The sequence below is a fragment of the Aphelocoma coerulescens genome, chromosome 6, assembly GCF_041296385.1.
Source record: "Aphelocoma coerulescens isolate FSJ_1873_10779 chromosome 6, UR_Acoe_1.0, whole genome shotgun sequence".
Classification (NCBI taxonomy): domain Eukaryota; kingdom Metazoa; phylum Chordata; class Aves; order Passeriformes; family Corvidae; genus Aphelocoma; species Aphelocoma coerulescens.
In genome coordinates, this window is record NC_091020.1 from 31,202,554 (window position 1) to 31,274,642 (window position 72,089).

The following is a 72,089-nucleotide window of genomic DNA, read 5'->3' on the forward strand; positions in this document are numbered from 1 at the left end:
TTGACTGATCTAAAAATCAAATAAGTCACATGGTTCAATTAAAAGTAGCCAGACATGTTGGGTTTTTTCCTGTTCGAATGTAGCCCACAAACAGAATAATATAATAATGGCCAAAGCATTTGTTTGTATTCAACAGAAGAAGAATTCATCAGACTGAAGCAATCCTGAACTGTCACTCTGAGGATGCAGACCAGCAGAAAGTTGAATTAGCTCCCCGAGGAACTAGCTCCAAATGTATTATGTTTTCAGGATGCTTTTAAAAATCAATAGAGCTCTTGCAATACTTTATATACAACCAACAACTGGCTGCAAAGCAGTTGAATCAGTTTAAGGGTGACTTGTCCTACCCTGGGAACAGCTAAAAGGAAGCACAAGCACCATTTGGTTGTACAAACAATGACATCCTGCCCACCCCAGCACATATCTCCCCCACCCAGGCTGAGTAGTCCTGCTCTCCTCAGCACACTTTTATCAACACATAGCTCTAAACTTTGGAACACGTGGAAAAGTGCCCTCAACCAGCCAGGAGCAGTCACTGCTGCTCTGGCAGGGCACTGGTTTGGTAGCTTGCCCAGCTTGATTCAGCTTTCTGCTCCTTTCTTCCCAAAAGCCCATGGGAGAGTGGTCTTTTCATAGAATCACAGACTTGTTTGGGTTGGAAGGGACCTGAAAGCTCATCCAATCCCCCCCTGCCATGGGCAGGGACACCTTCCACTATCCCCGGTTGCTCAGAGCCCCATCCATCCTGGCCTTGGACACTGCCAGGGGTGGGGCAGCCACAGCTTCTCTGGGCACCCTGTGCCAGTGCTTTATCACCCTCTGAGTAAAGAATTTCTTTCTAATGTCTAATCTAAACCTGCTCTCTTACAGCTTAAAGCCATTTTCTACTCACTTACATAAATACAGAGCAAAGGACAATCTTTTGTTTCCCTGTTTATTAGGCAAACCACCTCCCATCCCTGAAGCTTAGCCCTGGGCCATACACACAGTCATTACACCTGTAATTAAAACTTTCCTGCAGCACACATGGCCCAGGCTTCAGGGACCTCTGTGCACCCAGCCCCTGCCCAGCTGACCACAGACCCTCCATGCCCATCCCACCCAGGATCTGGAAACAGGAAACCACGACTTTGATTTCTTACAAGAGCCCAGAGATGATATAGCTCAGGAGGAGCACAGTGGCTTTGCTAAACGTGCCCTCAAAAGTGATTCCTGACATTTGCAGATCACAGCCTGTGGCTTGTTTTAAAGTAACAATCAGAGAAGAAAATGTGATGACGAGGAATTAAAGTGCCTTGTAGATGAAACAGCCCCTTCTGCAGCAACTGTGGATGTGAAACCTCAGCCAGAACAGCTGAGGCTGCTGGACTGCTCTGCTCAGTCTCCTTCGCTCAGTTTGGACCTTCAGATGCCAGGAGATTCTCACAAGATGAGCAGCTGTGCTGGCAAGCTGATAAGAGGGCCTGGCAAGTTATAAGCTTGTCAGTCTGAGTTCAGAGAGTTTGCAGCAGATTTGCAGAAACTCTTTGCAAAATAGAGTAGATTAAATATTATGCTAAACATTTTTCTTTTTTCCTTTCACCCAATGAAATCCCTAATTCATCAGCAGGGTCAGAGCATGACACGACAAATTTCCACTTGCACTTTTGTCACCTGTGATGTGAGAGTTCAGACCCTTAGGTCTACCCTGCAATTCCTATAATGGAGAAGCTTTTCCACATGAAGAAATTGCCACTGGGAAGCTACAGAGGAGAAACTGACAGTGCTCCCAACAGAGAGAGGTCACCATCACAATACCACAGCACTGGGGTCCTGCCCGTTGCTGTGTTAATAATAAGGTGACAAGAAGGTGAACAGTGAAATTTGAAGTTCCTGTGCCATCACCCAGGGAAGTGCAGAACTTTGACTACAAAGAGCTACAGGGACTTCATTTCACTCAGCAAGGGGGTGAGAGCTCCAGACAACATCTGATTAGTGACTTACAAAGTGATGCACTGGGAAAACGTGATCCTAATTCTGTTTTCACAAGGAGAAGCTGCAGTTACTCACAAACGACATCTCAGCACTCTAACAGACAGCTCTAAGAAGGGTTAGCTTGGTATACAGCAGTTAGTAAGAACAGGCAAACTCAATGCTGGGAATTTTTAAAAAAGAATAAAACATTATTATACCAGAGCATGAATGAGCTGAAGGATAGTGCTACAGTTTTTCATTCCATGTCACATTCCCAGACAGAAACACGAGACAGAAGTATGGAAGCAGGATTTCACTTTACTCTGTGGGTGTCCCTTCCCTGCATATCTGTAACTATGGCATTCTCTGCAGAAGATCAGAGGCGTAACTGGAAAGCACATTTCACTTGAATATGCATTCAGAAGTTGTAACTGAGCGAACAAATAGGATAACGAGATTATTTCCAAAAAAAGTAGATAATCACCAGCTACAACGCATCTCTGTATTTTAAGGGAAATTATTATTCTGTAGCTTGGATGGAATTCTGATCCATTCCAACAGACATCCAAACTGTGTACCTTAAACAAGTCAGGCTGTCTAAGCAACTGGGAACAGCAGGGACCTGCTCAATAAAGACTTAATACAAAAGTAATTAAGAAAAAGAACCAAACAGGCCTGTTTTCCTTCTGCTCTTGCACAGGTAGGACTGGTCCTGTCTACCAAGTTCTGCTTCCAGCTCCTTCCACAAGGTAGGTTCATGTACCAGCAGCCCATGGCCAGTAACTGAGATCCCAAATCAGAAATCTGGGAGTACATCCACTTACTGTGGTGTGGTACCTGCTGGAGAAATCTTTTGTTTCACATTGACCATACAGGGAACTTAAGTCAGGAATAGATAATCCTTAGATTTCAAGCCCTGACCTGTTTCAAATGTGTTGTATGTCACTGCTCAGCCACTCCTGCCACAGGAACAGGCGACTGTGGAGGTGAGAGGTGAGTGTACAGTCCATCAGCTCTCCCATGGTGACTGTGTAGAGGCATCTTGGGTGTTTGCTGGCAGTGCAATTCACCCCATGGTCACTGGATGTTTCCACAGGACAGCGGTGTGACCCTTACCCCAGGGACCACCTCAGCAACTCAGCAGAACCTCCAGACCCCCACCTACCCCATACCTTGAACAGGTGCTCCCATCCTGGCAATGCACCTCATCCACAGGGCAGCACCTACCGACCATCCTGACATTAATTTATGAACTGTTCTCTGTACAAACCCATACAGGCTGCTGACAGATGGCAAATGGTGCAAACCACGAGTAATAGCAAACAAATTACCTGCTGCTCTCTAATAGAATCCAGTGCTGACCCAGGTCATCACAGGAACTGGAACAGTTTTTCCTAAGTAATGACTAATTGAAAAACAACACTAATGAGGCAATAAGTGCTATTACTAAATCCGTTCTGTTGTCATCATTAGGCGAGTCAACATTCCTGTTCTGTGCTAATTAGGTCAAATAGCAGAAGCCCAGAAAGAAGAACATTAACCAAGTGTATCTGGAGCATTCCAGAGAAACAGCCAGAAGGGATTTCTGAGTACTCATTGCCTATGAAATTTTGGAATCCCCTTAAACAAGTCACTCCAGTTAGATCAAGACACATTGGTTTAATCCCTTCCCTCACTCTCTCTAGCCAAGTACAAAGCACTTTGTCAAGTTTTCAACTGAGGCCAAATCAGCGAATTTGTCTCGTTTTGCTCATGAAGTAATGCCGATTTTCTGTCCCTCCTGACAGAGACAGGGGACAACTTCCCCTCACAGGTGACTCTGGTCCCCATTCAAAGCCAGTCTGTTTCAGTGCTACAGGGATGGAATTTAGGTTCTTCAGCCTTGTCCTGTTAACAGGCATAAAAATACCTTGTTGGGCCAGTATCACACTAATTTGTGCTAAATCCCCTGGGACAAATTCCCATAACCTGTAATTACTGGAACAACATCTGCCAGAGTAAACCCACCCGTGGTTTCATGCCTGCCATGGATACCAATACCTGAAGTTTGTAAGCTACCAAAAAGATCATTGTTTATGCCAGATGGAATCCAGGATGGTTGCAGTCACCTGATCCTGAAGACCCACACTGGGAGCTGAACTCAGTGCCCTCTGGATACCTTGTGCATGTCAATGCAGCACACAAAAAATCAAAACCAAACCAAACCAAAACTCTTCGTTTTCTCTCTGCTGGAGCTGGCTTGATGACAGGAGTCAAATTCAAGTGGTTGTTTTTTTATTCCATAGTTCTACAGAATACTCCTTTCACTGGGGTTGTCACAGTGTACATGAAAAACATTTTTCAGTCACTCAAAACATGCGTTTGTAGTTCTTGGGGGTTGGGTTGGTTTTCTTAGTTTTTAGAAAGTAAATAATCATGTCAGGGACAAATTAAAAGGGATGAGTCTGGCTGATCGTATTTCTATCAAATTGCAGGAGTCAAAAACTTCTTCTTCAATGCATTAAACTGTAAACATTTCCCCAACAACTGCAGGAAGGAGATGCAGCTGAAGAAGAGTTGGGTACTTATCTGGTTAGGCCCCCCACCCCACCATTTGTGCCAAAGACCATCTGAACCATGTATCAACAACTGCCGACCATTAGTCAGCATGAGGAATTTAAATAGTTCAACTTCTCAAATAAAGAAATGAAATTAATCTAAAAATATTTTAATGTAGCAAGCTTGGCTATAGAACCAGTGCAACATAAAGAGGACACCCATTGTATAACCAACTTTACTGCTTAACAGAGTAAGCTACAGATGCAACAGATTCACCACAAGTTATTTGGTTAAATTAAATACTGAAGTTAGGATCATGCTGTTGGTAATTGTGGCTTTACAGTACCAATGCTCAAGTTGGCTGTGTTAGTTTGACTGTAAGTAAAATGCAAGTTTACAGAGAAACAAAATAACTTAGTATAGTATCCTGTATTCTGTTCCATGCTCAGTCACAATGATAATGTCTTCAACAGATAAACAACATTTCAGCATTATGTAAATAATGCCAAAACATACAGGAATTGTAATGCCAAATTTACAACATAATACAGTGCTTAACAAACAGACTTCTCAGGCATGGGGGCCAGTGGTGACAGTGCTACACAGGACTAGAAGCATCCAAGCCCTACTCAGTGCATACACAGTGGACCACACTGACAGGAATGCTTTACCTTTGATGGAATTGTCACACTAGAAGTTTGTGTCCCAAACATAATGCAATGGAAAATGAATGTTAAACCCTTGCCTCAGACATGAAGCAAAAGCACTACATGTTATTTACAAACCTGAACCAGTAAAACCACTTTAAGAACAGAGAAAAACTGATCCCTTGACAAAGATGACAGAGCTTGGTTACTGTACTGTGTGAACTAGGATGGTAATAAAGTTGTAAACAAACTTTAACCAAATTAGGTTAATGCATCTATTCTTAACTCAAGAATATTGCCATTTCAGCAGACAGTGATTTTTAAAGCTAAGGACACTATCAGAGGTTTTATCTTTGTTTAAAGCCAAAACTTTAAAAACCTGGAAGCTGGCAAATTATTTTTGTTCCTTATTAGCCTTCATTAACTTCTCCACAGCACACTTCAACAAAATTTTCAACCCCCCTGATTTTATCTAATTCTGCTCCAATTTAAGTACCTGGTAGCAAAGTCGAAGCAGATACTACCAACACCCGAAAACCCCTACTCAGAGTGGCTTGGTTTACACTACTGGGGATGAGTTCAGACTGCTGGCATTGTTCCACATTGAACACAAAACACTGAAGCATTAGGTTTTCATTTTAAAAGAAACACTTCCTCAAAATTAAACAGGCTTTGCAAATATGCCAAGAAACACATAGGGAAATCATATTTGAATCTGTCAATCCCAGCAGTGTCAAACTCATTCTTCCTCCTCCACCCTCCAACCAAACCACATTGCCAAAGTGGCTGATGAGACACTGATGGAATTCAATTCACTCACATAAAGCCTGGATACAAAACAAAAAGAAACTTTGTCCCTGCCGCATCTATTTTTTTTCTTTTTTTCTTGCATTGTGTAATGAACCCATACAAGCATGAAAGGAGTTGTGTTGGTATTTTGTGTTGTTTTTTAAAACAGGCATAAGCATTGTGCCAGACAAAACTGAACAAACTTTTATTTCACTTCAGAAAGACCTTTTGTATTACCAACCTATTTCTCTTCATAACTAAAGGTGATAAAAAAAAAATCCATAGGAATGAAAAAAACCCAAACCCTGTAATCAAACTGCTTTTTCAAGTATGTTTCTCCCCTCATGAAAGAGCTGCATTAGCCATACTGCTGATTAGAATCCACATCACAATGAGCAGACTTAGCCCCTAGGCCCAGATCCCCTGGAACTGGGCTCAGCTGGATCTCCAGTACACAAGACTGGAGGCAGGAGGCAGATGGGCACATGAACACGTTACACCACTCCTCAAATCCCTGATTCTGACTACATCCACTGTCACAGCCCCATCACATCCCCCCACCAGGAGAAATGGCACAGGAGCCACAAGGTGATGTTGGACAGGTACCATTGTTCAGCCCAGTGCAAATCTTGTCCTGATGGAGATGCACTTTGGTGACCTACCAGACTGGAGAGTTTTGCCCACAATGTTTCTACAGAACACAACATAAATCACATCTTGGTATTTTGTTCAGTCTGGAATTTTCATCTCCGTCTACTGCAATTATGGAATCATAGAATCACAGAACAGTCTGAGTTGGAAGGGACAAGGATGATCCAGTCCAACTCCTGAGGCCAATGAAAAGTCAGCAAGGGGGATCCTACAAGAGTTGGTCCCTGCATTAAACACTAATACATGTGAAAAATAAATGGGGACAAACTTCCAAGTCACTATTAGTGATGGTGATAGGTTCAATTTTTCTTCCTTCCTCCTTATATTCACTTCCCACTAATGCAAGAGAAAAGTGCAACTTTGCAGCATGTTTGTTCACATCAAGTTTTTCCTCAAGAACACATTTTGCAGTAACAAAATATGGTCTATAAAGTCGCAAAGTGCACAAGCTGAAGGCACAGAGTACAAACACATAGGAAAACAGATTTCAAAATACCAAGTAACAAAAAAAAAGAGCTAAAAGAAAAATCTGGAATTCAAAACTCCCTGACAGAAGATACATTTATATGGGACCAACTCTTAAAAGGTGACAGGTTTTAAACTAACAAACAAATACTGCAAAATAATGAAACTTTATTCTTATTATTTAAGTAGAAGCTCCAGAAAATAACTTGAAGTTTAAAATCTAATACACTGACGTGTTAACTAGTTTTAAGAATGTCCTTAACATTAAGAAAAGAGTGCAAAAAGGATTCTTCCATTCTAATGCTTCTGGAAGCTGCTGATTTTGGCTGCCCATTTCCACTTTGAAAGGATTGTTTTTCAAGGTGCATTCCTCACAAAGGCTGCAGAACAAAAGCTTGTTGATAGGCCAGACCAAGGAATTGTGTCTTTCAAAGTCATCCCAACTGTAGCAGCAACTGACATTTTAATATATAAAGAAGAAAGTCCAAAACTCTTCTTTGAGGCATAGTTCGTGTCAGAGCTTGAGTATCAGCAGTTGCCAAAGGAGGCTCCAGATACCACCTGTGCTCCTCCAGTGTCTGTTCTGGCTAGGAATAGAAGCTGATCGAGTATATTCACTATCTGTATCCCCTGGAGCTTGCACAAGCTGATGAGCCATCTGAAATGATATAAAAAGTAAAGAAATTCTCTCATATTAAAATTCCACATTATGTCCCTCGCCACCCTTCCCCCAAAACACAGCAGTGTCTGTGAAACATTAACAGTGTAAACAGAAGCTGATACACCACATAAATGCCCATTCACTCATTTCAGCCTATAGTAAGAGTTCATCTTACAACTGTATGACATTTTGTGGTAGGGAATAAATGAACATACTCAGCTGAAAGCACAAGAGGAAACTTGGTGGAAAGGGCCATAAAACGAGCAGAAGTTAACAGCAGTACCAGAACAGATACCATTCCCCAATGGCTCTACATCCAAGCAGTTCGTATCATTTCTTGGCATGGTAAAGGTTACATTGCAGACAGCTGTTACATGCAGAGATGCAGCCTCTGACACCCCATGACCCTGAGGACTCAGAAGTCCACCACAACCTGTATGCCCAAGCTGTGAGGGGCTGGAGCACACTGGAGGGCAGGGGTGGATCCATACTTACTGTAAGTTAACTCTTCTCCAGCTCTCTTGCGTGACTGGTCACCTCTGGGGGAGAAGGCAAAGAAAGGTATTTCCATGAAAACCTCTGTTAAAGATGTCCCTGCTCCTCACACAGAGGCTGGACCTTTAAAGGTCCCTATCAACCCCAACCAAAAGAACTTCACAACCAAGTCTCTCTCACTTTCACTAAAGAAAAACATTTTTCAAACCAGTTTGGTTTTGTGGATATAGACTGTTACTATTTGAAATGTCACGTTTAGTTCTCTAAGGAGTGTACAACTGGTGAAATGCACTTGTAAGCAGAGCTATTATCAGCCACCTACAGAATTAGTAAGATTGAGAGCAATAACCATGAGAAACACAGCACAGTGAGGTGTATTCAGCAGCAGTAACGGCACATCAGCTTCTAGCTGAACAACAGCAGCTTATCAACACCATTAAGTGCTAAAATCTTCTGCTTAAAGAGCAAGTGTTATCATCTCAGACTTGCTGAGAGTCTGTAAGATTCAGGAGCATCTTTTCAGACTGACAGATTAAGAGTTTTTTCACATAGCTCTATAAACCACCCAAAGAACTTCAAGAGCCGAGTCTCTCATTTTCAGGTAACTAAAGAAAAACATTTTTCAAACCAGTTTGGTTTGAAAAACCGGTTTGGTTTTGTGGATATAGACTTACTACTTGAAATGTCACGTTTAGTTCTCTAAGCAGTGTGAAACTGATGGAATGCACTTGTAAGCAGAACTATTATCAGCCACCTACAGAATTACTAAGACTGAAAGTTTGACAACACCAAATTGTTCCCTTTTTTGTTTTGTTCTGTACATTGCAGTCTTTTGTCAGCATTAAATGCCTACTCGGTTACAAAGTCTCACACTCCTATTTCTTGGGCCAAATGCACTGCTTTTCTCAGCCCAGGGTATTATGGTTTTATTTTTATGCTTATCTCTCAAAAAATTATTTTTCTCAACAGACAACCTTACAAGGAAAGAGTCTGCACCACATCATTTGCATTTGGGTCAATAGTAGAGCTCTGAAGCTCCATAATTTAACAAGCTTTGAAGAGAGACATGACCTTTGAGGAAAAGCATGGGGTATGAAATGCAGGCATATACCCACCACTAAACATATCCACATCTACTGGGTGTTCAAACTACAGGGCCAGACTCTCAGCATTGCACAGGTAACAGGAAAGATGAATATGTTTTCTCTTTAGGAAGAAATGAACCTCCTGGGAGTAGAGCACGAGGCTTCCCAGCCTGATCTTAGATTGTCAAACTACTGCAGAAATGGTGGAAAGTGCTGTGCCTTTGTCTGGGCAGAAAAATAGAACAGCACAGAGCAACGGGCACTTCCCAAAGGGAACAATTTACAGAATGAACATTTTCTGCTGTGTCTTTTACTGTTTGTTCTTCTCCCTTTTCCGCCTCCCCAATTCAATACTCAGATGGGAAATGCCTGTTTAAAATAAACACCTTGACTGTATAAATAACTCTGAAAGTGAAGTAAGGAGAAAACCGACATTTTCAGAAGCACTACGAATAAAAGAGAGCTTATAGAAACTAAGCAGCCAAAGTAAAGGTTGAAGTTGAACAGGAGCATGATCATGCAGTAGAAACACAACCAAAACACAGGAATGCATGAATGGCAAGCAATCTGATAAAAAAATTTCAAGCTTCCCAATCATCTACTTTTTTGGTACCATCTGCAGGGTTGTTAGTGCTCAAAAGACATTGAAAATAAGGCCATATTTCAGATACTGAATTGTGAAGGTTTTCTTTATTAACTCTTAAATTATTACTTCAATATTTTTAGGTGAATCCATTTTTACCATTTCAGCACGGTCCTGCACAATCACTCCTGAAAATTAATAATTATTACCTAGTAAATCCATTCTGAATAAGCTCTCTTTGAAGTTTCTGGTCTTGAGCAGCATATTCCTGAAGCTCAGATTCCACAGCAGGGGGTAGAATATTTGGGATGAATTTAGAAAATAAAGCTGGTGCCATCTGTACCCATTCTGTAAGAAGAGAGAAAGCAATAACAAAACACATGAAAGAGATATTTTGTGAAAATTTTACTGTTTGACAAACATAACTTTATGTTGAATACATATTAGGATCTTGAATTTAAAAAAAAAGAAAAAAGAAAAACTCCAAAATCCACAGAAACCACGCCTTAAAGTTGAACAAATAATGAGACTGTTGAAATCAAATGTTTACATGTAGATAAAAGAACTACTGTTTTTCTAAACCTCATCATCAAACTGAAATTCAGTTCCTGCTGCATCTCACAGGACCTTTGGACACTCTAAAGGACAGGCAACTGATGATCAGCAAACCCACTTGGATAATTAGATAATGATTGTAAGACCTTACTCTAAGAAATTTATCCCCAAAATGTACCTTTCTCTTCCCTCAGCCTTTCTTCTAAAAAAGCACAGTAGTATCACTATACAACCCTACTGCTCCATCCCCACTTCAAAGGAATTCATGCATTTCTCTCACTGATCTTCCAAAGCTCAGACAAACACTTTTTTAATGTTCATAATATAATTCTAACCTGTACTAGTTCAGCTTCAGGACAGAAATGTGATTTCATTTCTCTACACTGATTTCATTCTCTACATTGTTTTACAGGAGCAAGACGATTCAAGGCTTCAAGGCTTTAAGCACACGAGGAAAACTGGGTTTATAGCAACTGTATAGCAAGTTCTGAGAAAAATAAATAGCCCTCAACTATTTCTGCAGCCAGACCTTCCACAGGCTGTAGGAGTTACCTTAAATTTGATCTTTGCTTAGAAAAAAGGGATTCTTTAAAATTCATTGAGGAATATCACAAATTTTTATACAATTCCCACTGTCCTGTAAACCGACTGAGGGAACACTCAAACCCCTCATCCAGATCACTGATAGAGGTTTTAAAAAGGACTGGCCCCAGTACCGAGCTAGAACTAAAAGAGATTCTTCTCTGGCAACATTTGAAATCTGACAGCTGTTGGATACTTTCAACCTGAAGAGAAGACAAAGGAACAGAAAGAGAAGGGGAAGCCCCTGGCTGCCAGCCACGTCTGCTTCGCTTCTCCTTTTGCTCTCTGCACTGCAAACGCTTCACAGGCTGCTCTAAACCTTCCACTGGCCCCACTTTCTGCTTTACCTCCCACTTATCAGCTCACCAGTCCCATGATACATCCAATGGAGCAATCCCACAGAGAAAGAGAGCAGCACTGCCTCAGAGGAACCCTTGCTCTGACTGTTTCAGAATTCATCCTCAAGAACTAGGATCACCAAAGAACAGCCTTTTACACCAAGAAGTCTATCCTGGGCTCTTCGACTACTCAGAATCTGGTTAGGCCCATGATACCAACCCATACCAGTGTCTGCTGTGCTGTGAACAGCAGGACAGGGATCATCTGAAATGGAAAACTGCGAAATCACAAGTCCATCACCTACAATATGAAGTGTGGTCAAAGAACAACCACCCTGAACTGCTTTCAAAAGAGTTAACACTTTTATACTTATGTATACAGCCTTCTATCTTTGGTCCTGAACACTTTCTAAAACTGAAATTAGCATTGTCTTAAAATTGATGGAAGTATGTTAATTTTGCTGATGTAAAAATAATCTTTGCTTACAGAAAGTGTATTTTGTAAATAGAGAGTCCTGGTTTGTACACATGCTAAATATTGCACCAAAGCTTTTTGTAAAGGATTCCCATCCTCATTTCTATTTCCATAAATGGGGACTGCAAAGCAAAAATAGACTGAAGCTCAGGCACAATCCTTCTCTCAGTCATGCTGAAGTAAGAAACTGTCAGTACTGTAGAAGGAAGGGAAACAGGGACCACTTATTTATGGATATTTTGAACACTTCCTGTTTCTAAAAACTTCTCAAACACAGGGTAAAGCTCTCCTCAGTTCTCCAAAACTTAGGGAATCTCCAAAAATTCTTGTCCAAAATTGATTAAAATCTGCAATATCATTTTCCTTTCAATATAACTGTTGTTTGCATAAGATGTCACGATGTGTTCATGAGTTAAATTAGAAATAACACCAAAAAAAAAGGCTTCATAGGAGAAACCTCGGCATTCAACTCATGCTGAAGACCTGGCTGTTTGAAGAGTGACTCTCAACACAACTTTCACCATTTCAATACTTCTAAATTTCTGCCCTGACTGACCCATTAATATCCTTCTTTCTTTATTTCTATAGAGAAGGAATGGATCTTCCCTTTGTCTCCAGAACAGAGGGCTGGCTTGCTTTTTTTAAATGTATTTGGTATTTACATGGTACCTTGCCCAGGTCACCAACAAGATGGGCAACAAGAACCAGGGTAGAACTGAGCATTAGGATGCACAAAACACAACACACTTTGACTATTAACAGTGCATCCATTAGAGAGTAGACACATTTTGGCAAACAAATGACAATCACAAGATGAGATCAATACAAACATTTTTCCTTTTTACCTGGTCGTAGTGTATACAGGCCTTTCACAATATTTGCCATGGTTGAAGGAGTTATTTGAAACGGTGTTGACTGAGCTTCCAAAAGTAAAGCTGCAACAAAATTAACACAATCAGCAACTTTTCCAACCAAGAAATACAGGCTCTTACACATAGATTTTTTTAAATCAAAATAATACAGTAATTGTGCTTTTTTTGGTACCTGATGTCCTCACAAAGAAAACAGCCATGTGTACGATTTCAACTTCTTCTCAAGAGTAATAAAACACCACCTTTAGATAAAACTATCCTGCTCAAATTACATATAGTGAAAATGTGGAAAATGTGAGAAAACTTATTTCTCATTTATTGGAGGTAGCAGGGGTTGGGCAAAACCAAGCATTAGTTTTAGCTTTAAGTATGCAGACACAGAACTGAAGCAAACTATTTTTGAAAGCACTCTCATACCAAGTGTGTTAAACACCTGAAGACCCACAAATCTGTACTTTACAGCATTTAGAATTTTGCACATAAAACTAAGGATGGATTCAAAGTCTATGCACATGTAGTGCAAAAACTGTAAATGTCGAAGAAGAAAAGTTGTTCTTTTAAACACAAGTTAATAACTGCACCTTCCTCTTGAGGAAAAACCTGACAATAGCACATTTACTGTTTATGTTATGATATACAAGTTTTTATCCTTATTTGTATTTATATGAGCTTTGTACATACATCTGAATTACAGAAACACACACACACAAAGAAATTAAGAAGGTGTAAACAAACTGCTACCTCTTGATTTTCATTTCTCTAACAAGCAGTTGAGCACCTTTCTGGGCCCACCACATGGAGGAGAACTGACTCTTACAGTTCTACCTAAGGGACATATCTCTTGGCCTTACACTGGAGAAGCTCTGCTTTTTAACCTTCAGAGCATCTCCAATTCTGGCTTCAGCATCTGCCACTAGAATACTTAAATAGAAAGAAAAATCTTCAGCAGCATGTTTTTTCTTATCTTTCTGAAACTGTTTAAGTGCTCATGTCATAGGGAAATTAAAACAAAGTACTTTTTTGTAACCTTCAAGTAATCACAGCTGTTATATTTAACTGTTATAGATGCATTTATTTTACAAAGAGCCCTCTTAAAAGTGCTTGCTCATTTCAGCTGAAGCCTTGAGGGTGTGAGAGCCTGTGATTTGTTCTGCAATGACATATTTACAGCCCTTTTCCTAAAGATTTGTCAAACAGCCTCTTGGCAGCCAAGAAAGTTGGAAATCATAGAATTAAAATGGGCATAGTGCTTTATAATGTGACAGTAATGCACAATCCAAACAATGTGTGTGCATATACAAATATTTATATATTTAATTAGACTGTGGCCACTTCAGCCTAAGCATCACCAACAGAACTGCCAAGTACCCAAAGAACAGTGAATTTGTTCTTAATATGTACACATTAAATTACGTTCCTAAAATATGCAAAACAAATTATTTAAAACAAAAAAATCTTCATCACTTCATTGCAGCTTCAGAAATCATTATTTCCTATCTTGCTTTCTGCAAATGCACACATCACCTACTACACTGCAGATTTAAATTACTCACACCTGATTTACAGTCAATAAATAAAAGCATGACAGTATCATATTCAACAATATAACAATGCAATGGCATGTATTACCTGATTCTCAATAAAGAAAATTAAGGAATATCCTGTTCAATAAGCCATACAGTATAAACTAACCCAGCTTGGCCAAAAGCTGGACATCAAGCCTGGAAAAATGAATAACACTGCTGTAGGATTTGTGTTTTCAGAACAATTTCCATAAGAACAAGCAAGACTCCCCTCTGGATAGAACCAAAAGATCTCAATGTAAATTTAAAGACAAAGCTGTAAATTAAGATGCAAAGATGTAAAACTTCTTTGCACACAAATTCATCTTCAGTTTTGCAATGGACTTAGACATTCACTCAATCCTGTATGACTTCTTGAGAGGCTCACTCAAGGAATAGAAACAGCTCTGCCAGACATGCTGAAATTATCTCTGTTGTTATTTTACCATCTTACAAAAGACTAACAAATACTAAGGCTTTGACTCTTGCTTTACTAGAATCATTAGTGAGAGTCTGCAACACAGAAGTTGCACAGACTCCTTCTACCTACTCCCAGAACTGCACCTGCAGCATTTACAAAGATAGAGGAGGGAGAGGCAGAATAAAACTGAACCTCAGCTGAGAGTGGTAACGACACCATGATACCATCTGACCACCTCCAGAGTGCTCATGAATTAATAACACATTCTACAGACTAACTAACATGCAAACAGGTTAATTAACCTGTAAATAGTCTTGAAAATGACTCCTGGCAGAATCAGAGAAGTGTGGGTTCCCATGATGAAATGCATTAATTGCAGAAAGGTACAAGATGATTTGAAATATTCTTGAACTGAGGTAAGACAGAATACCCAAAATGGCCTCAAGGATTTTTGAGGAACAGTGAATGAACAATATTGGAGTAAGTCAGGTATGAACCTGCAACACTTCAGATACTCTGCAGTAATCAAGGTACCTTGTTACTGCACAGCAGCATTGGAGAACCCTTGATGAACACTAAGCCACTTCCTAATTACAGTGGGGCACTTGGGGCAAGATCCAGGAGCCCAGTAATTCCAGGAGTAGCAGATGATATCTTAACAAGCACAAATTCACTTGTTCATAACTCAAGATTGACTTACAAAAACTAGGATTTAGCTGTTCTAAAAAGCTTTTTCTATTGTTCAACATTCCTTTGAAAACAGATTTCTTTACTTAGAAAAGATGTAACTTTTTTTGGCAGAAAAGTGAAACTTTTGCATGTTAGTACAAGGGGTTTTTTCCTCCCTTTGTAGTAATTTAACAGAACTACAAACTAGGCTATTTTAACAAATCATACCTAAGTATGACTTAGGCAGATGCGTTCAAAGTCGTAACAATGCACCTTAAAAAAATTAGAAACCATATTCCCACTAAAAGCAACCCCAACAGCTTCTACACCAAGGCATTAGTCAGCTGTTGCTCTCCAATCTTCAAGAGAAGCAGAACCCATTGCTTAATGTAAACAAAGAGATGCTGGAGATCTTTGTCCCGCTGTACAAATGGTGCTTTTTTGGAGTTAATTTCCCTATGTATGTAATGTTTACATTATCATGCAGAATAACAACTTCAATACTTCAGGGAATTGAGCCCTTACATAAGTGCACAGCATTTCTGCCCCTTGGCAGGACCTGCAGATCCCACAGAGTCAAATCTGTACTAGGATAAATTACCTTTCTCTCAGCTAAATTATCCAGGGTCCATCTGACCACACAAACCTTTCCACTTCACTGTCATAAAATCCCATTCACCTGGAAGATGGTTCCTTTATCCCAGTCCATGCAAAGCACTGGATCAAACCCGGATGCCAACAGCAATTAAACAGGGAGAGAATTGCCACTGCTGGCACCCAAGATGCAGCTGAAAGTTTTTGTTGTTGCCATTTTAGGTTGTGGGTTTTTTCTGTGAGGTTGGTCAGGTTTTTGTGCTTGTTTGTTATTGCTGTTATTTGGCATTTTGGGTTTGTTGGGGTGTTTCTACCTGCTGCCTATTTTATTATTAAATTGTCTGATGAAGCTTGATCATTTATTACCTTTTCACTCCTTTAATCTAGGTACAGTTCCTCCATGTTAATTACTGACCTAGAACTTCAAAAGCCTTTTGAATGAAAACTGACTTTCTCTTTGGCTTAACCCTCACACTTGGAGTTACATCAAACTCCTCATGATCCTGGGATTTTATCTTTCTTTAAACAGAACTAAAAATAAATTTTTACCAACTTAAATTCTTTTAAGTTTGTAATGAATTAAAATGTAGATCAGAAAAAAAAAGACATAAAAATTTGGTTCTAATACTACGCATTTGCCACTAGGCATTTAATAAAGCCACAATTTACTTTAAAAATACTCATTACATAGACCAAAAGCTTTATTAAGTACCTAATAAAAATGCTACAAAATAAAAATTCCGAGCCGTAATCACATGGAAAATATTCAGTGTTGTAAAAAGAATAAATATGAAAAACACAGCTATAAATGTAGAGATATATGCTTTTGGACTTGTATAATTGGAAAATAAGGTAGTATTTTCACATTTATATTTTTATGAGGCCTTATTGAAATTGGAATATTACTCCTATTTCTTTGTCAAGGAGCCAGATTAACCATGGTGGTCATTACTTGAGACTGTATTTTCCAACTTAATTTGAGGTGCTGCAAATTAATCAGCATGAAACAAGGAAAATAAGAAACGTAGCTGCAACTTTTAAAAATGTCTTAAATTATTTGATGAAAGGTTTAGTTCAGAGGCAAAATTTGCACGTAGATTGTTATTTAAAGAATTTGAATGTGTTCTACAGTACTTGGTAACAACCCAGACTGCTTCCAGTATTGTTACAACACAATTACTTAGTCCTTAGCTGTCAAATTACATCTGCGACTTCAGTATTAGCCATGGCACCCTTAAACTGCTGAGTGTGTAAATATTGATTATTCCATCAGATTTGCAGAGCACACAGGGTGTAAAAGATTAACAGCTACAAAAACTACTTTATTTAGCCCTGGAGAGTGCAGGGTTAACCACTGAGGTCTAAGAAAAGGGTGACATTAATGTGACAAGAGTTTTGGAGGAATGGTCAACTTTCCTGCAATAGCAGCACCCCAGTACCCTCCCCACAGGCCAGAAAAGAAGTGGAACAATACTGCAGTTGATTTCCAGATTCACAGATATCAGTTATCCGTGTCTACCAATATTTGGAAGGAAAGAAGGAAGGAGAGGAAGGAGAACATTGTTTATAAGGTTAGAATTGGAAATTTGAAGTGATTAAACTATTTGCCAAGATGAAATAAGCTAGAAATTAAATACTGAAATTTACAATCCTGTACATGCATAAAATTATTTTAAAATTATTTTTAATGAGGAACTTCAGAATAAATGCATACCTTCCCTACATCTTATTAAAAAGGACCTTTTCTGCTAGAGAACCCTCTTGCCCCCCAAATCATTTACTGTCAGAAGCTGGAACCTCAACAGCTTTATAGCTGGGGAAAAGGCTACATTAGCTTTTTGTTTCAGAGGAATTCTAACAGAAATCACCCTGTTTTAGTCTAGCACAAACACACTGGAATTAATTGTTATTTCCTCCTAGTGTTCCGCTACCTTTCTTCATTTTTAAGGCCCTGAGGAAGAAATATCATTTTATTTTACCTATCCTGACACATATGCTAATTCTAAGGACAGAGACACTCCACAGGCCAGTAATTCTGCCTTTTTTAATATTTATTTTTTAAAGATATCTCCCTTTTTTTCATCTCATTCCTAAACTTAAAAAGCAAGAGATATAGTTTATGAACGTGGCAGAGTAGAGTTGTGCAGATTTTCTTCTCATACTAACTTTTCAGAGTTTTAGGAGAAAACAAAGCAGTGTCTAGAGGCCGAATATCATCCAATGTATTACAGAAGGAACGGGCCTCAGTAATCCAAAAAGACATTTTTAAAACACATTGCTTCTGTCATCACTCTGTGTCCCAAACCAAAAAGAATAATGATTTCGAATGCCTGAGGGCAGTTTCTATATTAAAGCTTTAGTTCAGATTAGAAATGTGATTTTGAAGCAAATTCACTGATCATCCCCACTTTGCTGCTCCTTGGTTGGTATGACAGAGCTGCCTTGGAGCATATTACTTCAATTCCTTTTGGGCAAGATTAAACCAGATGTGCTCGAACTGCTGCTCCTTGGCACTCTGTCCAAAGGAGCAGACATTAGCAAGTGGGAAATAAAACTCTCCAAAAAGCAGGGAAAGGTCAGCACTGGGTCCTCAACATCAACACAGAGGTGTTTTATACTCTGCTCCCTTCATACCACCCCACTGATTAATGCAGACATAGCCTAAACCATGCAATGAAACCCCCAGCTTTGCCTACAGGGCCCAAACCTTTCAGATAAAAGCCCATGGTTCTGCTGCACCAAACCTATAATGATGCTCTAGGCATTTCTGTCAAAACCAACTCAGGACAGACACTCAAGAACAAGATCATTTTCCTTATGAAACACAGTCATTAGATGTGACACGGAAATGAGAAGCACAATGAACAACTCCTTCACTGTCAGCAGCACACAGAAAGGCTGGGGGCAATGCTCTCTGCAAGAAGCTGAAACACCATGAGAGTGTTTTCTCCCTTTGTCAGGGCATTTTCTCCGCAGTTTGTGCATCAAGGCAGTAACAGGCTGCTTCTCATATGCAGATTGTGTGAGACAGATGTCAAAATGGAGGGAGGGGAAAGAAATGTCACCTCAAACAGGGGGAATGTCAATTCAATCCATCTTTTTATTGTGTATCTCTGCCAAAGGGTGAGGCATGGGGAGTGAATAAAAAAACCCCAGCACACTTCAAAACAAACCCTGCTGTCTCTGTTGTAGCTGTAGAGTCAGGCCATGAACTTGGCATCAATCAGTCCTTCTCTCAGCCTTTTGCACTGCTCCTCTCAAACAGAGAGCTCTGTGTTCACAAACAAAAGCTGGATATGGCATTTATTAGTGAAAGGCATTTTGTCAAAGCAGCACACAGTCAAAGAGATGAGGAGGGTCCCTTGCTTCACTGACATCAACAGGCTTTGGGAGGTCAGCACAGCAAAACACAGCTGCTAAATACGTAGGGCTGGGTGCCCACAGAGCAACAAACACTCCTACTGAGCCACTGCACAACAACAGGAGAATCCCTGCACAGGCAACATCCTGCCAGCTACATTCATCAACCTCTAACAGCTATAAATAGATTCATTCTCTGTAAATTTGCATTACATTTTTACTGCTGCATCAAAAATCTGGACAACTTCATTGTTAAAGAGCTGTTAGCAACCTTTTCCAATGTTTGAGTAACTTTTCTGATACTTTTTAGAAAACACCAATGCAGTGGAAATATCCTTCCTGTTTTTATAAAGGAAAACCTTTTCCAACATAAACCGCCCTTCTATTGAACTTTAATACACCTCCAACAAAAAAATAAAGAAAATGGAACAACAAGAGCTCTTCCCCTCATCTGAATCCAAGTGACCTAACCAGGAAGAAACAAAGCTGTCACATGTAAAAATCTTCAGAGAAAAGGCTTCCTCTGTAATTTGCTAGAAGCTGAAAACATAATGAAGTAGACTGTGAGTGGTCTCCCTCCTCCTGACTTTTTTCAAAGAAGTTTTCCTTGGAAAACCATGAGAAAAACTTTTACTTCAGCAAATTATGTGATGTATTTTTACACTGGGTTTTTTAGCTCTGAACTCACACAGGCACTGACACGGAGAACTACATTCTGCAACTGCCTACGTGCCTTTAGAATCCACACACAGTAACCACTCTGTGTGCTCAGGATTCAGTGGCTAATTCTGTAATTACCCCAGGCAACAGGAACAAAATCAGAAGTGCAGCACAAACCTATTTTCCCTCTCATAAAGTTCACCTGACTTCCCAGTTGAGTAACTACTGTACAAAAGTGCAGGCAGATGTTTTTTTGGGAAGAACCAACTTGTACTGAATGATCTGTACCAGCACATTGCTCTTTGAAGAGTAAAACACTTCTTGAATTCACAACAATAATGTGTAAGGCAAGAAACAGCCCCTACAGATACAGGGATACACAGATATAAATGGCTACACACAGATATAAATGGCTGAAGTACTACAGAGATATGATAAGGCTTATTTGGAAGTGCCATAATCAATCTGATACATCCTACTTCCCCCACAAACAGTGCTGTAAGCAAAGAATTCTATATATATTTGACTCAGACTGCCCTCTAAACCAGCTTTCACCTCTATGACCAGCTTCTGTTGCTTTTTTCTCAATATGAAGATGCTGGGAACCTCATCAACCTCCCAGAGCAGGATTCCAGCCTAGCATTCACCCTCTTTTCTTTATTTTTAAGGAAGAGAACAGGAATAATTGCAAACTCTTGTAATTTAAACCCAAGTGATCTCTCCACCAAGGAGACACAACACTATGCCCTTAATGGCTTTTATTCTTTTGTTAGATTCAAAAGTGAGCTTGGTTTGGGCACTAAGCTGCCAATGTCCAAAAGGAGAAGAGTGGCAGTTACTTGCAAATACTCTGCCATTGAATTTTAACCACTGCAAGTACTAGAAGTAGAGAGTTTCAGAAGCTGTTATGCACTTTCATGCAGTGATTGCCATTTTTCTAGATGAGAATAAACAGGCAGGATGTTTCCAGAGCACGGAAATTGCAGTGCAGGACTATCAGAAGAGACAGTGGCTGCATAAGGAGAAAATAAACCTATTTCTGAGCTTTTCTGCTTACAAGTCACCTCATGCAGGACTGTAGCAGGAACAAAGACGACATTCTCCACCACCCCTTCCCTAGTGACATGAGGATATTATCTGCATCTTCTCCCCCTCCCACCCTCATTTCTGAAGCTTCCTGTAAATAAGATGCTGTATCTTTGCTTGTTACATTCAGTTAAGCACTTCCACACACGGCAACTTCTCCTTTGCCACTGAATGCAGCAGTCTTATCAGCAAGAGCCAGCTTTGGCTTTGTAAGGAAAATAATCAGGTTATATTCACTTAGTTCAAATGTACCCACTTTAATTTGAAGAGCATTGACTTGATAAATGTGTGGGTGTAAAAGTGTTTCACAAACACAACTGTGTTCATGGATCTGTGTATTGTGGGTTTTTATTATGCATTTACTTTAACTGAAGAGAAGTGCTCCAGATAGTGAAGTGCTTTTTTTTAAAAAAAAAAATTCATCTATCAAACCCCAAATGAAACCAAATTGGCATTGGTACAGGAAAAATTTGTCAAAGTAATGTTCACTTAGGCAATATTTCCTCTGTAAATAATGAATTGACACCTTGATCGCTCTAATTTTTGCAACCAAGTGCTCAGAGAAGTGCTCCCATCACAGAGACCATTGTAGCAGGTGTTGATCTTGCACCTTCCAGCCTCCCACCAGCCAGCACAGGGACAAGGGGACTCAGCCTGGGGAAGCCTGAGCTGATCAGGGCTGCACTGCTCTTCTGGCTTCTTCCCCCCGCCCCCATCTTTTTGGAATGGAGCAGGAACTTTTTCAAAAATCAAATGAACCTGAAATGTACTTACAGTCCTTCCTGAACACAGCTTCAAATAGAAATGCCAGCTTCCAGGCTCTGAGAGAATGACAAGGTACTATAAACAAAACCCACTTCGTACAAAAAACAGAGCAACAAATTTCAGGAGTGAGAGCAGATGTTACTCTGACCCTCCAGGTCTAGATCACAAATGGATTAAACCAATTTTGTAATTTGGTTTTTTTTCAAACAGAAGGAAAGTATGCTTCTTCTCACTGAAGTGGCAGTTGCAACATCTCTTAAAAAAACAGCCCCAGGATTTCATTTCTCCATGCAGATCACAACTTCCTTGACTTTCATTTCCCAAGTATCCCCATTCATATCTGTACTTTTTTCCCCTCACAATACAGAAAAACATCTTTTTGCTGAACCAAATCTGTATCAAATATCAGCAAAGAGCACCAAACGCTGACATTGGGAAGCAAAGCAAATAGCAAACACCAACTTGCATTCTATTTTCATAGAGCCCTGACATTTCCAAAAAGGAAAGTTTGAATTTCAGGAAGCTAGAAAAAAAGAGCTGAGAAAGGCAGAAAAAAATACAATACTAGAAGTTTTTCAGCACATTTGCAGTACTACATCATGTGCTGTGTATCTTCAATTATTTCCCAAGAACCTGTTAGCAAGTCTAAAATTTTATTTAGGCATACTTTAACTCAATTTATAGATCCTCTTATCCAAGACTTAATTAAATCAGATCACAGTTAGGAGTTCATGCCTGTCAGTATTTATCATCTTACTTAGAAGGGAGATAAAATCCAAATAACGTAGCTTTAACAAACTGATGGTCAGACTGAAATGAACCCAAGGAAGCTGCTCATTAAACAAGACTTCATATACAGCAACACAGACAGCTGACTTTTTTTTTTTTTTTCATTTTTTTCTTTTCATTTTACTCCTGCAATTAACAGAGCAGGGAAAAAGTATTTCTGATTACACACACAACACCACAGGTCTTTTCCTTTCAACAATTCATCTGCAATTTCTATTTGATTCTGCTAGTATCACTGCAGAAAGTTAATTACTTAGCAACACACATCTGACATCACTTATGTCAGAGGTTTATTCAGTGTTACACCTTTGTTTTGCCACTGGAAAAAAAAAAATTGCCTGAAAAATGCGAACATTTTAAGGCAACATCAGCCAAATTTTCCATGATCTTGTTGCAGCAATCATCTTACCAGGTTTCATGATACCAGTAGCTTTCTTTGGCACAAAAGAAATCATCAGGCCCTGCCCTGGGTTGAGGTGTATTCTATTACCATCCTCATGAGCTGTGGAAATCAGGTGGGGCAGTGTTTCCTTGCCTCCTCCCCCCAGACTATCTTGCTGTTCATGGCCCATCATTGTCCTGCCCATGACTCAGAGATAACTCCCTCCAGACTATCTTCTGTTAACGAGCCTAATCAACACCTGGCCTCATGACTCATTACCCCATTGTGAGATGCTCCACCCAGAGGGAGGAACCAAGCATCCCATCGTGGATATAATCTGGGACTCTGAGCACCAGAGACACTGGCTCCACTGGATTTCCAGAGGACAGGAGCTACACAGCCACCACTGGACTTTCTGAGGAAGAGCAGACCCCTTCTACTACAGGATCACCACTTCAGAGGACTGCAGCCACCATTCCACCAGACTGCTACCACTACCCTGCCTAATAGGGACTCAGGTTGTATCTTGGCTGTCAGTGTTTTCTTTTACTTTTTTTTCCTTTTCTTTAATTTCCATTAAATTGTTATTCTGACTTGGTGCCTCTCACTGGTTTGTTTTCAAACTAGTACAGGCCCATGGCTGGGCACTCCTCATTGTTCTGCTATTTCCAAGGTGATGGGATCTGCTCTTAGTGGCTTTTCCAGATGGCAAGAATAAGACCTCATCAGAGCTGATGATCTCCCATCACTGTAGAGTGCCAGGCTCCCTGACCTTGTAGACACCCTGTTCACCCACTCCTTGCCCAGGATGTCACCTCTCAGTGAGCCTGAAGCAACAGCAAAGCTCCTTTCCCTCAGCTGAAGGCAGCAGGGCATTGCTACCCGAGCAAAGAAAAAAAGAGCAATAAACTCCACTCCAATTGCTCTAATGCTTTGCTAGCTGCCCTTCTGAGGGGCAAAGCAGGCCAGCAGCAAGGTCCCTGTGCTCACACAGACACTCTCAGAGGTGGCAGGTTTCAGACAAACATTGTGGTTCACCACAGGAGTCACACTTCCCGTTAAGTGCTCCTGTGGGTATCACTTGAAGCACATTATATTTGCATTAACCCATTAACCTTAGAGAGAAACTGCTGTCATCATTCTGCAGTTCACCAACTACAGCAGTACTTGAGTACATCGTGGCAATAACCCCAGAGGTATCACAGTTTTTTGACCACACCACGTTCTTAATGACACCTGTCAATATTTTGGTAAGGAAGTTAAAAAGCAACAGCATAAACAACAGAACAATAAAACATTCATTATGCCATAATTACAAGTCATAAGGGAAAACAAATATTGGTTCCCCCAGATCTCAAGCAAACCACTACTTCATACAAAGTCAGATTTCTGAAAAAAAAAAAAAGTTGAACTGTGCCACATTTTCTCATGCCTCAGAGGAATTTGTATTGAAGTTCACTAATATTTGGCATTTTATCCCTATTTGCTGTGGATTTTCATAGTATCTGAAAGCACTGTGGCTCTCCAGGCTTCCATTATAAGAAAAGACAACAGCTTTACTTACGCATTAGGTTGTAAATGTGCTTTTCTGCAACATGTTCCGTAAACAGCTTTATAAGGTCATCTTTTAAGTCTCTGTTAAGCTTGGTTTCTATGTAAAATTTATTCTGGAAAATAAGACAGAAGTTTTCAAGTTTGTTTCTCATAATAGCAAATAAAGTAAACTCTTTTTTCTTCCTGAATAAAAACAGTTCAGAATATTAAAGCTGTAGAATATTCCACCTGTAAAGTGTTTCCTTGGTGACTGCATTTAAACTAAACAGAACATTCCTGTACAACAAAAAACATTGGTGAGAAACCTACTTAGATACAGCCATACCTATTTATTTTGTTTTCTGTATCTACAGCTAAATCTCCATATTGATCCAGACTGGAGAGCTTGTACACAAAACACTTCATTTTAGAACTTCCAGAAATTTTATAAATTCTCTTAATGCCAAAATACAGCTGGACATTATGTTTGTAATGAAAGAAAGTATTTTTTCCAATGACTAAAAGCAATTAAACCATTAAAATAGATAGGTTACAATAATAAATCCTCAGCACAACTATCCACTTCTGTGGTTCACTGAATCCCAGAGGACAGCTACTCAGAATGAATCAGCTGTGGAAATAAGTGATATATACAAATCTATACAAAAGTGAACTACATTGAAATTTTTAGGATTCCATTACTTTGATCCATTCAGCATTAACAATGAATTCATCTCTTTGAGGGAAATTCAAAGATAATTCTATTCAGGAGTTCCTTGAGGGCTCCAATACCTAATTTGGTATCAATGCTCCATTTCCAGCCTGCAATTAATAGAAAGATTTCTTGTCTGTGTTTTATTCATAGATGTGTTTTAAATGCTGAGGGAAAAAAATTGCTTCAAGATAAATCTCCTATCATTAAAAAGTTAGTTTGGAAGTGGAATAGCTGAATTAAGTCATTTGGACAAATGGTGTAAAAGAGTTAAACAGATAACCTACCAGAAAACCAACTCAAAAATAACCCACTTATCTGAGACATTTACTAGAAGAGGGATATCTTAAGGGAGAAAGGTTTTTCCACACTAAGTTTTTCTCCTGTTCTCTAAAGCATTTAACACAACTGGAGCAAACTCTCAGAACAGAGAGCAATCTTCATGTTTTTGTGTGAAACCCGTTCTCTTGGCCATTACCAAAACTACAAACACACCGTAACAACCTGTCCAGGCAGAAACCCCTTAAACTTTTGAGGCAAACATTCACCAGCAGTTAGTCACCTTTAATAAAGATTGAACCTGGTAGAACAAAGGCAGTCTGAGGGATGAATACATGCCCCTATTGTAGTTTAAGTTTGTTGCAGTGATAGACAACAGCCTTAAAAAGGTGGTTTTTTAAAATTTAGTAAACTTGCTGCTGGTGGGTCCCTCCCTGAAGGTATCCTGCCTGTAGAGGTTTTATCAAGGACTCAATTGTTTCCCCTCACCTGGGCCTGTGAACAGAGATTGAGGGAAAGGCTCTGCAGACAGAATAACCTAATTAGAAACAGACTAACTTATTTGTAATGGTTTTGATCAATGGTGAATTGCCATTGCAACAGAAACCCACAGCAACTAAAGATACACTTTGACAAAGTGTTAAACTACACACCACACTACAGCCTTTCACCAGACCATTTTCCTAAACCATTTTGCACAAGATGGCCAAATTATGGTGCCTCATTTTGCTCAGGGGATGGAAAGCTTAAACTTCTAATTCTAGTAATTTCACTAGAAAAGCAACCAAAAAAAACCCCACAACCCAGCAGTTGTACAAGACAGTACAAACACAGAACAAATGTAAAATACTCTGCACATTTGCTCACTTGGAAACACCTTTCCAAAAATACGTTCCACTTGTGTGAGCTTAAATAGACAAAGAAAAAGCATCTAACTTAAATGCTTCATTTCCAATCCACAGTGCTGAAAGGAGAGAGCAGAAGAGCTGTCATCCTCCCATCCTTGTTAGGGGTAAATCAGGAAGATTTTCTGTGTAACACGTCACTACCTAGGCTGTGCCAGTATTTCTAGAAAAATGTCTCAAGTCACATAAAGGTCTAACTGACAGCTAAAAGGTAAGCAGATGTGAGTAACTGAGAAAGTCAGGTATGATACAAACATTAATTCTACTAAACACCTTACAATAAAGCAATCTGGCAAATCTTAAAAGATAAAACTCAGTTAATACTAAGAGGAGATCAGTAAGTACTTGAAAGAAGAAAAAACAGTATATAGGAGTGCTTATCACCTCATACTTGCATATACCTGTGTATACAGACACACACAAAATGCCCTCTGGCTGATAAGCAACAAAGTGCAATACCAGTAGGGATAACAATATGTTGCAGGCAATGAAATAAATTTTAACTATCCCAAAACCACAGTGCTCACAAATGTTAGGCTCATATAATGTGATAAAATAACAGATTTTCAGCTATATCTCAAAGTAAAATGAAAAACTGAAATTCTGTAAGAAAAACATACCATCTAAATTCTATTTTTTTATTCAAGTGGAAATATTTTTTCATTCATGTGTGTAGCATACTGTGATATGTACAACCTGTAAGCACCCAGAATAATCTCACTTAAGTTTATAAACCAGTTTTCTGCTAGGAATAAAGCACTGTGTATTACCCTAACTTCCAGTTTAATTTTACCTTCAGCTACATCCCTGAACTTCTGAAGGAGCGTAAAGCCACAGAATCTCAGAGGGTCTTTTGGCCTCCATGCTTTTCTGACAAACCTGCTGCAGCACTCTAAGACTGAAAAAATCCATCACCACATGAAAAGACAAAGTGCTCCCAGCAAAAGAAGGAAAAAGAAAAACTCCATCAGTTGCAAGGTCATCCCTCTCAACCATCCCTCCTGATAAGCTTGGAAACACCCCTTGGTCACCATACACACACAGGGTAAGAAATCACCTTTCCTGCTTTGGTACATCAGGAAAGAAAAGTGCTGCTGCTGCTATTAAGACACACAGGACTAAGCCTAAGACAAAATACTACGCCATATTCCAGTTCTACATAAAAGCTTTAGTTTTTCCTCAGCTTCATAGATTTTAAAAATATTTAAATGCACATTAAAAGTTCTCCTAAGCAGCAATATAATTATCCTTTCAGAACTAAGTCTTCAAGCAACTCAACAGCCTTGGAAACTCCTGATTGAAGCAATCACAGAGAAGGAAAGCCTCGTCACCTCTGACATAAAGGCAGAGTTTAACAACTTAGTCCACTTCAAAAATTTTTGAAAAGCATCTATTAAAGTAACTGCAAAGCTGTAATTTAGACTGTAATTAGGCTTTCACCTCTTGCAGTTGTTTTTCAATTGTATCTTGGACCAAACAGAGGAAACTGTTGTTGCTATATGAGAAAACTTGATTGGACACTACAATGTAAGATTGCAAGAGTACCTGCACATAAAAGTACTTCCAAATACATACAGAAAAAACTAAGAAACACAAACATTTTTCATCCTGACTTCTCTACAGATATTTCCCACATCATGCACAACACTGATTAATAAATTATTTCAGTGAAAAAGTTTGACAGCTGATTTGCCATTAGCCTTATAAACCAGCTATACAGCTGAGCCAAGCCAGCATTGCTTTTGGCAGCAAGAAGAACCAACAGGTAACAGAACCAAATAAAAGGGCAGATTAGAAAACACCAAGTTCCAGAAAGGCAAATTCCTCTTTTAATGCAACAAATCTGTATGGTAACACTATGCCAAAATACTGTAGCAAGTTACCAAAGTTCACTGAAACACAGGAGATCCTTCTAAAGGATACTGCTTCCCAAACTCTGTGAAACTACCAATCAGAAAAACTTTGAAGAGTTTGAGGCTTATTTAATCCCTTTTTTTTTTGTCACTTCTAAGTGATGCCAACACAAGGAAAGTTTCTGGGAGAAGGACAAATTTCAAGCTTAAGTTATTCATTACCACCAAAAAAAAGGCAACAAAAGTTTTGGTACTTTGACAAAATGGATGTAAATTATTGGTTTCTGAACCACTCCAAGTATGCCTGACAGTGCTATAAACATTATTTTTTCTTCATCTATCCAACACTCTAAATTGCTTTATCAAGTATCAAAAGACATTTCCAAGACACATTTCTTCCCATCTTTTCTGAATCTGTTCTATCTGAAAGTAAAAAACAATCATCTCCACAACCTGCCCAAACTAAGAAGCCAAAACTTAACAAGTCAATAAATTATCTCTGTTCAAAAAGATATAGGTAATGAACTATTTGAGATGGCTTTTTTCCCATCAAAATCAGAACCATTCTCCCCACTCCCAGGAAAGAAGTATTAGGGCAGAAACCAACTGCAAAACTCTGCATTTAAAAAGCACAGCTTCCCCTTCCTCTCCCCATACAACTTGATCAGCACTGTTAGGCAGGCACCAAAACTAGGTATGAAGCGTAAGTTTTACATGTCAAAAATCATTATTAGCTGCATTTTATTCTTTTCACTTTCAGTCAGCATCTTGTGTATGGACATAGTCATTTGAAAAGAATTTTCTAAAACTTACCATATATATGAAAAGAGGCACAATGCTCTGCAATGCTCCCATATACTGTCCAAGAGCTACGTTAAATCTTTCAATATAGAGATCTGGAGGGCTGGCCTGCAAGAAACCGTAAAAGTCAGGTTGTAATTTGAACAAGAGAAAGATCTGGAACAGCATGGGCTATGCTTTCACAGCAAACTCAAACAGCTACAAAGGATTTGATACAGTAGGTCCACACAAAGCAAGCCACACATCATTCCAGAGTTTCTGCTCTAACTCCCTCCAGCAAAACCAATCTCCCTTCAGTAACTAGGTTTTGCCTAGGACTATACACCAGTGCCCAGCACAAGGTCCATTCAGTAAGAAATACAGTGAGCCTGTAACAAACTGACATTTAGCATATGCAAATAAAAACACTTATTAAAGACCAGGGCTTTGTTTTGAAAGCACCAGCTGTCATGCCTAGAATCCATACCCAAATCTGCACAAGTGCTGCAGTGTGTGTTCCCACCCCCCTGAGCTTTTCCCACCCACAAGAGCAGGGTGGCATTAAGCTGCTGCTTTGCAGCTGAGCTGGCGAGTGGCACATCTTCCAGCTCCAGGGAACACTGTCCTCCACAGAAAACCCTTCTAAGCTACTGCTGGGTCACCTAAGGCAAGGCAAGTGTTCAGGGGGTTCAGCTGGAAGGACCACAAAGAAGCAACATTTTCAGAGAGAGTTCTGCATGCGGGTCCTGTGCTCCAGGTCAGGCCTGGGGAAATCCCCTGACCTGCTCCAGCACACGGCTTCCTCCTGGACCCCCAGCCTAAACTTGGCTACACAAAATCTGAATGTGCTATTTTCTGGGTACAGTACCCTATTTCTCAAAGAAGGGAATAAGGAAGCTTAAAAGATCTGTTCAGCAGCAAGTGAAGTTAAACTGAGAAGAGAACCAGAAAAATGGGAAGCACTAACCACTGTTTCTGTTACAATACCCATTTGGAGGTGTGCAGGGGAGCTGCACTGGAGCATTCAGAAGTGCACTTAGATGCCCACAGATGGAAGTGGAGCTACAGTAACATGTTCCTCCACTATCCACTTCTCCACCCCAATCCTTCCCCATACACTGCTCTGCCTCTGGCTCAAACCCTGCTTTTGTTTTTCCAGAGGGGCTGGGTGGCTGCCTGAGTTCCTACTGTTCACATAGAGATACACCTATACAAATGCAAGGGCAAGGTGTTGCTTGTCAATGAGAAGCAAAACTTCTCTTCCCCTGCACTGTTTTCCCCTCTGACAGCACCAAGCCAAAAGAAGATGGAGAATACAGCAGTAACTGGGACCCTGCAAGAAAACAAAGATTTTCCTAAAAGCCAAAGCATCTGTGGCATGAGAAAGACTCAGGGCTTAGCTGCACCTTGACCACCTTATCAGAATTTAAAGCTATCTCCACAAACATTTTCAGCCTTTGTACGGACACTCACCAGGGGCCCTAAGAGAACAGTTAAAATTTATGTTGATATTTTGCTCTATTAAGTGTTCTAAATTTATGAAAGGGGTTTTTTCCTTTAAAATAGCTTTTTTTGCCTCCCTTCTTAATATGCTTAATGAACATGTGGGTAATTTTCACAGCAAACACCAATACAGAGCAGACAGTTCAGAAAGGAAAGCAGAACTGGCAAAGGAAGAAAGACTGTTATTCCATATGCAGTTGCCAAAGGCTATACATGGTTATTCCTCATTTTGATCATAAGGTTTTAATCTTATTGCAAATGCAGTTTTCAGGGGTGGCCAAACAAATTTTAGTTCAAAATGCCAACAACGTATAAAAGTGGCTATGAGCTCCAAGGACTCCCTTTCATATATATATTACATATATAATTTCTTGCAAACAACATGCAATGAAATCTGCATTTCTAAGCAGTATGTATTCCTGCTTCACTCCTTTACAACCTCAACTTTAAATATGGTTATACCCTCTTATTGGTATACAGCTTCTAAGATCAAAGAAAAAGGAAAATTCTACTTGAAAGAACAAGTCTGACAAACGGAGGCCATAGCCTGACACAGGGCACCACTCTTCTCTCGCTGCTAGATTGCCATTTTCATTAAAAAAAACCCAAAATAACAATAAAGCCAACAAGAAAAAAAAACCACAGAAGCTGGGCAGTGCAGATTTAATCTCAGCAGTGCACACAGCCAGTCTGCCACACTTTTGACAGGGGACATAAGCACTGATACCCTTTTTCTCCACTGCAGATAAGAAGTCTGCTAGCTCCACTCCCAAAGCCCATGTCACAGGAAGGGAGGCTGTTTATGAGGGAACAACATCTGCACACCCAGCTGTCTCCTGAGAATGACCTCAGGAGTGTTTTAATGGAAGGATACCCAGGAGCTGCCAACCACCACCACACCTTGCAATCAGTGGAAAACAACTGCTCTGGATAAAACCAGAAAAAGCTAAAAGAGGTCCTGACAGCTTCAGAGGAAGCACCCACTAGTGTCAGGCAGAGATCAGGCCTTAGTTTTAACCTCTGCAATGCATAAATTATGGTGTTGTCTGCTTTATCAGCATGAAATGTCACTTTTCAGTTTTATTCTGGTAGTGTTTCATGTCAAGCCTCAACAGCCAAGACATTAACAGCGATGAACAAAAAAAAGCAAGCTTGACAATCAAACTCTGCTCAACTAAAGCTTGACTTGTAAATACCAAAATACCCAAGCCAAAGAGAAATCAATAATAGTATTTTCACAGCTCACCTATGAATTACTGTAATCTGTGTGGGGAAAACAGAACAATCTGTTTTCTGTTCATCACAGTGTTACTGTACGGCTGCTCCAAACTGAAATCAATTATTTGCTTGAGCACAGGATCTTTCTCCACATCTCTACATCCACATTTACAGGACAGCTACTGAAGCTGGATTAGTTTTATACAAACTACTTGAATTTTGTGAACTAAAAAGCAGCACATAGCAACAAATTCATGAGTAAACAGAAGCTGCTAATATTTTTATTTTAAGTGGCCATCATTAGAGCATAATTTCCATTTAAAATCTATACTTATTCACATATAGCTATTACAAGAAAAAAAAAACGAAAAAACTGCTTTGGCTGACACTTTTTACTTCTGGTCCTAGTCCAGAAAAAGAGAACACATACATTCAGCTGTTTAAATTACAAGGGGAGGGGCAGAATTAAGCATGACATTTACTTCTTACAACTCCCCAGCAACTATTAAGTCTTTAAATCCACTCCTATCTTACCTGAGGGATGTATTACAGAAGCTTATTCAAAGATACAAAATACACACTCCTAGCCTAAGGTTTTCCAGGAAAGATGAGGATCCCTCATTCCTTCACTCCTCATCCTGAATCCTATGAAACTGTCAATTCAGGGGTTTGGGGGTGTTTTTTTGTAAGTTTATTGGTTTTTTGGATTGTTTGAGGTTTTTTTAAAACACTCCATACAGACAGGCAGTAAAAATCCTCTCCTACATTTGCTCTTATCTACCACTCGTAAGGTTAAGAACAGTTTTCCAGCAACAACTGTATTGTGTGTCTGTCCACAGGAGCCTTCAATGTTTGGTTGGATTTCTCAAACTCTGATGCAGTTGCATTTGCTTAACATCTTCAGCTTGGTTGTGAGTCAACTGCTTCTTAGAATAAAATATTATGGTTGCTGTTTAAAATCTGATGCTAGAGACACAGTTTCATCTCCTTATACACCACAGAGGACATCTCAGCACCAACAGAAATGAGAAGTAACAAGAAAACACATTTCAGAAAGGATGACATACAAGAGATAGTCAAAACAAGCAACTGGAGATCCCGCATAGTGAATTACTTTTCCCTTATATGAAATCTAATATGTAGGCATTTCAATGCACTTGTGGGCAAGAAACTATATAAGTGAAAAAGATCTGGGTTTTTTCAGCTTGAAAACCAGTCTCAATATCACTCAAACTGAACATATGAAATCAGAAGGCAGCTGCTGGTTCAAGACAACTCGGAAATGGCTCACAAGAAAGAAACAGAGACAACAGTTCTGTGCTTGAGGAACACAAAGCTAATCTATTTATGAAGAGTCATCTGGCACAATCAGCAGTATGTTTAGTAGAGTTTACACTCCTATGGTGAATGGGCAGTTCCATTTTCCTGGGAATATGCTCACTGCCAAAATGCCAGCACATATGCTGCAGCATCTCTCCCACGCCTGCCAAGTGAAAAGGGAGAATGGCTATGACTACACAAATTAACCTGTTATTCATGTAAGTGGTCTGAATCTTCTAAACCACTCTTTGTTCTTTCTCAAGAAAATATAATTTGTTTACCTTGCCTTGCAATGTATGTGATGCCCAGGTCTACCTCACTAGACATGGGTATTATTAAAACTTTTCACAAAAAACAGACATCAAACCAAAGCACAACTGATTCAAAGGCAGTGTCTTCCTAGTCAAGCCTGAACTCAAACCTCTTCAAAGCTGTACAGCCTCATGACATTTTCTCGTGTAACTGCCTTACAGCAGGTTAGCAGGTGTGGGACATGTTCCATTCCCACTCTACACGCTTGTAAAACAAAAAGACACTGTATCTAAAGACCATCAAAATCATTTAGCAGTAAGAAATCTTCAGAAGCTTTTCTATCTATTAAATATATATTAATTTGTGCTGTATTTACTTATATCTTTCTGTAATTGCATCAGGGTCTGCAGCCCCAGTGTAGTGTGACAAGGCACTAAACAGAGCTGCAGGACTACAAGCCTTTTCAAAAAGCTGCAGGCAAGAATGCTTCTCTCAGCTTAACTTGCTGATGGTAATGTCTGTTTTAATGGCAATTCTGGCAATATGGTCACCCCTACTACTTAAGTTAAAAGCCATCTTTTTGATGTCCACACATAAAGATAGAAACATTTATAATGCTTCTGGTTTCCACCATCTGAGTTCAAATCATCCATTTGATCTGATTCAGTTCAGTGGGATTCACAGCAGTAAATGCTTGTTTCACAAACACACACAATCAAGCAATGTTCTCCCAGCAAAACTGATGGATAAATACCTACAGCTCTGAATATTTGGGTTTGGTTTTTTTCCCATTTCAAATATTATGGACCAGATAAATTCCCAGTCTGCATCTCCTCTTGAAAAAATGAACTGTTGATATTAACAGATGGCCCAAATGGACTCCAAGAAACACCACTGATTTAACACAATTATTAAGAAAGAGTTAGAAAAAAAAGTTCTCAATTTCCATTCTCCACCTCTATTTCTGATCTTTTCTAAAAGCAGAGCATAGAGGAGGCAGATTTGTTTTCTATGTAAGTCTTTGAGAAACTGCTACAACTACAGATATTATTTCAGGGAATCAACTGATTTCAAATTACCAGAGGTAATTTAAGTGTTACTTCTCTGCTACAAGAAATAAGCATGACTTTTGAAGTAGGTTCCCTGTATTTCCTTTAGCTACCAAGTCAGACAATGACCATACAAACAGTGTAGTAAGAATTGGCTTCTTCACATGGGTGGAGCAAATGGCCTCGCAGAAGTACATTACTAAAGTCTAATCATGCCTGCCTTAGCAACCTGATTTACTAAGTGTACACAAAAAGCAGCCACAGATGATGCTGCCAAAAGCTGCATTTCAGAGACTGGCATAACTGCTCCATTACAATACAGCACTTTATAAAGGTAATGTAATCACCAGTGTACCTTGGAGGGAAAGCAAAATACATCTGCGAAACAATCTGGAGTAAAACTACCTTAAAGTGTAAATATCAAGAATTGCTATGAGATGGTCCCCTGTATGTAACTCTGCCCACCGTTAGAAATTCAATTTTACCAGTCCCTCAAAGCACTACTTGGATGCATTTTTACGGCACCCTGACCACACACAAAACCCACAGGGCAAACATGACAAGCCACTTAAGCTTCATTAGACAACAGTTTCTAAAACACAAATAAAGTAGGAAGTTCAGAACCTCATCTGAAGTTTGGAATAAGGCATTTGTATTAATCAGATTAGAGTTTCCGAAAGAGTAGGTGCAGGAGGTGACTGGCTCCTCACTGGCTGGAAACTCCATATAATCACAGGGGACAAGGGGAAGGTAAACACAAGACAGCAAATAACACAGGAAAAGGCAAGGAAAGAACAGATTGTCCACAACAAGATATTGCTAAGCTATACTTGAAAACAGATGACAATGCCTCCTTTAACTCTGTGTGTGTTTAGGTGTGAATGTGCCACAGCAAATACACTGGGAATGCTGCTCTCTTAGATTCTTAAGTACATTAGATTCACAGGCAAGACAGGCCTGTAAGTGAGTTATTGTTTTGCTTATTGTAAATTCTATAGAATCTTTTATTAAATTGTTTAAATTAGGCTATTGATTAAGTGCTGTTAAGTTTAAATGCTGTTAAAACCATTAGGCCTAAACCGCTGGTCAAGTTGGAGGCTGAGTTTGGCAAAGGGATCCACTATGAACCTTGTGACTTTTTCTGAGGGTCTCCATCATTCCTTCCTATCCTTACCCTTTTCCTATTCCCTGCCACCACACAGATCATTTCTGGGTGATTTTACTTTCAGACCGCTTGATTTTAGTCTGATTTTTCTCTGCGTGCTAGTAATAGTGTGAACCTTGACAATGAACTCTGTCATGCTTTCACTTTAATATTAAAGCTGCTTTTCCTGATACCTTTACCAGGGGTTCTTTGAGCACCCTAAAATCCTCACTGAGGACACCTGATTCCCATGCACATTCTCCCAAGGAAACAGCAAGTGGGACAATACTTTCATGCACTGCACTGACTGGTTTGAGAGCTGACAAGCCAAGAGGCTGAGAAGTTGTAAAGATTAATATCAGGCAGGAAACCTTTCTGGCGTTGCACAACAAAGACTATAAACCTGCAGGTCCTGGGGGCCAAACAGCAGACATGCAAATTATCTACCAACACCAGTGACTCCTCAGTGCAGTCATGTTCATTATAAAAAAAATATAATACATTATCATAAAAAAAACACCCCACCACAAACAGAAAACAACAGATCCCTTTTTCTCTCTCCTCCAGATAAAAAAAGGTGCAACACAACAAATAAATGGTTTTCAGCTCTCAGTCATTTCACAAAGGAAGCACTGAGTTTGTTCTAACTAAAAGGAAAATATTCCACTGCACCTGCACAAAAAAGCTACGTTTGTAACAAGCCAGCTCAAAGCCACAGTGCATTCTGATTGTCAATGCTTCGAGTACTTACCACCATCTTTTGCTGAAGAGATATGTAATGGGTAGAGTGCTTGATTTTAAATTACTTTATCAGAGTGCATAAGAATAAATTACGCCAGAAACACTACTGCCTAATGCAAATACAGTTTTACTCATTTTAAAGAGAGATGTATTTAATCTGAAAGCATATGTTTGTGTATCCACCCTACCTCATACATCTGAATGACTCAGCAATTACCCACAAAAACAGCTGACATTATTTCAAACCACAGCATAATGAACCATGTCCATTACCAGTGAAATGTTTCCAAATACAGCATCCTAGAAAAATCATCTGTATGCTACAGGCTTCACAGACCTCAAGACAACAGGAAACAAGTTAATTTGTGTTTTCTGCAGCAACATGTTATTTTTTTTTAAGCTGACAAAATCCAAAATTCTGATCAACTCAGGAATTAGGGAGATTGAATACTCAATTACTGAAAGTTCCACATGCCAAAACTCAGTCTTAACTAATGCAGAGAAGCTGGTCAGACATCAGCTATAGGAAAGGAAAGCAATCCTAGCTCGGAGTCTCTCCATAGCAGTCTGAGGAAATGATCATCACCTTACAGATCCAGTAATGAGGGACCTGGAAATGGCTTGGCATACAAGAGGCCCCATATCAGCTTGATGACAAGCAATTCATCTCATCTAAATGTACCATTACTCACTCAAAAAACCACTGCTCACTGCTTTTCACCCAATGTGCAACATGCAAAAATACACCAGCCCAGCCACATTTTCCTATGGCCTCTGCCACCACTGAAAGTAACTCTCTCGAGCTGAAAAGCTGTGAAACAATCCCTCAGAAATGCACAGGGCAACAAAGACCAACACCACACAAGCTGTCCTGCAGTCTGGAGAAGCAGAAATCACACAGGATGACCAGGGACTGTTTGAGTGTGCCAGCACAGTGCCTGGGACACCCACGTGTCCATGCGTCCATCACTCTGCTGACTCCAGCTCAGGACACCCACGTGTCCATGCGTCCATCACTCTGCTGACTCCAGCTCAGGACACCCACGTGTCCATGTGTCCATCACTCTGCTGACTCCAGCTCAGGACACCCACGTGTCCATGTGTCCATCACTCTGCTGACTCCAGCTGTGGCCAGCTGCTCAGACAACACACACAGGGAGGGGGGAAATAAATATATATGGGGAGTTTCTGCAGTGAATGCCCTGAAGAGAGAAACCAAACTCCATTAAGACTAAATCCATGCAAGAGCAAGTCTGACCAGTCCCCTGAGGTGCTCCCACTTTTACTGTTTGGTATCTGGGTTTTACTGGTTTGGCTGTTGATGAGTGGTTCCTGTAGGAGACAGCTTGCTCTGGCATGTTGGTTACAGGCACACATTCTGCAGCCCACTTGCCATTTAGCTGTTATACTGCTATGCAAAGAAGGTGCTGGCCTGTCCAGAGCAAGACATTGTACTTGCCTGACATTTCAGTTTCCATAACCATCTGTTTTCTGACACACACCAACATTCCTGCTTATACTGCGATACTTTTACATCTCTGAACATTAAAAACTAACAACCTGCATCAAGTCATAGCTTGCCAAACAAACAGAACTCTCAAATGTTGCTGGCAGGTGAATGAGATTATGTCAGAAAGCGAAACACCACAAACTGTGCATTAAAAGGATTCACATATATAGTTTTTTTTTATTGTTTGCCTGTCTGAACCAGAAACTTCCAAGCAACTAACATTTACAAAGTAATTTGCTGTTGTTGCTAGGATAAAGATCTAGAACTGCATTTTCAACATAAACCCCAAATGACTGAATGTCACCAAAATGTATTAAGATCAAAGAAGTATCAGGATAATAAAATACATTGTAGTAGAGTAATTTCTTAAGAGTAAATTTCACAACCCACAGCTAAAACAGTTTCTTTATAGAACAATTTTTTGAGGCACATGAGTTTTACCTCCAGCAGCTCAAAAAGATCCATTCGTCATCCAAAAGCCAAGTCATGTTCACACGTCAGACAAAACTCACATAATGCACACAAAGATGGTATCCTGTTATATTACAGGTGTGTCTAACCTACATAAGGAAGCTTTTGCAAGGCTAAGATTGCATTAAACAGTTGTCAACTATTCTTTCAGCAAGCTGATGTTCAGAAGGCAGCCTTGGTTTTGGCAGAATTATTTAGGCTCATATGTGCTAAAGCAGACTTTAAAATCAGCTGCCTCAGTTCTGGGACTTAAGAGAAAGGAGGCAAGGACTAGCACGGAGTAAAGAATTTGGGATATTCCCAAACTGAAATCAAACTAAAGCAGTGTATTACCACGGGATATATCAGAAGAACTGGCCAAACCTGTATAGCTGAAATGAATCATAGTTCACAAACAGGAGAAAAAATGTACAGGCTGCACCAGCTCAGCAGAACCCAGGGAAGGCTTTATTTTAAATACTATGTTCACCAACTCCAAGCAATTTTTACAGAACACTGAGGCTGTCACTCCATGAGGAATAAAGAGAACATAAAAGAGAAAAGAAGAAAGAACCTAGCAAATACCATGCCTATTAAATGCTGGATAGTTATTTTTCTTTATAAGGAAAGCCACAAGAGGAAAACAGTGCAACAAAAAGGACATCAGAGAGATCACAGTGCTATATATTTTGGTGGGAATGCACGCTTAGCCAGAAATATCTGATGTAGTTAAAGCATTAAGAGTGTTTTGGGCTGACAGAAATTAGTTATCAATGTGTTAGAAGCACTGAAGAAGCTGCTGTAGTTTAGAGCTTCTTTATATTTGGCATCTCTACTTCACGCACTGCAGTTGAGTACAGAACTCAGACATCAGTTATGGAAGTGAAAAAAGCTGCAGGGAAAAATCAAGCAGTGTTGCTGCTACAGCAGTGACAATTTCAAGTACATATCTGGAGATTCTAGTCTAAAAGGAATGTTCAACAAGGAATAGACATGAAAACAGCCATGGATGAACAAGTAAGATGCAGAGAAGGATAGGGAAATACAAACTGTATATATTACGACTGCTGTAAACCACTGACATCTAGAGATAGGCAAGAAAAATGCAGAATAAACTGTAACAGAATTCCATATGCAGTAATTCTTAAATTATACTTCACAATCTATATTTAATTCACCTAATTCTTTTCCTTTAGATTTTCCCTTTTGTGCTGCTTGTGGTGCACAGGAACCATAAACAGTTTATACACGTTTACACAGGAACGGCAGACATTTATCTCGTGTGCTCAGATCATATTTGACTGAGGTATTTACATCCCAGATTATACTTTAGATTTCCCATTCTCCATTCTTTCATTCTGTATCATATATTGAGGTTTAGCCACTGCTCTCCACATGGTTGAGACCTCCAAGGTCTGGCAGTGCCAACCTAGTAGCTGGTTTTCTGTCTGACAGCCCATTAGTGAATGAAGTAGTAGACAATTTTGTAAGTTAATGTAAATCAGTCTTAACAGCAATCCCCTCCATGGGCCACCTACATGCTGCTCTGATATAATCACAGATCCCAGGAAAGAGAGAATTAGATTGTGCAGCTTCTTACCTGCAGCTCCTTTGAGACTCTCTCTAAGTGGTTAGTTATCTTTTTTATTAGGTCACTATACATCTGTTCCGAATGCTGCTGGCATACACACTTATACACACAACTGCAGAAACAAATATAGGAACAAACAATGAACTTACAACAGTTTGCAGTGAAGGGTAACAGACTTCAAAACATTTTGTTCAAGTTTCAGTTTAGAGGATAATAGAGTTAATTGAATGATTGTTGAACTTTTAAATACAGTCTGAAGCTTGGAATGAGCTTCAGCAGGCTCTTACCGCTCCCCTGGAGGCTCCGGGGTGTCCATCCCATTCCCCCTCCCCAACCTCATTTTAACTTAAAATGAGTTCTCTTAACAGTGCACTTCAAAACAGCCAGGACAATTCTGTCAACAGCACATTCCTACTTCTGGCTTTGTCTCTCCTATGTGAATGAAGTCTCCATTAAAATAAACAGGTTTAACAATTTTATGAATATTCTAGGGCAAAACCCTTACTAAAAGAAGGGGAACACTGACAAGTATTATAGAAGTTGCATCAAAACCATGGTAGCTTTAAAAAGAAATGGGAAAAGTTCTAAAATTACAGACCCAAGCATGTTACTTCATTCTTTGCTACTTATATTTGAAGAAAATTCTACACTTTCACAATAAAGAAAGATGCAGAAAAAGAGCAACAAAACTTTAATTCTGTATTCCATGGCTTTGCTGTGTTAACTCTGGTCTTCAGTGTTACCTTTGCTTCTTAACACTTTATTTCTCTCATATTGCAATATAACATCTGCAAAATAAAGCTATTCATTGAAGACATATTTACAGCAGTTGTAAAACAAATACATGTATTACTTTCAACAAGATATTATTAGAGTAGTCATCACTGTCAGGACTAGCACCAGTATTCATCTGTACCAAGCAGCTTTTACTCCTCAGTCAGCATTCTGAAATTTAGCTGCTAAACCCAAGAGGCCCAGGGAGACTTCACCTGGTATCTTGGGTAAGTCCCATCTCCTCTGTTCTGCTCCCCTCTCCACTCCTCTGTACCAAGAACTGTGACAGCGAGCAATTTAGGCCAGAGACTGCTCTTAGGACATGTGCAAACAACTGACTTCCAGGGAGGTCCAGACCCCAGCCTTGAATTCTGCAGGCTTTCAAGGGCCCCAAAAGCCCAAAGCTATGGGGCAGCAACACTGTATCTCCGTACAGGAACTAAGACTTTCCAATTCTCTGCTGAGAAGGTGGTGCTAAAATAGGCAAACTACAAAGATGGCAAAAGTCTGCTTATTTGGTGAACCATGTTATTTCTTAAAAACCAAAAGACACCCTCACACCTCTTGTATTATTGTATTTTAAAAATAACTACGTATCTGTAGTTTGATATTATTTAAATATTATCAGTCAAGGTCATCCTTTTTCTTTCACATCAAGTCTACCAATAGCAGATCCTATATTGAGACAAGCAACTGCAAAAGCTATTTTGGTACAATGCCATTTTCTAAGAGCAAAAATATCAGTTTAGTTTGGATCAAAGAGAGAAACACTGATAAGAAAAGTGAGACTGATATTTGTATCTCTTACAAAATCAGCCAGCTGGGTAACCACAGCAAATGGCCACACATTTGTTTGTTCCATAGCTAACTAGTACACAGCCACTTTCACAAGAGGACCTCTTTATTTGCATGCAACTAAACTGAATTTTAAAGCACACTTCTCCTTAGTGTTACACAGACTACTGCTGCCTCTTTTCTGCAACATGTTCTGTAGTCACACGCCAGTCTTCCCATGTACACACAGGGTATGTTTATGTTTTATTTGAACATTTCTATTTAGAGGTTCCTTCCCCATTCTGAGATCCTGTTTTCAGTTCCTGATTGTGGGCTTATTCTGTGAATCATCCTTACCCTGATATTACCCAAAAGAAGTCACAAGCTTGTTAGTTCTTTAACATAACCAAACACCTTAGGAAAAGGAAGTCCCAAAAAGGACATTGGAGGGTAAGCAGTGGTTGACAGGGATGAAACTCAAGCTCTCTAAGTTGTCCTGAGGAACAGAAAACTGCACTGCACCTGGGAGGCAGTGCAGGCTGCCAGAAGTGCAACTTAGCTGAGCACACTTTCCTCATCTCAAACCTTCCTTCACACCTCTCTGCCAATTTATCCAACCCTTTTGTAACAGAAAGTGACTATCCACAGGCAGGCTTTGGGCTCGCAGTTGAAAACAGACACTAATGACACTTTGATACCTTACAGATAAACTGGTCCATGGTAATTATCTGCATACACACCTTGGAAGTTATCTCCCAGCTCTCACAGCTGGGGAGTAGGCAGCTACAGCTATCACTGACCATGTCAAATACAGCAGTTTGGGTTTCTAATAATGTATTTAGAGTCTGCATTATGGAAGCCTCGATTCTTTCAGTTAGCACAAAGATGACCAAAAATACAGTAGTATTTTCACCTCAGTTTCACTGTGAAGAAAAAAAAAAATGTAGCTGTTTGAACCACTTCAAGAAACATTCCATCTTTCAGACTAAAGAACTGGCCTAGTTCTTTAGGCTGTTCTTACAGTTCTAGAAGCAGAGAAGATCTAAACTCCAAGTCTGCTACAGACTCTCAACGATACTCCAAGCAAACACTCTTATTAAATTCAATTTTTAAAAAATCAATTATTCTTCCCTTGTCAATCTATCTTGTCCAGACTGTCAACCAAAGGAACAGTCTAAAAATATTAACGAAAAAATGAAAATCTATCTCCTGGTTGGAAGAGGCTGTGGCAGAGTAATTACAACCACAGACATAAATTTTTAGAACAAAACTGACACACCAGCTTTACCAGTAACACTAAACTATGGAAAATCTTTAGCTTTGGTAATAGTAAAACACATGTAACAGTTATCCATGCATCATTAGAGTCCTGCACCAAGTGCCCCAGATGTACAGGGGTTATCCAGGCGAAACTCAAAGCCCACAGTCCTTCAGTAAATAAAACTTTTGAGGAGTAGAAAGATGACATGGATGAACTCCAGTTACCTGCAAACCATAACTAGGTATAATTAAACCATTAACTTTGCACACCTACTTTTATCAGAGATGACTTTTGAGATATGTCTTACTGCAGATTGTTTGCACATTGGGGATTTTGAGCTGGGAAGGGTTTTGATTACTTACACTAAAACCGTCTCTCTTAATTCAAATGACCATCTCAATTATTTATACACATGATATCTGAGTCCTGATAAAAGTAGTTCCAAAAGTTTGGAGAGGAAAGAGGAAGTTTATTGACGTTTTCAACAGGAACTAAGGTGCAAAACTGAACACCTGCCTTTCTTTTATCTGCTTCCCTAATCCAAAGTTTCAAACGGCAGAGATAAAGTGGCTAAGAGCAAGAGGCAACAGAGCTGCAAGTCTCTAAAAACAGCCCTCAGTGACAGAGCTGGCAGCATTACTCTGCAGAGGGCAACACTGGTGAAGAAATCCAAGACAGCAGTGCTACAGTTAGGATGCTGGCGAGGGCCAGGGGTTTTAACAGTTATCTTGGCCAGTAAATCCAGCAGCAGTCACCCACTTCCCATCCATTTCACCAACACCCTGAATACCTGCCACCTACAGAACAATAATCTCCATTTTAGTTAATCTCTTAAGAAACTGCCAGGTCTCTAAAGCATTTAGCGTTTTGGAGCAGCAGTACGATGGGCAAGCAAATCCCCCACTATCACCAGTGCTGAGCATTAGCTTAGCCTGAAGGGCAGTTCTGGTGTGTGATTAGATCCCTTTTAAAACAAACTGCAGCTCCAAGACAGGTACAGCCCAAGCCTTCTCCAGACAAGAATGGAGATGCAAAGGAGTGTCCTTCAAACAGCCTGGAACTGCACATGGCTGGGCAAGAGGAGAACGCACCAAAGCCACCTCAGGCATAACACACAAATGACAATTTACATCAAAGGACCTTGGCACCAGGTGCTTCTAGTTCCTTCTGCACATCAACCACACCAAATGAGATATGACAAAGAAGCCTTCTGACACACTAAGTCAACTACCTACCATGCCAATCTCTTTGGAGAAAAGGATGTTGAGACTTTAATACATTTCCTAGTACATTACACTAAGCAACTGTGATGGAGTTTATTTTAATGTTAGTGTTTTCGGCACTTATGCATTTTAATTCTTTAAGGTTTATTCCTGTTAACACAGTATGTCAAGATGTGTTATCTATTACTCACTCTAACCATTTAAACAGTATTGTATTTCACATAACCTTCCCATTTGTCTCCTCAAAAAGGTACAACATACAACATATGCATAGGTGGCAAGATCAAATAAACATTTCATTTTAAAGAAAAAATAAGTTGTGTAGTATTTAAATTATTTCCTTACCTGTATATTTGTTCATAGGAGATAGGGATGTAGTCACCAGGACTCTGAGTTAAAAGCTGATCTATGGCACTGTCCAACTTTGGCCAGTATGTGCTCTTATAGTCTTCAATTGTTATAACATTCATTACTGCAAGAAAAAGACAAGAATAGATTTAGTAACTTCACCGAAAAGACTAGAAGCAAGTGAATGCTCTGTGATTTCACATCACACCAATAAGCAGGTCAAAAAACCTGGGAACAGCTCACTTCCACCAAGACAACCTCATCTAAAACTAAAGTCCAGACTTGAATTTGTATCTTTGTATTTACAAAAAATAAAATCAGGAAACCTGCCAAATCAATGCTTGGGTATTTCTCTGGGGCCCACGTAACAAGGAAAAGCAAACCCCTGGGAGTTCTAACGTGAAAATATAATGACAAAAATTTATAAAAAGATTAGTTCAGATTAATGAATTATGTAACTTTGTGGCAGTTCAGAATCAATTATTAACATGGCATCTTCACATTCAGGAGAACAAGCTCTGGCCAAGACTGGTAGTTTTCTGAATAATCCTTCCCAGCAGATGTATTAATTTCACGAGTCTCAGGTGGGACCAGCACCTTCCTTAGTCTAAAAGCTGATGCAATTCCCTCTGCCTTCAACTTCAGTTAGGCTTCCAGGCAACTTTTTTGTATCTGTATTGCAGTTCCCCTCTAGCAGGGACAATTACACTCCTTTTCCAGATAAGGATCACCACAGGGAAGAATAGGAGGTGTTTAAATTAGCGTTCCCCACTGCTCCCTGATCTTCCTCCTGAGCTTCCCAACTGCACCCTCTTGCACCAGTGACTCAGGGTGCCTTCAAAGCCACAGAAGGGTTTGGATCTCTTTTCAGGGAGGATTTCTGAACCAACCACTCGTGGCTCAGTTCCAACAGGTTCACACCCTCCCTTCAGGGCCGTACTCTGAGCACTACCTCCCTGCCTTGTCACACCACCACGGCTTCACAGCACCCACTCAAAAAAGCCCTCAGCAACCAACAGCACCTCAACCAAATCTATGATTTGAATTCAAGCTATGAAATCAAATCAAATCTATCAAAATAAAAAAGGATCAAAACTATCCAGCACAGGAAATCTAAAATAATTTCTTCATCTGAACTGTGCATATAAGTCTGGGCTATATGGAACAGAGAATAATGATACTTCTCACCCCACACAGACCAGTTTAGACACAACACTGGAAAGAAATCTTTTGGTTAGGGATGAATTTTAAATACACATTTAAATGCAGATTCACTGCTGGGTTTGAGAAGCAGTATTTTTGAAAGGTATTTTCACAAGGGGTTGAAAGGAGCTGAGTGAGTCACTTTTGGCAGCATTGTGAGGAACAATTCTAAGGAAATTGGCAAAACAGTTATGAGTACCGTGAGGGGAAAAAAAGATTATAAAGAGAACCTGGAATAGAGAGAGGTGTGAGACAAGGAAGTGTTGGAACTCTCTCTGTACAAGCAAGTACTACAGATTTCTTTGTGTGTCTTGTTAGGGTATTTCAGCCAGAAACTTTGGTTAGAGAAGGATGTTAGTGCAGCCCTCCCGGCTCCTCTTCATCCAGCTATAGCCATGGGTCCACCCTTGCTCCATAGCTGTTACAGGATCAGATCCAGCTCACCTCAAGGTGTCTGAGCAGTGGCCAAGTCCCCACTACCACGTGCTGCAGGACACTGCCCCAAGAACCCAGCCTGCAATCCAAAAGGACATCCCTGTTTGCTAACAGGTGAATGATGGTCACAGGGCTGGGTACACAACCACCAGGATTTCAGTTAACAAGTCCAACAAGTCAGCTCCCCCACTAAAAGCATCCACGCAGTCAGCAACAGCAGAGCACCTCCCTGGCAGTAAACTCAGCCCTTATTCCTTGCCTTGCAATGCCTTGTTTGAGTTCTCATCCCATACAGAGCCCATGCTCCAGGCACATGTTCTCAGGAGCAGCTCCACACAGTACTTTTACTATTCCTGCCTACACTCAGCAGTAAGACTCGAGCTTTTGTTTCTTACTTTGTTACCCCAAAAAAGATGGGCCTCCACAGAACCACTCTGTTCCTCAGAAAATATTACAATGAAGTCAGCATAAACGTTAGACCAAGTCCTGCTTTAAGATTTCATTTTATAGTCACGTTCACATGTGGTTTAACATATTAAATAAGCCCTATTAATTTAAAAAAAATAGTCAAGTAAGAATTGAGAACATTGCAAAATAATTTTACCAGGCTGTTGAGATGTTAATTTTTTTTTTTTTTTTTTTTTTTTTTTTACAATACAGAAAAAAAACCCAGCAGCAGACAGGAAGGTCTGCCCATTAGACATGCTGCACAGGTAAAGGACAAAATGCTTTTATGAACAGCCCCATGAGAATTGCACAGAAAAGTGTGGATAGAAAATGTACTGATAAATTCACAGTAACATTCTAGAAAAGCTTCATTCTCATTCAAAAGTCTCTTACAAGTACTATGTAATTTGATTTCCACACTTCAGTTCTGAAACTAAGCCAACCACAATATTTACATAGCCAGAAGTCCAAGACTATAAACTGAATAATCACTATTTTTATTCTTCCAATCCAGAAAACAAAGTACTTTAAAATTTTAATAACTACCACAAGTTAGTAATGTCCTCTTTCTCCTGGCAGTGCTTACACACACAAAAGTGAAGGGTGGCGTAAAGTAAGACCTTCCCACTACAAACTCTGCAAGAACAAGGTCGAGACCAGGAAGGAAGGAATCACACAAATCCTTAGCAAGGAAAGACAGACTGTCCTTTAAGTTTTTACTTTTCTATCTTTTTAGGATGTCATGCTTAAATGCTTATCTCTACATTAGGTATTCAAGATTTAAAAGGATTTGCCCAACAGCTTCTGCTCCCAAACTGAAATTTAGTTGGTTTCTGGGAAGTGACACTGATATTTTGTAAGCAAGCATGCTAGAATGCAGGATTTTATCCAACTTCAGCAAGTTTGGGGGGGTGGGGCTGGGAGAGAAATCAGTCTGATAGAATCGAAAGAAGTCAATATTTTCCAGAGAATTCAGATTTTCCAGAGAATTATTAAAGACTTCACAAGTAAAGCTTGAGCAACAACTGCTGCTTTTCCATACACAAAAAAAGTTCAAAAGGAAAACTTTAAGTGAAATGCAGCAGTGAAACCATTTAAGTAAAAAAGAATATGCATGAGCTATCATAACCTAGATATATCAGTATTATAGTCAAAATGGAAACACTGGCTGCTTCAAGCTACCAAATTCTTTGATATCAACTTCAATGAAAAGAATGGCAAAACCCACTAAGATTAAAAAAAAAAAAAAGCCCACCAAGAGTAGATATAGATCTCCCATTAAACTGGTAATAAAACCTTACACACATTCACTTTTTCATATCTGTAGCTAAAAAACAAGAGACAGAGCAGGATGGCTGATCCAACCTACTGCCAACTATGTAGACATCAGTCTGACAATTATCTGTCATTTATTCTGGCAATAAAAATGAAAGAAAGCAACTAAGCATCTTTCAGAAGCTGTATTTCATCTCACCAAGTGACATACACAAAACTTCACTGCTCAATTAGCAGTGCACCCTACAATCCTCTGTATTTTGCTAAAGTGTACAAACTCTTCAGGCAGCTGTCCAAGACTCATCTAGACTGTGGCCCCGTGCTTTCCTTTTTCTCAGCCCCCATGTGCATGTTTTCACAATAGATTTTGCTCTGCCCCCCTGCCTGACACATCCCAGCATACATTAGCAAGCTGATGAGTTTGCCCTGTGGTTGCTTCCAATTCTATTCTATTTTTATAACCTGTTTCTCAGCCCGCATTAAGGCTGGTTAGTAAAAGCAACTTTTTCTTCATCAGACCATTTGCCTACGCAGCAATGCATACACACTGCACTGAACAATGTTATGCAACAGGGAAGGCAACATATTTAATGGATATGCCAGTGCACACAGCCACCACGTGTGCCTGTCCCAAATGGCACTGGCATCAACCACAGTTATAACCATCCCTGCTTGAAAAGGGTAAAAGAAACAAGAAGGAAACTCTTCATTGTTCACCACAATCGAGTTGTGCTGCAATTACTGTTACAGAAGAGTTTTCCTAAAAGTACTAAAAGTTCTTAGTCTTCTTTTCTCCCTCATGTACTTTGAAAAATACTTTTCACAACACTACTGCCTTATAAATCCACAACCATGACTGAAGCTGATCAACTGTAAGCATTTAAAGTTTACCATAACACAGAAGTTTTTCTTAAGTTGCTTCAAGTACAAGAAAAGCCATTTAAGAAAAACTATTAAATGAACTGTGCATTATTCCAATTTTAGTTCTCAGTCTTACCAAAATCTCAAGGAAGGAGAACTGGATTTAGCCCCTCTGAAAGATGGGAAGGATACTCTGTCCAGGACAGTCTCTGCATCATGAAGCAAGGTGGGACTTGTTGCTCATTCAACTCCAGAACTGCCTCATGCAGCAGAGGACAACTTTCTATCAAGCTCAGGACTGGCAAACAGCTTCTCCACACGTGTTCTGCCATTACTGGGACAGAGCAGGCAGCAGGGATCCAGCACTCGCTGTTTCCCTCTTCGGGAACATTTACATCCAAAACGACCTCTCTCCCTTTTTCTATGTGTGAAAACTAAACAAAGGTGATTAAGGGGATCCTCTGTCAGAGCCAGGATCAGAACAGGCAGGATCCCAACTCAGCTCCTTTAGCTTCTCAGTCAATACTACTTCACTGGACTTGTTCTATTCATTTCCATGTACCATCACAACTATCCTCAACACAAAGGAGTGGAAAAGTTCTAATGAATTTCACTTAGAGAATTTTCTATTTTGCAGGAAAATAATTAAAAAAAAAAAATCAGTAAGATATTACTTTGGGATACCAGTGCTGGAGAAGTGAAAACAAGAACTCCAAAACCACATCCTAAGCAAAATCATGCTCTCCTGCTGCTTCTCCTCCTCAGACATAAATTGTGGATTAGCTGGAAAGTCACCTTCCCACTTGCTGGAGGTCCAGCTTGAAAACCATTTTCATTCTGACACAGAAGGAGAAACTAAGATTCTGAATGTCTGGACTAGGAGTACAAGAGCCTAGTTTAGCAAGGTTGAACGACATCTCATTTCAACTGTCTCGAGTGTTTAGAAGCCACCCCAAGGTACCTGGAGCCCTGACAAGCAAGGCAGGCAAAGTACCAGGGAGCTCACAGAGCCTGGCAGTCCCAACTTCAAAGCAGCCAGCCTTGGCCATGTGCCACAAAACCCAGGCTACCCGAGAAGCAGAAATCCAGAAGCCTGAACTTTGAGCCTTTGATCATCTCTGGACACGGACAGGTGAGAGAGCACTGGGGAGCGCAGGGAGGGCACACCAAATAAAGTGCATTTCCCATCAAAATGTTATCATGGTAATTACACAGTTACACTTCCAGGAGTGCTTTTAACTATCCAAATCCAAGTTTTCCGACATTCTACGGGAAAAAAAGGTCTATTTTGCCCAGAGAAGTGACTTTTGGAAACAGAAGTAGAACTGAAATGTATAGCAAAAGATCTTCCCTTCCCTCGATCCCAGCTCAGAAAAAAACAGGGGGAAAATGCCATTTTTGTTAAAAGCTGCATGTGAAAGCCATTTTGGAACCCCTCCAAGGCCAGGAGAGAACCTGGTCTAGAGGAAGGTGTCCCTGCTCACAGAAAGGGGGTTGGAACAAGATGGCCTTTAAAGTCCCTTCCAACCCAAACCATTCCGTAATGTTATGATTCTATTTTTGGGGCTAACTTGGGTAAGTTAATCCTCGGTCGTTCTCATCAGGCCTTTGCAGATACCTGTCCCTTCTGGGATAACAAGCCCCTTCCACGGGCTCTGCCCACATCTGCCACCAGCAATCCCAAACTGGCTTCCAATTCATCTCCAGGTTTTTCAGGCAAAGTCTATAGGAAAGTACGATCTAAGCTAAAAGGCTTCAGAAAAAGCAGCAGCAGAAAACCCTGCCGACGCTCACTTTCCCAGGTCTACAGCCAGATCTGCCGTGACAGGAAAGCAGAAGTTGGGGCGCTGTGCGAGGAAAGGTTATTTTCGCCTTCCAAAGCGCCTTAACCCGTTTGACTTCGCTTCGAGAAGCCTCTCGGGGCGAGACCCGCGTCGGGGTAGGACAGCGCTGAGCCCGGCCCCAGCACGGAGCGGGGGCAGCGCGTTCAGCGGAGCAGGCGAGGCCCCCCCGCGCCCGGGCCCGGGTCACTCACGGAACTTGGAGGTCGAGGCGCTGATGTTGATGGCGGCGATGGCCCCGGCCGCCCCCGCCCTGCCGGCGGCTGCCCCCGGCTCGCAGCCCCGCAGCCCCGCGCCGTTGTGCTCGGGCCCCGCGGGGCGCGGCGGCCCGGCCGGCGGCAGCAGCCGCTCCCCGAGCAGGTGCCGCCCGTAGCCGCCCGCGCCCCAGTTGTTGTGGTTCTGGTCGTCCATCATGGCCTCGCCGCCCTCCTCCTCCATGCTCTCCTCCTCCATGGCGGGCGCCTGGCTGCGGGAGCGGGGCGGGATCAGCGCCCGCCGCCCATCGCCGCCGCCTCAGGCCCGGCGGGGCTCGGCGGGCTCGGCCCGGGCCCCAGCCCAGCTCCGGCCGCGCCGCGCGACACTTCGCGCCGGGCGGAACACGGCGACCGCGCCGGGCGGCAGCGGCGTGGGGCATGCTGGGGGATGTAGTCCTACGGGGCGGAGCGACTGGCGCAGCGCGGAAGGAGGCGCGGTCGGCGCGGGTTCCCTCCCCGCCCGCGGCTGGGGTTCGCGCTTCCCGGTTCTCCGATGCCACGGAGGTTTTCCCTGGAGCGGGGAGGCTCCGGCAGGGCCCGAGCGGAGAGCGGGCCCCGTGCCGACAGCGCCCCCTGGCGGGCCCGCGGGGCCGGGAAAGGACAACCCTCTGGAAAAGCCCGCCCGTGGATCGGGATGTCAGCCCCCTCCCCGCTCTTCAGCACCTGCCCGGGCTAGTGCAAGGTGTCCCGCCCCATGGCGGGGCTTGGAGCCAAACGATCATTAAGGTCCCTTTCAGCCCAACCTGTTCTGGCACCTGTGAAGTCCCTGCACAACGCTGCTCCCTTACAGCGTTTCCGTTCTCCTGTTAATAGGGGGAATAACCTGCACAAATAGCGTATAAAACCGTTTGTCTTGCAATAAACAATGTAACAGTTAAAAAGTACTTTTTAATATGCTCCTCGTCAAGAACTGAACTTATAGGACAAGGATTAATGGATACAAATTGAAAGAGGGGAAATTTAGGTCAGGTATTAGAAAGAAATTCTTTCCGTGAGTGTGGTGAGACACTGGAACAAGTTCCCCACGGAAGTCATGAATACCCCATCCCTGTCAGTGTTCAGGGACAATTTGGATGAGCCTTGAGAAACCTGGCCTAGTGGAAGGTGTCCATATCCATGGCAGTGCAGTTGGGACTAGATGGTCCTTAAGGTCCCTTGCAACCCCTTCATGTTCCATGATTCTCTGATAATATTGCCTAGCTGCCTTCAAGTACACTTACTTTAAGTTCTATTTTCATTTTCACCTGGGTACTGTGATGGAAGAACGGAAACGTGTAGTGGGTTTTAACTGAAAATAGATTTCCACTGTGTCGGTTTTTGATCTTGCTTGGCAAACAAAAAAAAAATGTGAAGAACGTAGATAAAATCAGAGGTGCCTTGCCTTCTTTCCAAAATGTCTCATAAAAAGTGAAAAAGATGTCATTTGTTTTTCAAATAGAAGCACCAGGTTCTATTTTAGCATGAAACAAAATCGTTCTGTTTTATAAAAGCAGAAGATGCCACTGATTTCACAGCACTGTGGAACCATCTCAAGTCGCTTTGATAACAGCAGGTGATGAAAACAGTTTGTCCCTGTTGCTTGGGGGGACTTTGTACATTTTTGAACTAACAATGTTTCCCTTAGATGTAAAGATCACACCTTGAACATCAATGCTCTGCTCAAACCAACCAACATTTCTCTCCAATTTCCAGCTTGGTAAACACCAGCAAGTCACAATTTGGTCTCAGAGTCCAAAAGCTGATTTGGCACATCATGCACAGATCTCAGATAACAGGTTCAGCATATTCACAGGCCTGCTTTGGCTGTTGATTTGTTTCTATCTACACCTTAACCACATCTGGAAAGAGAACAGACAGGACATTTTTGTTCATTCTGCTACAATTTGTGTTTAATGAGTTGAATGTGCAATGTAATGCAAGTACCAGTAGAGTCATTTATAATGGATGTTAAACTTGGAAAGCTAAAGCAGCAAACCGTTTCCAGCTTAGGTAAGTGTTGTGATTCTCTGATAACCACGAAGAAAAGTAAATGGAGTTTGCATATCTTCACTGCTTCAAGGAAGACATGTTTGTGTTCTCAGCCCTCGGAGCAACTCCACTGTAGCCTCCCACTCATCTGCTCTTGCTGATCTCAGGAGTGGGTCTCAGATTGTTTGCCAGTATTTAAAAACATTGTGACCTGAGGAGGAATCAGAAACTTACTCTTATCAGCAGAGTTTTATCTTTGTTTTACTAATTTCAAAAGTGCTTATGTTAACATCTAAGAGCAGTGGAAAAGTAAGACAAACCCAGCATTTTTCAGTTCTAGAACTTCCTCTTTTCATTTTCAATTCTAAAATGCCTTCTTTTCTCTTTCCTACTCTCTTGTTGCCCACGCCTATTTCTGTTACCATCTCTGTAATTTATTGACCAGCTGTGGGTTGGGTTGGGTTTGGTTTGGTGCTTGTTTGGGGGTTTTTACCACAATCTTTAAAGGTACATTGCCCTTCTAATTCCTTTTCACAACGCTCCATTCACTGTGACTTCACTCGCTGCACTTCCTTGTGGCAGGAATCCAAGAAAGCTTAAGAAATACTTCACCAAGCATTTCTCTGCCTACTCTCCTCCATTGTCTTGTGCAACAAGGCAGCTCATCTTACCAATCAAACAAGAAGCCCTTTCTTGCCTCCCATAAGGCAAATGACAAGCTGCAACAGTCATCCAGGGCTCATGCTATTCAAAATACGCCTGCACGCTGATAAAGGCACTATCAAATTGTTCATCACTGCAGCAGCCCTTGTTTTTGCACGCAGACTTCTCTGTGCCGTTTCCCTTTTTCCTCATCAGTGTGCGAAAATTCGACTCAGGCTTTAAATACTTTCTCGGCAAAGTTACATTTTGAAATACCACAACTATAATTATTTTCGCTAATAGCTGAGAATACCACATAAAAATGCAGTTCTGTCAAGACCTGAGGATCCTCACATCTCTGTAACATCCCCGGAGACTTGAGACTTGTCTCTATTGTAACTAGATCGTCAGTAGACTGCAGCAATTTTGATGACAAAGTAACATGCAGATGTCACACTTTCATTTCAGCCTCCTGGATCTGTATGTAATTACCCAGACAAGTATTACAAGCCTTTGTTACATCTTCATCATATTTTTTTCTCTTCTTTTTTTTTTTTTTTTTGGCTCACAACTTTTGTTAACCAGGTCACAGCCACAAGCTTTGCTACAAATTAAAAGGGAAGATCGAGGTTTCCTAACAGTATCCATCCATGGAAAGTGTGAGGCATTAAAGAGATATTTTCTACACAGATCTTCACAGAAACGAGACTACAAAGAAGCTTTTCCTTCCAGGTTCTCAGAAGCAGACTGCATGTTTCCTCTCGCATAATGCTGGATGTTTCCTCTTGCAAATTTTCAATTTTATATGAACATTTTTATCAATCAGATAAGCGGATTTTGTTTTTCTCATCTATTTGTGTTTATAAAGTAGAATTGTTAAGTACCCCAGGAGAGCTGTTTCTGCGCTCTGTGTCCCAGCTGGGTGTATATAGGTAGCAGTTAAATGATATATAAGGCATGTTGGGAAAAGACATGCATGTTTTGGTTTATTTCCTGCTATTGGTAATAAACATTATGACATGGATACAATTCTTATTTTAAAAGACACTTCTTCGTTATTTCCCAAGCACCAGTTCCACTGCAGTCAGTAGGAAAGCATTCATTGATTTCAATGGGATTTCAATCAAGCCCTAACACAGCATGTAAAATCCTTTTCAGATTTATTGCTCTGGTTCTAAAAACCAAATAAAAAGAGAAAATAATTCCAACGAGAAAGAAAAATTAATGCTAAGCAGAGCCTTAAATAGCAGTGTGTCAAGAGGAGCATGCAACACAGCTCTTTCAATGCTTAATAAGACAGCCCCTTGCTGAGTGCTGGCAGAGAGCAGATAAACCTAAAAGGAGGTTTAGGTGCTCATTATTTTTGAGACATATTTTGACAATTGATGATTTGCTCAGGCACAGGGAACTGATAGGCCCTCTGCAGTCTGGCAATTTGGGGCATACCCCTTTCAATAGCAACTCCCACTTTGGGCAAGATGATCAGTGTAAAGTTTTCTTGAAAATGTGCCAGTTACAGGATGGAGAGACCACCTTAGTGTTTCATGACTATATATAATCTATGCACACTGACTATATACAGTCTCTTGCATTGTATCACAATGTCTCAGTTGGTCTCTGCCTAGGGGGGATAAAACAAAAAAACACAGTTTATGTGATAAGTCCTTGGGAAATAAAGGCTGTTCACACGTTTTACCTGAAGCATCAGTTTCTGAGTTTGGTGGAAGGTGTCACAGCACAAGCAGAAATCACCTGCCTCAAGAGGAACGATCCTTGCCATCCTCCACAGGCAGAAGGTCTCTTGTGAACAAAGGAAATTCCAGCTAATTCCCACCAAGACAGCAGGAGCGTGCTCTTGCCCGGTGCCAGCAGATTGCCTTTGGTGGGGAAGAGAAGTGCACAGCTAGGGAACAGGCAGGGAACAGGCAGAGAACAGCAGGGTAGATGTGAGCTGCTGATCAAAGCCAAACATAGGCACTCCAGGGATGTCTGTTCTTCCCGTGTGCTGTCCCATACATCTGCTTTGCAGGGCACAACAAAAATACAGAGTCAAATCAGCTCATATTCTCCTGAAATGAGCAAAGGAGTCGCACCATGGTCTGCTCCTGGTACCCCTGGGTGCGTATGCAAAAAGTCAGCTTGATAATTTGCATTTAGGGTACATGGGATAGTTTTACACAAGGCTCAGGCGTGTCCCTGTTTCTGTCCTTCAGCAAGGCTGTATTCCTACTTCTCAGCCTTACAAAGAGGACAGGACCCAGAACTGTGTGAAAATGTTTAAAACGCAAATGCATTTTCAAACCAGCTCCCCTTTCTCTGTCTGAATGCTCTCACCACCAAGATATTAAGAACACAATGATTACAGGAGTATATGCACTGAAATTTTTCCAGTTTCCCCCACTAGTGGTCCAATTCCCTGCATCATCTGTGCCTGGTGTGAGGGTCCTGAGTACACTAATTTGCTATAATTAACAAGACCAGCCTCACCTAGCTTCCCATAAAAGTAGTGCCCTTTTATCCACAAGCTCTGTTTAAGGTCAGAGCTTAAGGTTCGCTCCATACCTGCCCTGTGCTGTGTATGTCCTGTCACCTTTCTCTGCCAAGTCCTGACATGTTCCTCCCTCATAAATTATTTAACAGGATTATCTCAAGGTCTCTGTCACTGAGTTCCTGCATATGAGAATAGTTCAGTATTTGGCCCATGGGAACAGGAGACAAGCCAGCCCTGCACAGCCGAGTTCCCTGGGCCAGAGCCACAGCTGAGCACACTCTGGATGCTCTGTCACATCACTCAGGCACATAAAAGTGTCCTAAGCCCAGCCCTGAGGGCTGCAGGGTGGGTGGCATGTGTACCCTGTAAAACAGGACATGTATTTTGCTCATCTGGGTTTGGTTTTACAGCATCAAGACAAAGCAAAATTCTTTTGGCATAAAGCAAAAATTGCTTGCACTACAAGCATTTCTGTGGCATGTGATATGGGTTAATCCTTCTAACTACAGGCATGACCAGACTATTCTGTCCCATAAGCCAATATCAAGGGGAGTTCATGTTAAATAATAAAATATATTGCCTGCTATTCATTAGTAACCTCGTTTTGGCTGTTTTTTGGGCCTTTGGTCAGCCAGTCTCATTTATTTGGGTGACATTGGGCCAGGGCAAGCAACAGAAAAGACTCTCTGAAAATGTGTTCAGTCCCTTACAGAACCAGGCAGCTGGAGCTGCCCAGGCTGTTTCCCCAGTGCTGTTTCCCAGCCTGGCTTTAGCTGTCCACAGCTGGGACCACAGGATTGGGAAGGTCATCCAGCACGTGGGCACATCAGCAACAGGCAGCATTTGGAAATAAACACAAAAGCCCCAGTTTTATTAATGCAAAAGGAAGAAGCAAAACAGCATGTAAATTTTCTGCTGTTTCATCATGTTTTCCCATTTGACTTGCTCCATTATCTCCCAGTAATCTTGTGCTGAGCCTCCACCTCCACTGGGGTGTGCAATCTCTTTTAAGATCTCTAAAAGAGCCCCATTTATCAAATAAGTGCTTCTTGACTAAAAGCAAAAAGCAAACTCTATAGACTTCCCAGAGCAGATTTTGTTTATTTTGTCATTAAGTATTTAGTTTCTTTCTCAGAATGTATTCAGAGAGTATGTGAGCAATGGAAACTTTGGTTCCAGTAAAATAAAGTACATAGAAGTATTCACTAAGTGACATTTTCAGAGAATCTCCCAACGCTTTTGAGCTTTAGTCTTAAACCCATGTTTCCCTTTCCAGTTTTTTAGCAGAGAATGCAAATATAAAAATGTGCTGAGTATAAAAGCATGAGAACTTTTGTCATTTGAAAAAAAAAAAAAAGTGAAAAGTGAAAAGTATTTTGATATTACCTGATGCCAATAGTATTCTCTCAGTAGTGAGGAACATTTTTTTAAAGGGACATTATCAACATATTTACATAAGAAGTTTAGGAAATATTTGGCAGTTTTTCATGATAAGAGTGAATAGAGGGAAAACTTTCCTTCCTCCTAGACTTTAATCAGGTAAGTGTAACAATAGAAATGTGCCTGTAACTGAGATCCATCGATGCAACAAAACATTTTGGTTTGATTTCTCCGAAATGAAAATAAAAACCTGAGCATAAGCAGCTCTCACCCTGTAGAGCCAACTGTAATTGGCCTAGAGGTGGAGCCAGTCATCTGCAGGGCTGAACACAGAGGAGAAAAGGTTTTCTGAGCAATAACACAGGAAAACTGATAAATAGTGATAATGTAAGTCAGGGATTTGCTTGAATAACAGCTCTGTGGGTGCGATACATCCTCACCAGGAGTGAGCAGCAGATTACTGGAAGGCCTAGAATATAGTTCTGGTAGCCACAAGGGAATTTCTCAGGGGAAAATGTGGGAAGAGAGCCTGGGGTGGGGAGGAAGAATCACTGCACAAATGAAAACCATACATAAAGGAGAACAAGTAGCACCTTCCTTACAGAGCAATGTTTTGCTGCCCTACCGTGCAGAGCCCTGCTGCTGATTACTGTCTTTCACAACGTTTTTAGGTGTTAAGCAGCAGTTCTCTTGCTATTTCAAAAATAGGCCTTTCTAGGGCTGTTTAATCAGACAGGAAAGCTTTCTTCATCACATCTTTCACTGGGTTTCACATCTAAGGCATTCTGGAAAATAATTTGCACAGCATTTATTTGGGCTGGCATGAGCTACCATCATGCAGCAACAAAAGAGTGGGCGCCCAGTCTTTGTTTTGTATCAGATACTGGATATCAACTTCCTCATTATTTGTATTTTCTCAGAAAATGGAAAAATAGCATCCACAGTTCCTCCTGCTGGAAGATAATGCATGAATTCATCATGCCCTCAGTTTTAAACCAGACTGTTTTATTTCCAGGGTTATAAGAGAGGAGATACTGGTCCATTAAAACTTTTTTTTCCATAAGCTGTCACAGTGGGGAAGGTTGTAAAGAGAATTATTTTTCATTTTTAATTTTTTAAAAGAGGTTTTTTCATCTGCTTTCAACTTAGTACTCTCAAAGGAAGGTCCACCCATGTATTCTGTGGGATCTGCTGCTGCTTCCCACTTTCCATTCTGCATCGTCCAGAATTGACACCTGCTCTGGTTCACTCCAAAATCTCTGCAGGCCAAACTAGTGTCCTCTGTAAAATACTTTAGGGTGAAAGGAATTACACAAATGAAAGAGGTTTTAGACACAGTTAAACACAGAAATAACAAATGCAAGGGGGCTTAATGTGTTGTTATTCAAGGATCAAAGGCACACAGTGCCAGCCTCTAGCCCTCACGATTATTGCTCTTCCCAGCACAGCAAGTGGCCTTATCTTAATCAAACTTCTCTATCAGCGCTTCAGCCTCATCCTCTTCAGTCTGCCCAGAGCTGTGGCATCATTCACCACCCACAATCTTGTCTCGTCTGGCTTCTTTGCTCAGTACTCTCTAATTTTGTTCCTACTTCTTCAGTTATTTCTTCCCTTCAGCCTCTCCTCCCCCGCCCATGTTGTGTTTGTGTCCCTGGCTTCACTTTCTCTCCTCCCTTCCTTTCTGGCAGCAATACAACCTCAGCATATCAAAAACCTCAAAGACATCTTTACCTCTCCCTCCAGACTCACAACCTTATCTCCTTCCCTTCTCTTCCCTGGGCACAGTCCCACCACTCCACCTGGCTGCTGCCCTGGCCTGGGCCTTTGTGTCCCACATCCTGCCCTTCTTGAAAACTGCTTCAGGTAGCCTTTTGGCATCCACCCTCTCTTGTTAAGTTCTCTATTTGTCGTTTTGCCTCTGATTCACGAGTTCCTGTACTACTCATAGTTCGGATTTGAATGCTGGAGACGCCAGGGTTCTTCTTCGAATTGATGTTTATTATTTCGTATCTATAGCACAGCTGTACGGAATATGCCTCTTAAGTTAACAAGGTGGAAAATGGTCCCGAGTTCTAACTTCCAAGGCCATTTAAAGTCCAATCTATCCAATTATGGAATGCCAACTAATTTATTTTTACTTATAATCCAATAACTAATTATTCATGATCTGCACTGCGGGTTTTTTTAACCAATAAAAGAGCACCCAGATTTGTGAAGAAGAAGGAGGAAAGAAGAAGAACAAACCCACGTCCAAAATCCTCCATCTTGTTACTAAATCCCATAAACCTAATTTTCTACATCTCTACATATTCCACCCAGTGACATAACAAATCTCTTTTTAATTACACAGTAACAGTCTCAGCGCTACCACATAATTTGGGAAGCCTTTCCCAAGGCCTCAGGTCAAATACAGTGTGCTTTTGAAGATCATTGCCTGTCAGCACTGAAAGACTGAATTTCTCTGAAGTCAGGATTCCAACACTCTCTTACTCCCCCAAAGGTGCAGGTCTCCCGAGCAGGTTCTTTCCTTTGTTACAGTGGCCTGTTTTTTTCACTTCCCCTCAACAGACGTGGCTGTGTCCCCCCTTTATCCAGCAAACCAACCAGGTTACTAAATCATCTCAGACTCCTCTTGCGTTTCTGGACCCTCTTCTCCATTGCATCAAACAGAAGCTTCACTTTCAAGGTTCTTTATGATCCAGTTCTTGTCTTTCATTAAGTGTCAGGAAACCAACTCTGTCCTCTAATCCGTTCAGGATAAAAGCCCTTATCTCCCACTTGTTAAAACACTCACTTAGGCACCTTTGTGCTTTTTCCCAGGCAGCTATAAGTATCTGTGAAACTATCCTCATTATCCTTATAATTCTCCTGTGACGTTAGGTCAATAAAATCCTTAAGTGTCAGGCTGTGGGTTTGCTGCAACCCTCTGACTCAGAGTGGCTCATATGTCCTGGTGCCTCCCTCCCTGTCCATATCCATTCATTAGTTCTGTCTGATAGCGAGGTATGTGAAGGACAGACGTCGCCTTTCTCTTCCACAGCCCCCACCACAGTGGGTCTTGATCCCTGACCAGCTGCTGTATCACAACAGTAGGGAAGTGAATCAATCCACAAAATTATGCTTCAAATTTCCCATCAAAATTATGCTTCAAATTTTTTATTTCTAATAGCAGATTTGTCCCACATTTGCCCCAGACTGCAGGAATTTAGATGCAAAGGACACATATAACACTGTGTAATAAGAGGAAGCAATGAACTAGCAAGAACATTGACGAGCATTATTGAAGACTAATTATGACTTCATGCCAGAATGAAGGAAAAAATAAATATGGAATTCCTGGCAGCATATCAGCAGAAAAGTGATAAGAAAAGGCAAAATCATTCCTAGGAGGTTTTTTATATGTACCACATTTTAAATTCACACCTTTGGTTCTGTCAACTATTTGTAGAACTGGTAGAACTTAACAGGAAATAAGAATACAAGAATGAGGCTTTTCAAAGAGTCTGTAACTAAAGCACCTTTTAAATGCCATCTTCTGATGTTAGAAAAAGTATTAAATCCCATCCTGTTTTCTGTTTTTTCCATGGCAATAAGTAGCATTAACAGATTACGCTTCAGGTCGATCAGTTTCTCTGCTCTTGCCACACCCTCTTGCAAGCTGCTCCTTCCCTGCTTCAAGACTGATTCACCAGCACAGATTCTATTCCTAAATCAGAGACCTATACACTTGGCTTCATAGATGTCTCTCTTGAAGTGAAAGCAGAATTCAAAGGAAATACTCTTTTATATTCATGTGCTCAAAACCATTCTGTTTTGCTGATAGACAACAATTTCTAAGCCATAAATCTTTACCAAGACAACTTTTGCTGGCAGAATTATGGTGGCAGCAGAGCCAGTATAGCATTCCTAATTCCAAACACCACCAGCTTGACGCATGCCTAGGTCTAGAACAGAGGGATTGAGCTTTTAAAAGCTTAATTCAGTGCTGTGATTTCTTTGATAAATATCAGCTGAAAATGTCACGCAGGATCAAAATCATCATGGAGGTGCTAAAAAACAACACAGTGAATGGAAAACAATGCAGGAGGAAATAGAAACAGAATAAGCTTTATTTACAGCAAATAAAAGGGACAGGGAACAATAATAAACAAATCGCTTCTCTTTATGCGTATTCATTAGTGTGGCTCAAGGCATGTGGAAATTTCACTGCAAAACTCACTGCTGTAATGCATAATTAAGAAAAGCAGAAAAGGGGCTGCTCCACTGTTACAGCAAAAAGTCTCAGCTGAATCTAACCACCCTTCATAGAGTTTTCCTTCGTGCATTCTCTGATGAGGCACAGTAAGAATTATTACTGGTGAGCTTTTATCTGCTGCTTTATGGAAGAAGCTAACTTCTGTGTGAAAAAACAAACAAAGAAAAGAAAACACAAACAACAAAAAACCTAAATAAATAAATCACTGTGGAGGAACTAACAGAATTAGACAAAGCAAATTAAATACTTAGTAATCTTAAATAACTGACTTAAATAACAGATGCCGCAAGTAGCCTGTCATATGCATTACTTTCACAGACAGCAATTACTTTAAGTTCTCTTTAAATGTTTCTTCTGTAAGTGAAACAGGTAAAGAAAAGCCCATGTGACAATAATAACGGGAATTAGGTCAGCTTCTGAACACATCCATCAGTGAAATGCAGCACATCTCCAGCTCATACAATTCCAAAATCATTTAAAGTGATTGTTTTCAAGTCAATCTTCTATCACCCACCTTTCTTTTTGCCAGAGGCCAGAAATAGCACCTCATAATTTATCTTCTATGTCAAGCTTTGCAACAGCTGCCCCCTTCTGAGCCACTGAACTCATTTTGCTGCATCTGCTTTCAATATACACACTGGAACCACATTTTCTCTCTTGCATTCACCTGTCAGATATGGTTTAGGAGAACACACTTCAGATACTGCTAAAAAATGCTACATCCTCAAGACTTGGAGCTTAGAATTCAGTGTGTTTGTGAACTCTCTTGAAAAGCTTAAGGAACTTCAACTCATTGCAACGAACTAAAGCTGCTGATTTATGGGTTGGATGCCAGAGACAAGTTGGCTGCTGATTTTTAAATTCATAAAATTAGAAGTTGCCTTGGAACCAAACACTCAAAGTCTCCACCTAAATAAATGCTGAAAGCTTCCATATTCTTTTCCCAAACACCCTGCATTGCAAGCAGTCTGGGACACTTACTTCAGATAAGTAAGGAGTTCCTGGAACTTTTCTTAGTTCACAGATCTGGGTGTGAAACCCCTACACGTGCTGGCTCTGTGAAGATAAGGCTCAGGCCTAACAAGCCCTTTTCCCTCTCCATCTTGCCCTTGATTCTCTGCTTTTACCAGAAGAAAACTTGGCTGCACAGGTTGAAAGCAAAGGCACTTTGGGCAGGTGGCAGTTCTGGGCAGTCAGGAGAAGGATGTACCACGGCTTGTGTTTGCCATTTAGCACAGATGTACCATCCTTCCTTTTAGGAAAGCTGATTACAAGATCTCAGGGAACCCATGCTGCTGTGCACAAGCCCTTCCTTCTCTGCACCTTGCCAGGAAGTCTCTCTAGCTTTCCACATTGCCCTAAAGGAATTTAGCCTGATCCAGTGGGAACAACGCTGGTGGAAGGGACCACAGCACTCAGGCCATTTCTCATCTGTTGCAGGAGTCTATTGGAAACACATGCCCAGTCCCAGGGCTCTGCTGTACCAAGCACCAGAGGAGAGAGTAATCTGGCAGCAAATCTCTGCCCTGCACAATTTACTGAGCAGATGTTGGACAGGATAAAAAGAACAATCCAGACAACGGGAGAAGTCTCCTGAAGCTGAACCTCGCCGTGCCAGGTTCCACACCCTCACTGCTCTGAAGCCAGAGATTCACAATTCCTGTATGAACGTGCACAGTAAGACTCAGGTAAATGGCAAATGGCACACAGCAGTTCAAGTCTCTTTATGCTGTTATCTGCTTCTTCATCTTTCAAAAAGCAGAAGCAGCAGCCTGTCTGAGCTGGAATGCAACCAGCTTTGTGTTGAAAAGGGAAGAATTCCCTTTAAGAGGTCAGTATCCAACCTCAGCTTTGTTCAGCACCACCTTCTGAATAGCAAGAATTATGTTTGAAAGGTATGTCCCTTTGAGCAGCTCCTGAATAGGAAAAACTATAGGAGACTGCACATTTTTACAAAGACAGAATGTGCTCTTCCCCATTTACTGATCCAATGCTCAAAGAGCTCAGAAATCACCTCCTGCAGGTGCCAGGCTTTGAGAACAAAACAAAACAAAAAAAAGAAAAATGGATATTCTGGTAACTAAGGAGAGGCTAAAAAAAACCTTTTTTCTAGGTCACTGAAAGCAGGGAAAACACAGAAAGTGTTTTCTATTGCCACTCCACTCTCCCCTGTGCTCCCCGCAAACATAAATAGTTCTGTGATTCATTGCAAAGCTGCTCTTCCCTTGTTGAATTTGAAAGAGAATATAATTGCTTTTTCCATACACCAGTAATGATGACGGGGACCAAGATGCCTTTTTGACATAAAATGGTATGCCATTCATTAAAATTACTACTGCCTGAGTGGGAAGTTTTCAGCAGAAGTGTCATCTTCTCAGAACATGCACTGAAAGGAAGTCAGATAAATAGAAGTTTTCTCCTCTTACTTTTGCACAACACATCACACTAGTTTACAGCTTAACAAAACATGTCTGCATGTTCTCATAGGAGCTGTGGGTTTGTTAAAATACCAGCCTAAAGCTGGTATTAAAAAAATTAATTCTCTGTAATTCGAAGTGTGACCAAGTCAGCTCCCAGTGAAATATTTTATCTTTTATAGTTCTTTGCATTCTAAGTTTGTGGATTTAGACAACTTTTGAATAAACACACACCATTTGTTACACCACTGCAATCAGCAAATGGCAAACTGTATTAGGTTTAAGGGGCATGTTATCAACAGTGAAGGCAAATAACCAGGAGACGTGGCCGGTGAAGGAAGCAGTGGACTCTGTAACTAGCATCACCCCCCAGTGAAGCACTCTGGCTTCTGATGAAGTGGTCTCTTCCAGCTTCAAAACCTTCTAGAAATTCTCTCCAGTGACCATCTCCCCACCACTGCCTGGTGCCCAGTATCAGCAGCAGACCTGCCAGACCTCGGTGGCCTTCACTCCAGGAGAACTTGTATCACACGGAATCCCAGAGCTCTCACGCAACAAAAATAACGGTGTGCCCTTGGTCAACAGCAATTTGTTCTGTCTGTCAGCTCATTCCCTGCTAGAACCCAGTGCCCATCACACACAGGGCTGCAGGGCTGGGAGATAAAGGTGAAACATGTCGTTTATTCTGAAAGCAGAGTTAGAGCAGAGTAACATCCTTTTGCCTGTGATGCACCTCGCTGTACAGCAAACGCAACACATCAATTGCTGATGCTATCAAAGGAAATAGCATTTCCAGCCACATGGGAAATATGTCAGCAAAACAAATGGATTCAAATAAACAGCAGCAGAAGGTGCATAGCAATATTGATTCATGGCTTTTTATCCTCTGTCCTTTTGAAATGGTCCCTTTCCAGCACTCAAGCTGCTGTGATAAATACCTCCTCGCCCTCCTGTATGCTTGACTACTGAGAATATACTTTATGTGATTTTTTTGAGCAGAGAGGGAAAAAAAAAAAGATTAAAAAAAAAAAAGACACCTACACTTTGTAGTGATTCTGGTTTTGAACCATTAGCTTGCCCTGCAGTATCAAGCATTGCTTTGAACCTCTCCCTAATACAAAAATGGCTGATTTGTATCAAGGTGCTTCTCAGTAAAGGCAAGGCATTTGAGAAAAACACTGAATTATGTGTCATTTTTAAAAGGTTAGCAGTAGAAATACATCAAAGGAAGCAAGATCAAAATTACTGTAAAGTGAGCAATTGAAGCAACTGGAAAAGTCCTTCCCATTCAGATAGGTCACCTATTCAAGGCCAGCCTGAATCAAAAGTGAAAATGAGTCTTCTGTAGCTTTGGAGAAATGAGACGAGGGGTCTCTCTACTGGGTTTACATTTGATAGACAGCCCCATTGCAAAATTAGCTGCTGTCAATTTTAGCAAAGGATGGGGCAAGGTTGTAGGTTTGAGTAATTCAAATTATTTGAAATAAAAATATTATGCTATTTTTTGAATAAAAACCACTACCAGAAGGACATTTTTGCCACCTAACCATAAAAGCACAGAAAAAAAGTGCAGATGGTGTTTGCTAACTCCTGGTTTGTGAATGGATAAGAGTGAGGCCAAAGGTCAGGCAATGTCTGAGGGCTGTGAGCCTTCAAAAAACCCCGTGGTGAGGGTCTCAACTGCACAGGATTGTCAGCTAGCACTGGAAGTGCCATCTCCTGCTTTCCTATACCAGCTTCCTCCAGGGAAGGACATCTTGCTTTGGGGCTTGCAGACAGGATTGTAAGAGAGTCATTAACACCAAAATAAAATGAAACTTTGAGGAATACCAAGAAAGCTTTAACCCCTGCCCTTCAGCATACCTAGTGCTCTGGTACCTTGAGCAGAGCAATGCTGCCAGTTCAAGTCTTGCCTGTCCCCCATGCAAGACAATTTGTCTTCAAAGGGGAGGCAGCAGAGAGACGTGGCTGACCCAATCCCTGTGCCCTGGGTGCACTGCTCGAAGACTGCATAGGTACAGCAAGAGAAAAAACCCCTTGTAAATCTAAGGAACTGTTTGTGCTGACATCAGGTTACCCTGGCTGGCACTGATGACAGGACAGTCCTTTCTGCTCATTCTAAAGCCACAACTCACTAAAACCCCCTCCTTGAGCTCTAGGATTCACGGCCCATAGCACAGTTCTTGGGCAGGAATGTGGAGTTTTTAGTGAGCTGTTGTGCTAAATGATTTGCAAGTGCTTACTCCCCTCCTCCAACCCTAGCTGTCCTTTTTCACTGCTATAAAAATGTTAGCATGACTGCCTCTGATGAATTTCAGGAGTTTCAACACATAATTTAAAAGCAGAAGTCATTAGCAAGTATCTATTTGATCACTGACAGCTGAAGCAGTGAGAAGAGCTATCATTTAATAACAGTTAAGGTTAAATATATTCCTGTAGTTTGTCATCATTCACTTTCCCTAAGTAGATAACTTCAGGTAGTAAACTCTGAAGAGAAGGACAGTGTGAATTACACCGTGTGGCAGGTGTAGCCATCAGCAGCGGGCTTCAACCTCAGACCAATCCAAAACAGGAGGCTGACAAACAATTTCAGGGGATCATCATATGACATTAAAGCCCTCATAATATTATCCTTTCATGTGTGTGATATATTGGAAGCAGTTCTTGGGTAGTCCTTAATGGCCCAGCTGCCACCACAGTGATATATGCACTGTGTATTAAGGAAATGAAACAGGAATTATGCACGGTGCATCATTTCTCCTGCTGGTGTCATTGGGAAGGGAAGACTGCAGCACCCTGTTGCTTCAAGATAAAACAGGATCCTTAGTGCTTCACTGATGTGGAACAGAACAGAACATTTCAGTTGGAAGGGACCTACAGTGATCATCTGGTCCAACTTTGTGCAGGTGCAGCCGACCCAGCAAATGAGGAGACACACACCCAGAAAGACTAGATCCATTCAGAAAACCACACTTCATGTCATGAAATACCAGCCTGTGCCTTTTCCAGGTGTAGTCCCAGAAGGTTCACTTTACCAAACTCAGCCCCCAAAACAAGCACATTTCTTCCCTTCTCCAAGCTCTGCTCCGTTCCCTGTTCCAAGGATGAAGCTGGGAGGGTAAAGAGGTGGCCACTACTCCCTGATTCAGAGCCTTTCACACCCTGGACTGGTTGGAGCAGCTTTTGGATGCTCCAGTACCCAGCATTACCCTTTCAGTAAGATAACTGAAGTCCCTCATACCAGTATGAATGTGGAGTATTAAATATCAATCTGTAACTCAACTTCTGCAGGAGAATGCCAGTGCACAATAACAAAGCAAAAATAACACCTATGTCTGTCACCTCTGCAACAGCAGGAAGCAGCTTTTCAGTCCATCTTTCCTGGGTAGTCATTTACAGCAGCACAGAGCAGATGGAAATCATTGCTGCTCTGATCTGGTGGCATTTCACACCCACTCTGACCAGAGAAGATCACTATAAAGAGATAAAGAGAGGCAAATACATAGCACAGTCTCCTGAAGACAAACATTTAGCAGCACCTAGTTTCCTCCTCACCATCACATACCTGCAAATAAAATTAGGCTGTCTGGGCAAATGTAATTATGAGATGCTCTGGTGGGGTGACAGGCATTGGTTTAGATACTAACAAGCACATCTATAGCACATCTAAGAGCAAGTGATAATCCCAGCTCCAGCCTGCACATCCCTCCCCAGGTCAGCTTACCTTTTGCAGGTTTTCTCCCTCCCTGGGGAGCAGGTGAGGTGAACTCACTCCTCCGAACAAATTTGCATCCATCATTCAGAATCTATGTTTTCCTATTACGAAGCTGACAAAGTGACAGCAATAATTAATCTTACTGTGCATGGAGTTCATTGATATCAAGAAGAATTAAACTATTGTAATCAAGTTAGCCTGTTGCAGATGTGTGAAGTGCTAAAGTTTATCAAATTCTGCAGGCACACAATTTGATTCTGCATAGCAAGGGAGGGCAATGCTGACAAGATAGCAGAGAGCCAGCAATATGATGCAGGATTTCATGACTGCCTTTTTTAGCTCATAAAGTGCCACACTTGTCAGCTGTGCAAAAGATGCCATGACATGTTAATGCATGTCATATCAAAACTGTCAAAGGATGCTGCACACTGGCTCCGTGGGGATGTGCTCTGTGTCCAAATCAACACGTGCCTGCACAGGCTTCTTGAGAGACACCTGAACTTCAGCAGCTCCTGGAACCAAATAATGGGAGTAAATGTACAGATCTATGAAGGTGTGAAAAGATGCTGCCAAGGGGGATGTTGAAATAGAAGCAAAGCTCAACAAGGGCAATTATCTCTGTCGAAGGCTTTTGGTGATCGATGTCAGCTGCTCTCACAGTAGGAGTTGGGAAAACCACAACATGAATATTTGATTAAATTAGGCCAACCTGAAGTCTCCACCAGGGCATGTGATGCCATGGGTTTTCTATGAGATGGAAGGGTCTCTCCTTCACAGTGGATTACATCTTTGTCTTGCCTCACCACTTTCTTCTTCGGCTGAAATGCTTTTAACACTCCTAACAAAAGGCACAGCTGGGCAGTGCCAGGGATATCTGGCACCCTGTGCCAGCTCAGCTCCCTCCCCAGCATGATCCCCACAAACTTGAGGTGCAGTTACTGTACCTGGGCTGAGGGCACAGTCAGCTGAGCTGATCCAGCAATTGGCTGCCTACTAATCCAGGCAGCCCTGCTCCTCATTCCACCTCTCCTCCCCAGTTTAGGTCTGTACATTCCTGCCCCTTTTTCTCAGGGCTGGCCCTTATATTAACCCCCAGCCTCCTTCCAGCTGATTCCATGCCCTAAGCAGGCATATATCAAATCTGGGGGACAAAACCAAGAGAAGCTTCCAGTGCCACAGCCAGGATGAGGCCAAGGGACAAGAACATGAGCGAGGATGCCAGAAGGGGGGAAGAGGCACAACCCCTCTGGCAGCACAATGGAATGGGCTCAGCTCTCCCAACAGCCAGAGGAGCTGTTGTGTTCAGAAGGAGCAAGTGCTATCAGACCTTTATTTGATGCACCTCAGGCAGCTGAACAGCCTGGAGATTGTCTACCCAGAATTTACTAACCCCTTGGCATGTATTCCCTTTTCACTCATGATGCTCTACATCTAGGCCAGATGATAAATGTCCTGTACTCAATCGTGCTCTTCCTTGCCTTCAGAGAAATAAGCTGCTCTGCACTCCCTTAGGCACTTTGTGCTGTTAACAAATCAAGCTGGATGTTTGCTTGCAAAGCCTAACCTGGAGGGAATGGCTTATTTTCATGAGCAGCCTGGTCTATTGTTCAACACAGATCCTAAACCTGAGGATGTAACTCAACCTGCCCATTCAGACTCCTATTTCAAAGGCTTTTCTCCAAAATAGCCAGCCTTTTCTGGCAGGTGCCACCAGAATTGGAATGTCTTGGTACCTCAAGCAACTCCACAGACCATCCTGCCAAGCAGTCACCTCCCCCTGGCCCAAACATGCCTCCACAAAGAGGTACATGGCCACCTATGCTGCTGACCAACTTCTACAGCATGGAAATAGAGCTTTCCAATCCGCTGAGGCAAGGGAAGCAAGCAGGAGTGGGTCAGACAGGGAACTGGATGTTTCCTCCCTAAGGAAAAGCTGTTAGGGCTGGGAGAGACCTTCTAGCTTGCTAAGACTCACTCCTGCCATCACAAATAGCTCTTCCATGTAAAATGGCACATAAATTGATCAAACTCTCTCCTTCAACGAGTTAAGTCTGTTGCATCTGTTGGAAGGCCACCCTTCCCTAATGCCTAAAAGCTGTCATTTCCCAGCCTCTGCTCCTTTTGCAGCTGGTTTACACTCATTTTCTCTGTTTACTTTTAAACAATTCCATTGACTGACTCCGTGACCTGATATTATTTAGTGTTTCATTGTGTTCTTTCATGTCCCAACACTAAGAAAAGGAAGTGCAAACACAGGAGAGCACATCAAGGAGCAATAGGAAGAATTGTACAGCTTTAAACAGTTATGAAGGGGTGGGGCAAAAGGTAGAGAATGGCCCAGAGCTGAACATCACAGTTTTCCACATAATAAATAAATAAAGAGGGACTAGAAAATTTGACCCATGAGTTTGAACTGAAACAAGATATTCTTCCTGCAAATGGAACAGCATTAATAATATCATACAATGACCACTTCTGTGTCAGAGCTGTATTAATAGGGCTAAACAAACACAGCTGGGGAATTAGCTTTGGGGAAGAAGGGAGACTTGAGAAAAAGAAATTCAATTGTTGGAAAGAGCCAAGTAGGCAAATTTACTGTTGTTGGAATAACATGGTGGAACTCAGCAAGCAATCCCTGTAAATGCGAGGTGGGAAGTTACACTTCCTGTGCTCTGCAGAGGGAAAATGAAGAGGTCAAGTCTTGCCTCTAAGCAAGCAAGAGCTTTTAGGGTCATCTGATTCCATGGGAGAAGGACCAAGGTTCAGGAGCTGGGGGGGGCCCAGGTTGGACCCAGCCAGAACATGCTGGACTATGTAAGAGATCATGTCCCTGCAGCAAGACAAGGCTTCCCCTTTTGAGTGGTTTGCTCTTGCAAAGAAAGCCATTCTCTACTCATGCCTCTCCAATTAATAGCACTCCCTCCCCAAAATTACCAGAAGGGACAGTACACAAGAACAGTTAAACAGAGCTCTTAAAATAGAGCAGCTTCATTCCAGTGAAACTCTCGAGTTTATCTTGCTTGGCTTTCAAGACACTTGTTTGCAACATCTCCTCTTCTAATAACCAAGATTCAAAGTTTCTAAAGACTTTTATGAAAAATGTCCTCAAATGTGTCACATAATTGTAACATGTAATGGCCTTTCAGAGAACATCTTGAACCCAGGCAATGGAAAACATCTTCACAGGCAAGGAGCAAAGAGGTAACTCAACAAAGAATCATTATAGGAACAATTAAGCTTTCAGCTGGTAACATCAAAGAGTTTATGGATTTGTCACAGGGCTGGAAAATAGACCAGAAAGTGGTATAAAATGTTCCAGCTCATCTGAGAGCCAGTACAAAAGCTTCATGTGCAGTTGTATCACCCTTTCTAAGCTGAAAGCAAATAAGAGCCTGTGATGAATTCTGTGAGTACAAACCCACAAGAAGCTGGGGTCTGTGACCATGGTGCATTTAAAAATCTGCAGAGATGTGACTTGGTTTAGAGAAGTACTTGAGAATGAGTCAAACCTTTTTCCTTTCTCTGTTCAAAAATGTTTGAGCAGTTTTGAAGTTGCACTGAAAAACTCAAAGATTGATTTTTTTTTTTTATTTAAAGCACAAAAGCTTAGGGTTTAGTAGCTGCAAACACTTTTCTAATATTTTTTCTCAAATAAAAACTGAAGCAATATGGAAAAAAAATGGTATTATGGGTGCAATTTCCATTTTTTTGTCAAAGCTTTTGCCACTGGAAATTCTGGCAAAGGGGTTTTGTTGTTGCTGGCACTATTGCTCGTTTGTAAAATTCAGGTGAATCACTAGAGACAAGCACAAGCAATTCTCTTTATTGCACTATACAGTAGTTTCTTGTTTTGTTTGAAGGTACTGCTGGTTTGCTCCCACACAAGAGGTTCAGGAGGAGGTGAGCAGGGGATCTGACCTTACTCATTCCCAGCAGTAGGAGCTGACATGGTTTTTTTCTGGTGAAAGCATTCCAGGCCTTTCATTTTCACATTTTCTGAACAACATATTGTGTTCTATGTGAAAGAAATGCTTGGGCCAACGCAATCCTTTTTGGCTTTTTTATTTTACACTTCTGTGGGAAGATGAAAAAAGTTGAGGGGATCAACCCACAAGCATTTTCCTCACACATTCCTAGTTCCATCAGCAAACCAAAAAATCAATTCTTCATCCATTTCTAGTGCTCAGGGTCACTAAAAGTGAAACACATTCTTTTTCAGTAAGTCATTCCTAATAAAAGGCACAAAACTTAGTGAGCAAATGCCTTTTGTGTAGATCTGGAGATATACAAACTGAAATTAAACCAGTGTCCAGCATTTCTTTCTCCCTATAAAAGGCAAATATTGAAGGGGAATTGTTTTCTAGAAGTTAGTGGATGTGTGGGGTTAAATTGTTCAATAGGTCTTATGATGATTTTGGTATTTGTTCAGCATAAGTAGCATTTTACCATAGCAAATTCTTTACAGAGAAAGGTGTTGGATGTATTCCAATGAAATATTTTCCTAATCATCACTACTATGAGGTTGTTTAATAAAAAAAATGATAGCAGATGAATGGTTCTACTCTCAATGTCCAATTTTCTTTAAATCCTCTCTTCAGAGAAGGGGTCCTTATATTCATGTAGAGAGAGGGGGAGGCAGCAGAGTGAGCAGATTCCTTGCTGATCTAACATTTTCTTCTTTGTAGCTACCCAATTCCCAGTATGTCTC

At 41.0% G+C, this 72,089-nt stretch overlaps 1 protein-coding gene across 2 annotated transcripts; it reads right to left on the minus strand.

Annotated features, from left to right (window-relative positions):
* Positions 1-7,564: 7,564 nt before the first annotated feature.
* On the minus strand, positions 7,565-50,845 carry CACUL1 (CDK2 associated cullin domain 1). 2 transcript variants are annotated; one of them, XM_069020131.1, is made up of 9 exons: positions 50,454-50,845; positions 44,195-44,321; positions 39,827-39,929; positions 29,073-29,168; positions 24,542-24,644; positions 12,663-12,752; positions 10,077-10,215; positions 8,200-8,243; positions 7,565-7,701 (listed from the first exon to the last, which is right to left on the minus strand). In XM_069020131.1, exons 1-9 carry the CDS (start codon positions 50,710-50,712, stop codon positions 7,661-7,663), a joined length of 1,002 nt encoding a protein of 333 aa, XP_068876232.1. In that variant the 5' UTR covers positions 50,713-50,845; the 3' UTR covers positions 7,565-7,660. The 2 variants fall into 2 exon arrangements, with proteins under 2 accessions (XP_068876232.1, XP_068876233.1); XM_069020132.1 differs by lacking the exon at positions 29,073-29,168.
* Positions 50,846-72,089: the final 21,244 nt, after the last annotated feature.

What these genes read in the sequence shown, in the direction of transcription:
- CACUL1 (XM_069020131.1), bottom strand. Translation starts at nt 50,712, where the DNA reads ATGGAGGAGGAGAGCATGGAGGAGGAGGGCGGCGAGGCCATGATGGAC. An exon ending in TCCTATGAACAAATATACAG is followed by an intron (nt 39,930 to 44,194) that starts GTAAGGAAATAA and finishes TTGTTTCTGCAG; the next exon opens with TTGTGTGTATAAGTGTGTAT. An exon ending in GCACATTTACAACCTAATGC is followed by an intron (nt 12,753 to 24,541) that starts GTAAGTAAAGCT and finishes ATTTTGTTGCAG; the next exon opens with CTTTACTTTTGGAAGCTCAG.